This window comes from Schistocerca serialis, chromosome 5 (assembly GCF_023864345.2).
Source record: "Schistocerca serialis cubense isolate TAMUIC-IGC-003099 chromosome 5, iqSchSeri2.2, whole genome shotgun sequence".
Taxonomy (NCBI): Eukaryota; Metazoa; Arthropoda; class Insecta; order Orthoptera; family Acrididae; genus Schistocerca; species Schistocerca serialis.
This window is the reverse complement of record NC_064642.1, coordinates 228,528,955-228,601,043: the sequence shown is the minus strand read 5'-3', so window position 1 is coordinate 228,601,043 and position 72,089 is coordinate 228,528,955.

The following is a 72,089-nucleotide window of genomic DNA, read 5'->3' as shown; positions in this document are numbered from 1 at the left end:
CATCACCAACAGTCGAGCTATGATTGAAAAGTCCGTCATGCAGTTATTCCTATGGTCATATCGGATGCGTGGCACATATTCTAAGTGAACGATCTCTCCACTCCGACCTAACATAGGGGGTGTCCGCATACTTTTGACCAGATGGTGTATGTAAAACAAAAGCAGCCAATTGAGAGTGGAATGCATATGCAATGTGTTACAATGCAGCAGCCTACAAATAAAGTTGACAAACGAATAGCGGCAAAAAACATTATCGTGGAATACACGCATCAAACAAGGGAGAGGTATATGACGAAAACTGAAGTATTCACATGAGATTCAAATGGCTTTATGGCACGGAACAGGATGCCAAAAACCTTTAAACGATCGTAATAAGGGGAAAGAAGAAAGTGTCAGGCGTTTCCTGTAGGATTTCACGCAATTTCTGTCACTAGAGTAAAAGATACACTTCTTATTTTAACTGCGTAAAGGATAGTGGTATATAAGCGGATTATTGAATGAGGTGTAGAGGGTTCCTGTGGGAAGGGTGAGCAGAGAGTGGGCCTGTTGCTGTGCTCGTTACAGTGCTCGGTGCTCGCGTATGTATTCGATTACTTCTGATACTCCAGGACAGAGTACTCTGTTCCCTGAAGTTCTAGTTTTATCCATCTCTCGTGGAAGTACTGCAATAGCGGGCAGTGTCAACACTGATTCTCTATGACCCATTCTATCACTAAAAACACGCTGGCGACGGGAGGTAAATTTTCTTCCTCCAGTTATAGTGGTCCGTTGTTGGCGGTCTGCGATGTACTTCCCTTAGTATTTCAACTGATCGGTATTCTTTGACATTCTGTCGCGTATCTTTCATCGATAACCACCCCCATGATATGTGACCTAAGTAATACAATATTCTTATGAAGAGAGGTTGGATATTGACATAACTATCAGGTGTTATTTTTGTAGAATGAACGTTAGTCTTGGGTCGCAAGAGTTTATTTAGTTAAACTACCACTTTCTACAACCCCTGATCAATGTACCCTTCATTGTGACGAAGTTACATTTCAGGTAAATTGTTCTGTTAGCAGATGCAGCATCTATTTCTACACCACTTCTATTCTTAAGGCTGTCACATCCTTCGGAGGTCAGACCGTCTACAGCCAAGGGGAGGATGACTCCGGTTTCTTTTACCTGTCATAATGTATTCTGCCTTCTTCTCATTAAAACGTTAGAACAAATAATTTCGGTGTCAGATTGAATATTACGATCCCTGTGGAAAAACAAGAGATATGTTAAGGCTCATCCTGCTTCGTCACATTCTGGAATCTTTACTTTTTAGCGTTGAGCAAAGTACGTCCGTTCATTAATCAACGACAGCCATTCAGATGAAGACATCCGTGCACATAATTGTCCTTATAGTCCTGTTGCACCTGTTGCTGTAGGGAAGACGAAGGAGTTTTGTCGGTCCTTCGAGGCTGTAAAAGGAGGTAAGTGAAAATGGATTAATTCCTTGTTGCATTGGACTTCGTCGAAATGAGCGCTTGTGCGGTACGCAAAAATTAAGAGTGTAATTATCTCCATTTTCAGGAGCTTGCAGGTTTTGACGTTCCGATTTCACCGTCAAAACGTAAAAGTAATAATACTTTTCTCCATCGCCCGGGTTCCCGGGTTCGATTCCCGGCGGGGTTAGGGATTTTCTCTGCCTCGTGATGGCTGGGTGTTGTGTGATGTCCTTAGGTTAGTTAGGTTTAAGTAGTTCTAAGTTCTAGGGGACTGATGACCATAGATGTTAAGTCCCATAGTGCTCAGAGCCATTTGAACCATTTTTTTTCTCCAGGTCAGCTCCGCCTCTTGCATACCGATCTAAAGCGAGAAATCTATTTTTGTCTATGTCGTAAAAGTAACCATAATCATGAAATATAGCACTAGGAAATACCCGTTCGTACCTCTCTCGCTAATGTAAATCCCTTTTATATGCTGCGACAAACAATTCCATCGAGAATCATCCATAAATAGCGGGCGTATCTTATTTTCTAAAATTACTTAATTATTTTTCTCTCACTTAACAATAACGATTTTTCTATCCCCGTCAGTAAACTCAAGTCACACAGAAGGAGATTTTACACTGGCGACCGCTTACACATCGTAAATATACACTTTTTGTCAAATTTATTATATACGGAATGTACAAACCAGCAATACTACTGTACATAAATGTTTGTTTCATGCTATATACAACTGAGTGCATACCGCCGCGCAAACTACAGTAATAACAAAATATTTTCCAGTATTCTGAGATAGTAAAACCAAAACAGAAAAATCTGGAAAAAAAAACCGATTCTGAGATATTTTCCCGACGGCAGCAAAACAGCACGTGAGGTAAAGAACATCAATACTCATTCGCAGAGCTTCTTAAACTTAAATGTCGGTGTAGAAATTATTTTTTACGAGACCCTCTGTGCTACCTATCGGTAGAATTTGGTTTATTTTCGAATAATTTTAAAATTCATTATTTTTTTAGCAGTTTTTCATTAAGTAAATACTTCACAAGATGGCGGAAACATTCATTCAGTCGCGCACAAACGTGCTTAGTGTGACGCAATTTTTTTGTAAAAAAAATTTTAGAAGAACAACTAAGTTACAGCTATGTATCATATGTGAACTGCTCACGTAGTGAACATAATACGAATAAGGAAGAGAAATTGGCCTAATTTTGGATATTCACACAGGTTGATATGTTTAAAACTAAGTTTGAAACAGCAGCCATGAAAAGTTCAGAGGAAGAGAACACTTTAAGCACTGTACCTGGTACTAATCTTGAAAATGTTAAGCGTAATGGTAGCGATTTTGTCACGCCACCAAGTGACGCAACGTCACGGCCTGTGAGCAAGACTAGTTATGAAGTAGCAAACCCTACACCTGACCATTTTATACATCAATATCAAGGAATAGATGTTTTACTCAATCAAGAATTTGATGAAAACAATCAAAGCTTGATAAAAGATTTGACGAAAACAACCAAAAGCTTGAAACTTCCTGGCAGATTAGAACTGCATGCCGGACCAGGTCTCAAACTCTAGAGCTTGGTCTTTCACGGGAAAGTACTGTACCAACTGAGCTGCCCAAGCACGACTCACGACCCGTCCTCACTGCTTCAATTCTGCCAGTACCTGGTAGAGGAGTGCTAGTTCTGGAAGTTTCGCAGAAGAGCTTCTGTGAAGTTTGGAAGGCAGGAGATGAAGTACTTTTAGAATTGAAGCTGTGCAAAGGGATCGGGAGTCGTGCTTGTATAGCTGCGTTGGCAGAGAACTGGCACGGAAAAGGCAAAGGTCCCGACTTGGAGTCTCTGTCATACAGTTTTAATCTACCAGGAAGTTTCATATCAGCGCATATTCTGCTGCAAAGTGGATATCTCATTCTGGAACCAAAAACGATCAAAGACTTGATAACACTTCAGCAAGATTAGAGGCTTTGACTAGTGCTGTCGAGAATCTTACTTAGGTCGAGAACACTTTGAAAACAGGCGTTGCGAATTACGTCACTGAAGTGATACGCGGCGACCTACAAGGAAAAGCTAATCAAATTTCAAAGCTGAAAACTACAGCAAAAGGCATGCCAGGACAGATTAGAAAACTGACAAATGATTCTGATACAATGCGGCTAGAACACACAACACTGCAGCCCACAGTTCAACAGGTAGTCAATCAAGTAGATGGCAGCAACAAAAAATGGAAAAGATGTTGATGATTTCTTACTAGGTAATGAGACTGTAATTGATAATAGGTAGAGAAAGAGACACAGAAGGCTGTTGAGAAAACGATTACCGGTGTGCACACGGAGCAGAATACGTCAGTATTTAAAATGCAAACTGAGTTAGGTCAGATACAAAGAATACTTATACAGCATCTACACAAGTGGAAACATCAAGGGGCCGGCCGCGGTGGCCGTGCGGTTCTAGGCGCTCCAGTCCGGAGCCGCGCTGCTGCTACGGTCGCAGGTTCGAATCCTGCCTCGGGCATGGGTGTATGTGATGTCCTTAGGTTAGTTAGGTTTAAGTAGTTCTAAGTTCTAGGGGACTGATGACCACAGCAGTTGAGTCCCGTAGTGCTCAGAGCCATTCGGACCATTCGGAAACATCATGGGCAAACACAAATAGGGACACAATTGGAGAACTTAGAAGAAGAATTGAGTAATATTAAGATGCAAGCAAGGATGATAAGAGCTATACGGGTAAGACTAATAATTAATGTCATACTTCAGTTTCACAAACAAATGTACGTGCACAATGAACAGTATCTAGCACAGACATACTACAATAAAACACTGTTACACGAAATGCAGGCATGGACACCACGCTTTATTAGTTACACTAGAAGAAAGTATTCTAAAAACTGACAGTCCCAGGTTTTCATCCCATAAAAGGAATCTGTTCATCCAGTTGTTTTCGTAAAAGCTTTTAGAAGAGTGTGGTCTTCAGTTTGGTCTGAACAACAACAGATCCAATATGTGTTCGGTCACATATGACGTGAGGCCGCACTTTGGGTATCCGAGATGGTACAGAGCTGCCACACATTAACTCAATTTGAAAAGGCATTTCTTGCGAAATGTTTGTCTCGTTGTGTGCGGAAAGATTAAGAAAACAAATATTTAGTCTGGAATGAGACAACATCAGGCAGGAATCGTTCGGAAAATATTTCGAGGGGTAGATGAATAAGACTCCTTTCTGGAGTGAGCTCGTTGCCCTTAGTGACGTTCTACACATTCTGAAACGAAAACTTCCAATTCACATTACACAGAAACTAGTATAGGTTCCAGAAACTAATATCGAATCCTTTTTTCGGTCCTCGATTCTACGGACCGTATGAACGAAAATGTGCAGGCTGGTAGTAACAACAATAACCAGAATTAGTATCGTAATGGGTGGGGCGGAGGATTGGCTACGCCCATCTGGCCACAGTGTAACGGCAACAATCACAGGCGAGCGCCTGACGCGCTTCCCGCGTTTGTTGACACACGGCAGGCTGCACCGATGTCAGTGCCTGGCCCAGCCGGCGGCAGCTCTCCAAACCATAACAGAAGACGTAGAAATGATGACAGGTGCCGCCCTACTTATTCGAACTACCGTAAATAGTTACTCACAGTACAGTACGAATAGCAATTTTCAGAATCCACAGTGGCAGGAGCACCATGTAAACCAGCCAAAATTTAACCCGGGGAGAAACATTTACCAGCAATCGAATCTGGGCCTGAATCCGCATGGGGAGCCACAGAGAGGAAATCGAAACTCAGCAGTGATTGTAGTCAAGGTCACCAATAATACAGATAATATGCATTCAGTGGGTACCAGTAAACTAGAATTGGTCACATTACGCCCGGTGACGCTGACAACTGAAGGGAGTGGGGTGCTCCACACGTGAAACGTAACCTGTTACGATATAACAATCAGTCGATGTTAGAGAAGAGCTGAATGACAAATATCAGTGCTCAGTGAAGTCAGTGGCGACTGTACAAGCTAGCATCAAGGCAGTAGTATGGGATTCTGCTCGAGTGAGTAACGATGGTGAACGTAATTTCATAACTACTTGTTCAAAGAAATTAATGAGATTAAAAGGTTACCTACATGACTGGTTCAAAAATGTTGCATCATAGGAGTAACAGTAGGAAAATCAAAGCTTATTAAAACTCAGATTCTTGTTGAAGTTCGAATATATTTTCTTAATAGTTGAAGGATTAACTGATCATTGCCAACCGGACTCGAGTTTTTGCAAGAAAGCCGGCCAAAGGGGCCAGGCGATTCTAGGCGCTACAGTCTGGAACCGCGAGACCACTACGGTAACAGGTTCGAATCCCGCCTCGGACATGGATGTGTGTGATGTCCTTAGGTTAGTTATGTTTAAGTAGTTTTTAGTTCTAGGGGACTGATGACCACAGCAGTTAAGTCCCATAGTGCTCAGGGCCACTTTTTTTGCAAGAAAGGAACACAAAGATTAACCCACACAGAGAGGAAAATGCCATTTAAATGTTAATGAGTATGAACGTACTAATGATCTGATTAAAGTAAAGGGAATACGTGGGAAGTTCTGTCGTAGAGTATAGGTGACGTGCATAAAACCTAAGCAACCAACTTCGATGAGGCACCTGCACACTTTTGTCAGGAAATAAGTATTTGTGACATTGATGATAAGGTACCCCAAAGTGGGAATTAAGATAACTACTTTCAAAGTACAAACGGGTGTTCAATGAGAAACCAGGAATAATCAAAGCATATCAACATCACGAGGAGGTTAAACCCCATGAAACGTATTGTAAGAGCACATACTCAATATCATGGGCAAAGAGATTAAACGCATGTTAGCGTGCAACATTATAGAGACATCACTATCTCCGCTTTTAGCTGTACCCAAGGCAGACAGAACGACACGGCTTGTGTTCGGTGAACGGGAGATATACAAAATCATAATGCTGGTACGGACTATCTAGAAGAACAATTGCAGAAATTCCTTGTAGTACATGTCTAATATCGACCTCCGCGCGGATTATTGTCAAATACCTGTGACAAAAGGATGTAGGAAGTATACCTTCTATGTTTTCGCTGGTAGATCCTATCAGTACTGTGTTCTATCATTTGGCTTGAATGTCGGCGCTGGTGTCTTTCCAACAGCTCTCGACACTGCGCTTGGCTCAGATCTGCTTGACCGTATCATGGTGTACATAGATGATTTCTTAGTAGCTACGTCTACTTGGCCAGAATATGAAGAATTATTGGAAAGGTCTCGGATAATTTTCATCAACAGGTGTGACAACTAACTTGGCAAAATCAAAATTTTTAAAGAGTGAAATTAAGTTTCCGGGACATGTTATGACGCTGGAGTGAATAACACCTGACCCAAATAAGCTAATTGCAATTAACAACTTTCCAGTCCCACGTACGAGAAAACAGCAAAAGGCTTTCTTGGGATTACGTTAATTTTTTCGAAAGTTCGTCCCAGACCAGCTATTAAACAGGAAAGGCCTTGTTGGGGGTTACTGAAAAAGTCCAAACAATGGTTTGCCCACCACAATGCGAGAAGGATTTTGAGAACATAAAATAGACGTTGGAGCACGCAGTGACATTAAGCCAGTCTGACATGAAACCAGATTTTTGTGTGGCATTGCACTAGTCGTTTTCTGGACTGGTAACGTGCCTGTTCCTAGTGCCTGAAGATGGGGGCCTGGACCATATTATACACACATCAAAAAAAAGTTTTGCATCATCTCGGTTCCGAGAGTTCCGGAACCTGTACAGAAAACTGGAATAGAGATCAACATAAACATCATTTCCGCCCTTTATATTGATTATGAAAAGCACACATTGCATGTTGTACCAGCCGACAGCGAGACTTGCAGAGGTGCTGCTATACACACCGGTACCTCTATTACCCTGCACCACGTCCTCTTTCATTGATGTATGCCTGTATTCGTCGTGGCATACTATCCACAAGTTCATCAAGACTCTATTGGTCCAGATTGTCCCACTCCTCGACCGCGATTCGGCGTCGATTCGTCAGTGGTTCGTGGGTCGCGTAGTCCATAAACTGCCGTTTTCAATCCATCCCAGGCATTTTCGATAGGATTCATGTCTGGAGAAAATTCTGGTCACTCTAGTCGTTATCCTGAAGGAAGTCATTCACAATATGTGCGCTGGGGGCGCGAATTGTCGTCCACGAAGATGAATGCCTCGCCAGTATGCTGCCGATATGATTACACTATCGGTCGGAGGATGGCATTCGCGTGGCGCCTTCCGAGACTACCAGCGACTTACCTCGGCCCCACATAATGCCACCACAAAACAGCAGGGAACCACCACCTTGCTGCATTCGCTGGATAGTGTGTCTAAGGCGTTTAGCATGACCGGGTTACATGCAAACAAGTCTCCGACGATTGTCTGGTTGAAAGGATAAGCGACACTCATCGGTGAAGAGAACGTGATGCCAATCCTGAGCGGTCCATTCGGCATGTTGTTGGGCCCATCTGTACCGCATTACATGGTGTCGTGGTTGCAAAGATGGATCTCTCCATGGACGTCTGGAGTGAAGTTGCGCACCATGCAGCCTGTTGAGCACAGTTTGAGTCGTAACACGACATCCCGTGGCGGCACGAAAAGCATTATTCGACAAGGGTGGCGTTGCTGTCACGGTTTCTCCGGGCCATAATCCGTAGGCAGCGGTCATCCACTTCAGTAGTAGCGCTTGGATGGCCTAAGCGAGGCTTGTCATTGACAGTTCCTGTCTCTCTGTATGTCCACTATGTCCGAACAACATCGCTTTGGTTCACTCCGAGACGCCTCACCACTTTCCTTGTTGAGAGCCCTTCCAGACGCAAAGTAAAATTCCGGACGCTATCGAACCGCGGTGTTGACCGTCTAGGCATGGCTGAACTACAGACAACACGAGCCGTGTACCTTGTTCCCGGCGGAATGATTGGAAATGATCTGCTGTCGGTCCGCCTCCGCGTAATATGCGCTACTCATGCATGGTTGTTTACATCTTTGGGTGGGTTTAGTGACATCTCTGAACAGTCAAAGGGACTCTGTCTGTGATACAATATCGACAGTCAACGTCTATCTTCAGGAGTTCTGGAAACCGGGATGATGCGAAACATTTTTAATGTTTTTAGTTATTAGTTTTGCCATCAGAAGACATTCGGAATGGAGGAGACGTTATTCTGCAACTGAACCTATCCCCCAGGTTGGGGACTGTGCAGCGGGCCAGCTCCTCACTCACGTGAAATAAACTTAAATACTAAAAAAACCTAATAATATGTCCCGGGAAAACTGGAATATTGGACGACGAACTGGCGAAGAAAATGGGAGCATGACATTTTGACAATGGTATGTCCAAGGTATCTCCAGAGAATTTAATATATTACCAACAGAACTTGACAGACTAAATATGCATATTGCCGTACTATCTGAAACCAAGAGGGAAGGTAAAGCAGAAGAAGAACTTCGTAATTATGTACATATGGGGTCGGGTGTACAAGGCAGTAAGAGCCAAAGCAGGAGTCTCCATTATGATAAAGAAAGCATGGACAAAGGTAATCACAAATTGGGAATTTATTAATGAACGTTAATTATGATGAAAATGATTCTAATGCCAGGGAATTGTGACTGCCGGTGTATATGCAACCACTAATACTGTAGGCTACCAGGAGAAAGATACTTTTTGCGCTACCTTTAGGAAGACTACAGGAAAAATCCAAAGTGGGCGGAGCTGCTTATCATGGGCGATATGAATGCGTGAGCAGAAATGAGAGAATCAAGTACGGTAGTGAGAAAACACAGAGAGACGCAATGTAATGACAATGGAGAACGATTGATTGAAATTTGTGAGCAGTTTGATCTGGAGATTACCAACACATTTTTTTAGGCATAAGGATATTTATAAATATACTTGGCAACAGAATACTAGACAACTTCGTCCTGTAATAGATTATATTATCACTAGACAAACAAGCAGTTTCAAGACAGCAGATGTTAGATCTTTTAGAGGAGCCCAGTGTGGATCAGACCATTATCTAACAAAAATGGAGAGTTCTTCGCCGCTTAAGAATGCAAAGAATAATATTAACAACAATAAAACGAATCGTGCTTAGAAAGCTCAAAATCTACACTTCAATATTGACAGCCTCAAGACGAAAGTACACGAGCATTCTTTGCTGCCAGAACTGAAAGGACATTGGAAGGATCATTTGAAAGAACTACATAGGAAATATATGAATACATGGTGGGTATAAGGGGAAGCAACCACAGTTGTACAGCAGAATGGTGGTTGGAGGAAATAAAGGTGACAATTAAAGAAAAGAGGAACGCATTCAACCAGTGGCTGAATGATAAATCGGGGACAATAATAACAATATACAAGGAAAATAATAATGAAGTGATGATAAAAATAAGGACAGCAAAGAATGAAGCATAGAAAAGGACATGTGAAAATGTCAGTAGCCAATTGGTGTTTGAGAGAGCGAAAGAAGCGTGGTCAGAATAACAATAGTTTCGACAAAAGACGAAAGCCAATACCGATCTTCAACTGATATCACCGTATGAATGGGAAGAATATTTCTGGAAATTATTAAATGAGTATAGAGAAGAATATCTGGAGGAAGGATCAATGGAAGGAAAGGAAAAAGAAGGGGATAAGATCCCAATTTTAGAAAGCGAGATGAGTAAGGTATTAAGAACAGACAAGGATGGTAAATCAAGTCGACAAGGTAGTGTGAACCTGGAGTTCTTAAAATATGGTAGTGAGACAGCTGTCAAACTAGCAACACGATTGTTCAATAATACGTTACATGGAGTTTCTGTACCCAAGAAAATGAAGATGGGATATATTAATACCATATCTGAGTAGGGGATCCCAAAAGCTGATCGAACCATCAAGAAATTTGTGGTATATACATATTAATGAGAATTTTGGGAAAATAATTAAATATGAGGTGGAAATAAACTTTGAAACCCGGGAACAATAACGTGTCGTCCCAGCTGGTAGGTTATGCGTACAGCGTTTTTTCACATCACTGCAAATCTTAGAGAAACATAGGGAACAACCAGAAACCATACTTTCAGAGCTTTCATAGATTTAGAAAAAGCATATGATAACCATCCCGAGAAAATTAGGTTACAAGGCTGCCCTGCGACACCAATATTTTTTAAATCTGTATAGACGTAAGTCTTAAGACATGGTCTCGTAAATGCAATGGGGTTAGAAATTAAAGTTGGTCTTTATTTACTTACTATTCCTTGATAAAGTAGTTACAGAAAAGACGGGGAGGATGGAGATTATATGTGTAATCAGTTAGCAATAGGATGCAGAAACTGGAGATTGAAGATTAATTTTGAGAAAACAGAATACTTCACTGATGACCCAGATGACTTATACATAGTGCGAAAGATAATTAAGAAGGTTGATACGTTCTTTTATTTGGGGATCCACTTTAGAGATGGAGGAAAATTCAGAGGTGGGAATTAATGACAGAATTAGCCGTCAAAGGGCAGGAATGTAATAAAACGAACCAAAAGACTCATATATATATATATATATACTAAAGATCATAGTTATGTATGGAGTGGAGACATGGGCTACTAATCTGAAACACGTAAGAAAACAGAAGAATTCTCGCAGAGGAAGAAGATATACGAGATCGAAACACACGGAGGTACATCCTGAGGAGAAAAATTAAGATCTTACTTAACAGAAGTAATAATTACCGGTTATTTGTTATGTTGTAGGAAAACATTTTTGTAGAGGGAAATCTCATAACATATATAAAATATATTTGTAGAGCATGTTGACGTATGCTGTGACCCTCAGGTATTGTTTCTTATTATGTTGCAAACTATTACACAACCGGTTGGTACGATGGAGTATGTTCCTACAATCGTATGATTTTGAAATAATTCATGTGAGAGTCACAGATAATGTTATAGGCGATGAGTTGTCGCGTTGCTGCAAGGGCTATCAGAATTCGTGGAATTGGCAGGAACATCAGAATTCAGAATTTTGTTAATGAAAGATACGAAGTACCCACAATATATGGATCCCCAATGGAAGATCGATTCTGAAAGAACAGAATCACCCAAAGATTTCACATAATTGCACAGTATATCGGGACATACCGTTTTATACGAAGAATCTAAGTAACGATCTTTGGTTTGTATATATACTGGCATACACACTACACCGGGGGACATTACGGTTCTCGCAAATGCTGTCAGAAGATTAGTGTTTGCTGCTACTTCTCAAGCATTTTTCCGAGTACATTGCAGACATTAAAAACTTGCATCAGTTATCAAAATGTTAAGCCATCAAATCAGGATTGTAAAACAGAGCTACTTACAATAACGCCAAGAAACCTTTTGTATCTTGTTTGTATTCCCGTAACAGGACCCCTGCCATCTGCTGAGGGAGGAGTGAAATATATAGTTGGATTATACGATGTATTCTCTAAATATTTTAAATGATATGCTACAAAATCTACAGCTGCCGTGCCTGTAGTGAAGCGCATTCAAGTTATTACTTTCCCGTGGTCTATAAGCCTTTGGCTATGTTGTCAGATAACGTGTCATGCTTTATCTGCAATACATGGAAGGAGGTTTTCAGGAATCGGCAAATTAAGTAATTTTATTTGCGAAATTTAGTTCTCAGTCTAACCCAAGCGCAAGAATTTATCGCGAATTCAGTACATTCACGAAACAGTCTAAATGAGTGGAGTTTTTTCGGAGTGTATGAGCAGGTCGTCAACAACGTTCCACAGTACGAATATAATACACCATATACACAAACACAAGGAAAAGGACGAATGGGTTACAACGATGCGTAGGAAGGAAGTACCTCTACCAGAAAAGGTTAACAGAAAGTGCCACGATGTGAAAGATTTATTATGTAAAGCAGCTGCGCAGGGTTAATCAGTTCTCTGCGGGGGAAAGTGTACTGCTAAAAGCCTACAGTAAACTGTAAACCATCATTGTTACAAAAAAAAAATAATAAATTGCAATTGATGTAGACCGGTCCTTTTCGCATTGTGCGAGTGCCGCACAACGAAAGCTATTTACCCCCACACCCACAGAGCGGAAGGTAAGTTTCTTACGCACATCTCGACCTGAATAATTACTTCTAATAGGAAAACGTAACGAAAACTAACAGGAGAGGCAACGCTTGTGAAGGCAAAGGTAGGAAAAAAATTGTAAGAAGACAGCAATGCTAAAGTTGGGAGCACACGATTAAAGAACAAAATCACAGCAACACAAACATGCTGCTCTGACAGAAGCATACAAACGAATAAAGCGACATAAATATATGTAGCAGCACACAAGAGATCAGGTTTAGCACACACTATGGTTATTTAATGGGAATGATCCAAGCAGCAAGCTGCGGAAGGCGAGTTATCATAAAGGTAAGTAAATGACAGAATGTTATGAGCACGGGCCACAAACATAACTCACACAACCAGATCAGCGGATACGGTGTACCAAGCACAAGAAAAATAAACGGTACTCACTTAGGCCTGAAGCTAAATATATGAAGATGTCATTAAGAAGGAATAAGGAAAGGAAAGATAATCTCCTATATTCTATATTTGTCTATTGTATAAATTTTTTATTTCTGTTAGTGTTTGTATAAACTTCTGAAGCTATCAGTTGGTAGTTATTACCCAGGAGTTGCGCTCTGGGTCCCGTGGAAATGGGATTCATCCCCTCTCCTACAGTACCATTGCAGTCAAAAACAGTAAATCACATGTCCAATTTCAGACTTTTCCGAGCACCTGGCGTTCCTCCGAAATTTTGATGCGCTAGTAACCAAACAATGAAGGAAAGCGCATTTACAATGAGGAAAATGAGTACTGTAACATTACAGGGCGTGCTTTTCAGACGACCATCGTATACACACGATTCTCGTTTGGGCATGCTGGAAGCACAAGGCAGTCTCATGTAACCCGTTTTTGCTTATGTCCTGAATAACAGTGACAGGGAGCAATTTCTCAGGTAATTGTATTGTAAATAATAATTTGTAGATAAATGCGCAAGCGGCTGGTGACGTTCTCAAACAAGTAAGGATTATGCTCATGAGCAAGGATGGAAGATTATCATGAAGTTAAATTAAAAACTGACTATAAGCGGAGTGACTACATTCGTGTAGTGTATATACAATGAAGTGAAAACTTTGATTTAAGTAAGTTTTGTTCCCGTTGTGGCGGAAAAGTTGATCTGGACTTGAAACGGTGGACAATAAAAGTATGGAAAGGCAGCATAGTGCATCTAGTAGTAAGAAAAGGACTCCCGAATACTTCAAGAACCTTGCTACCCTTCTGTGGGTGTGATGGAGCATAGTCATCTTTCTCTGGGTGTGGTGGAGGCTAGTGCACGTAAAGCTGAATTGAAAGCACTCGTAAACCCACGCTCGTTACCACACGTGCGGTTATAAAGTGTGCTGCACCGGTCAACTGTGATACAATACTGATAGTTGCGAGTGCATTCAAGTACACGCCAGAACGTGCTGTTCCATGAGGGAGGAACAATGTGAATTTAAAAATAGGAAGCGAACTTTACAAAGACATTTATGCAAGTGCATATTGAGGCAATTTGTAGACAAAGAATAAATGTATCCTCACTAAAAGCTCATGTGTTAACGCAGAAGGAGAAATCTCGAGACACCGCACCTCAGATTACCGAGAATGAAATGATAATTTAATAAAGGAGAAAGTAGTTCTTTTGTGTATAGGTACATATGTACGTAGCATGTTATCGGATTTCTATTGAAATATTTGTTTCATGTGACCTATCATTTTAGAACGAAGTGCACATTCATCGACAGCATGGGGTGTCACGGGGAGTCGCTGGTACCAAAAAACAACGCTCTGAAGGCCTTTTCGCAGATGAATCAAAGGTCAGTCCTATTAACCAATCCTTTCCTATTCATCCTACAACTTTAACATCCAATAAGTCACCCGAAAAGAGAATTACCTGTGTAGGTATCTTGTATTTTTTTCCTTGTTTCTCTTTCAGGCCCGAGGAACTGTAACTGTTTTACTAAAAAAGAATGGTTTTACTTTATTATTGAAATGTGAAATTATAAAACATCTACAGAGAGAGAAATCGACTTATATGAAACTAAGGAGATAAGAGGTAAGTTATGCGATGTAATCAAATAAGTTAGAATGATTTTTCTGACCGAAGACAATTTTGTGAGTTTCTGTAGTTGGAAGAGTAGAGCGAAAGTACAATTGATATTACTATAAAAACTGATATGCGAAAGAACCACATACAAGGTCAAAGTGACATGGACAATACAGTTATAAATACTACGATTTTAAAATACCCCAGAACATTCTTGCCAAAGTCGAAGACAGTACGTAACAGACGTTTTATAAAGTGAATAATTGGGCTCAGTCGTCTGAGTGTGAACTACATAGACTTCACCCACGGGGAGGGTGAAACTTTACAATAAATAATTTTGATCACAGATGGAATATTATGATCTCTGTATAAAAACAGCAGATATGTTAAGATTGACCTTTTTGTGCCACATTCTGGAATCTGTACTTTATTACTTGTTGAATGGAGTTCATCAAGAGGAGAGTATGTCTGTTCATTGTTTAATAATGATCATTCAGAAGAATAAATCAGTGCACATAATTATTATTATACACCTGTTGCACCTTTTACTATAGAGAAGGAGAATTATTTTAGTTGTTCTTCGAGGCTGTAAAAGGAGGTAAGTGGAACGGATTAAAACTTTGCTGGATTGGACTTCGTCAAAATGACTGCTTGTGCGGTACGTAAAAGTTAAGAGTGTAATTGTCATCCTTTTAAAGAGCTTGCGGGCTTCATCGTTCTAATTTAACTGTCGAAACATAAAAGAAATAATATTTTTCTCAACGTCATCTCATCAAAGACGACCTCAACCTCCTACTTTCCGATGTAAGGCGAGACTACAATTTTTTTCATGAAATATTGCAGTAGAAAATAGCTCGTCCGTACCACTCTCGTTAATGGAAATCCCTTTTGTGTGCTGCGACTAACGATCCCATCCAAAAATTGCTGGCGTATCTCATTTTCGAAATTATTAACTCTATTTTTCTCTTCAGCAGCAGTCAACGGTTTTTCTATTCCCGCCAGACAACGCAAGTCGTACAGAATGAGATTTATCATCATTAAATCTTATCCTGGTAGTATATAAATTTTTATGACTGTTTCTCACCATTCAGATTACTTCTGTCATTAATTAATTGTTAAAGCAATGTCACCCACATAATGTGTTCAGAAACGTTTTCACCCTACAGTTGGATTCCTTCCTCAAACATGAGGACGAATAGTGGAGGTGAGAAGGCAATGTCCTGGTTCAAATGGTTCAAATCGCTCTGAGCACTATGGGACTTACCATCTACGGTCATCAGTCCCCTAAAACTTAGAACTACTTAAACCTAACTAACCTAAGGACAGCACACAACACCTAGTCATCACGAGGCAGAGAAAATCTCTGACCCCGCCGGGAATCGAAACCGGGAACCCGGGCGTGGGAAGCGAGAACGCTACCGCACGACCACGAGCTGCGGACGGCAATGTCCTGTCTCACGCCAGTGTATACAGTAATATTTTCAGAATCTTCTTGACATCCAATTCTATATGGGGTGGGTTGGGTTGTTTGGTGGAAGAGACCAAACAGCGGGGTAATCGGTCTCATGGGATTATGGAAGGACGGGGAAGGAAGTCGGCCGTGCTCTTCCAAAGGAACCATCCCGGCATTTGCCTGGAGCGATTTAGGGAAATCACGGAAAACCTAAATCAGGATGGCCTAACGCGGAATTCTATATGTACCATATATGTTTTATGTAATATTACTATTATTAAAACAATAAATGTAGTCTACTTTCTTATTCATAGCACATGCGCAACACTTTATTTAAAGCATCTTTAGCCCCACTGCGACTTTCGAATTTTTAAGTCGCTCGAACGATTACATCATGAGTTCTTTCGTTTAAAATTATTTTTTTGCTTTGTTTCTATGTTATTTACATGCCTTCTTCTATAAACGGGCCGCGAATCACCACTTCTTTTTTTGGTGACCACTGCAGATGCTGTAGAGAAGGTGGAGTGTGTCTAGTCCAAATGAGATTTTATACCGTCGACAAAGACGGGATCCACATCTACATGTACATACATACTCCGCAATCCATCATACGGCACGTGGCGGAGAGTACCTCGTACCACAACTAGCATCTTCTCTCCCAGTTCCACTCCTAAACAGAACGAGGGAAAAATCAGTGCCGATATGCCTCTGTACGAGCCCTAATCTATATTATCTTATCTTTGTGGTCTTTTCGCGAAATATAAGTTGGCCATAGTAAAATTGTACTGCAGTCAGCCTCAAATACTGGTTCTCTAAATTTCCTCACTAGCGATTCACGAAAAGAACCCCTCCTTTCCTCCAGAGACTCCCACCTGAGTTCCTGAAGCATTTCCGTAACACTCGCGTGATGATCAAACCTACCAATAACAAATCTAGCAGCCCACCTCTGAAGTGCTTGTATGTCCTCACTCAATCCGACCTGATAGGGATCCCAAACGCTCGAGCAGTACTCAAGAATAGGTCGTATTAGTGTTTTATAAGCGGCCTCCTTTACAGATGAACCACATCTTCCCAAAATTCTACCTATGAACCGAAGACGACTAACCGCCTTTCCCACAACTGCCATTACATGCTTGTCCCACTTCATATCACCCTGCAATGTTACGCCCAAATATTTAATCGACGTGACTGTGTCAAGCGCTACACTACTAATGGAGTATTCAAACATTACGGGACTCTTTTTCCTAATCATCTGCATTAATTTACATTTATCTATATTTAGAGTTAGCTGCCATTCTTTACACCAATTACAAATCCTGTCCAAGTCATCCTGAATCCTCCCACAGTCACTCAACGACAACAAATTCCCGTACACCACAGCATCATCAGCAAACAGCCGCACATTGCTATCCACCCTATCCAAAAGATCATTTATGTAGATAGAAAACAACAGTGGACCTACCACACATCGCTGGGGCACTCCAGATGATACCCTCACCTCCGATGAACACTCACCATCGAGGACAACGTAATGGGTTCTATTACTTAAAAAGTCTTCGAGCCATTCACATATTTGGGAACCAATCCCATATGCTCGTGCCTTCGATAGGAGTCTGCAGTGGGGAACCGAGGGTAACGCTTTCCGGAAGTCAAGGAATATGGCATCCGTCTGATACCCTTCATCCATGGTTCGCAAGATATCATGTGAAAAAAAGGCGAGTTGCGTTCCACAAGAGTGATGCTTCCTAAAGCAATGCTGTTGCATGGACAGCAACCGCTCTGTCTCAAGGAAATTCATTATATTTGAACTGAGAATATGTTCGGGAATCCTGCAACAAACCGATGTTAAGGATGTTGGTCTGTAATTTTGGGGATCCGTCCTTCTACCCTTCTTATATGCAGGCGTCATCTGCGCTTGTTTCCAGTCGCTCGGGATAAGTCCTATAGTACTTGCAAAATTGCTGCTATGGAAACAGGTCTCAAAACCATAGGCAACTATCTATGTGATTTGCCAAACAACGTTTTTATTTTCTTTTAAATTTTGGTAATAATCGTATCGGCATATGATAGATCTCCAAATGACGGGCACTGAAGAGTGCGTCGTTTACCGTTAGTTTAGTCCCCCGATAGAAATTGAATGAATGGTGGCTTTGTACATCGAAACGAACAGCTAATGTTTGACTATTAGTGAGGGTGCAGTAACAAATTTGAACCTTCAGAGGAGGTAATTTTAACCGTTTTCCGATAAAATGTATTTTGCACATGTTTGGACACGAAAGGTATAAAAACTGTCTTCCGTTAGGTTCAGCAATACACCTTTCGCCGGATGAAATTTAAGTTGACCGACTTTGAGAATCTTGGAGATGGGACACATGTGGCAAACGAACCTAATTAGGTCTATGATCACATGTGAACCGAGTATTTTGAACGATATATTTTTGTTTGTAGTGTGATTTTAGCTGGACTATAAATACGGAAAAATACATAACAAATCAGTACCAATACACAAAAAATGGTTCAAATGGCTCTGAGCACTATGGGACTTAAATTCTGAGGTCATTAGTCCACTAGAACTTAGAACTACTTAAACCTAACTAACCTAAGGACAAAACACACATCCACGACCGAGGCATGATTCGAACCTGCGACCGTAGTGGTTGCGCGGTTCCAGACTGTAGCGCCTAGAACCGCTCGGCCACTCCACCAATACTTATTTTTCTCTTCTGACTGTCAAAAACACGAAATATAACACACAATTTTTCAGCACAAAATTTCAATATGCCTGTGTCATTTACTAATATTTTGTACAACAACATCTATGACGCATAAGGACAGCCAGTTATCTCAGACATTCTTACAAGATGGTGATATGATTTGATTTTCGCGAAGGCCTGGCCACCTCACGGTCCGTAGTATTTTTCTCGAAGTTCCGAGAGCACATCGCTAGGTGGTAATACTGGCCAGATATTGGATATAGACATCCTGAAGCTCGAAACTGCGTTTCACTTTAGTGGGACATTTCTGTTCCATCAACCTAGAAAGTTAGATTGTGGATGACTGCAAGCCAATGACTATGGTAAAGAGCCTTGTGTGTGATATTCAATTGTAAGATCAGTGGAGAAGAACTGGCGCGTGTCTCTTTTGTATAAATGATTAGTGGTAAGTCGATGAAATAGCAAGATCGCCGAAGGAAACCGATTACCAGACAGATCTGTTTGAAGCATTCTGGGAGAGTTCGTTCAGGGCATTTGTAAATGAAATCGCGTACAAGACTTTCTTTTTTTTTCGTCATAAGTCTTCTGACAGCTTTGATGCGGCACACCACAAATTCCTCTCCTGGGCCAACCTTTTCATCTCGGAGCAGCACTTGCAACCTACATCGTCAGTTATTTTATGGATAAATTCCAGTATCTGCTTCCTCTACAGATTTTACACTCTACAGTTCCCTCTAGTATCATGCAAGTCATTCCCTCATGTCCTAACAGGTGCCCTACACTCCTGTCCCTCGCTTTGTCAGTGTTTTGCATATATTACTTTCATTGCCAATTCTGCCTAGAAACTATTGCGGTCAGTTCTGAATTGTTGCAAAATCGTTTATATTCCTTACGAAGTACGCATGGTAACAAAAATAATATGAAAACAAATACGCGCTGCTACGACCTCAGCAGGTCGGTACTTATATAAAAGTGTAACAGAGGTGCTCGGCAAGGTTAAATGGGTTTCTTACAAGGAAAAGTGACGCTGTTCTAGCGAAACCCACTTGAACAAATTTAACGAACTGATGTTTGGGAAGGCTGAGCGGCAGTTCTTCCGTCACCATCGTGCACCTAGCGGAGGAATCCTGAGAATAAGATAATAATGAGCAAGTGTTCAGGGCTCTTAACGTATGCTTTTCAGATCCAACGTTTGCTGGACTTTTCTTTCTTGTTTTGATCATCTCACCTCTCTCAAATTACGGAAAGCAGAGCTTCCAGTGGACAAGATGTTTTTAACGCTAGCAAAGACGAGTAAATATTCCTTATGGCATGCATTTTGCAGCCCATGTTTACTAGAGATTAACCCAAAGTAATACGGAATTGACCACTACATGTCACGAGAGCCAAACCCATCACTATATAAGGAGGCGCTGTGTATTATGATGTTAGCAGAGGAGCAGTAGTAGCATAATGTGTCGGTCATAAGAGCTCAGTGGCTTCGGACGTGGACCAGTCACGGCAAATCACCTGAATAACAAATCTGTCAGGGACATTTCACCTCTTGTAAAGCTACCTAAACCGATTGTCGGTGATGTCGTTCCAGAGTGGAAACGCGAAATAATAACTGAAGATAATCCGAGACTTGACAAACCTCATACACTGGTGAACAGGGACCACCGATCGTTGGGGAATGTGGTTGTAAAAAGGCACATGAAAACGGTGGAAGGAAAGCGTCGTGAGTTCCTAAACCAGTAGTCCAGGTAACAAAGACATTATGCATAGGTAGTTAAAAAGAATGGGACACAATGGCCGAGGAGCCCCTCGTAAGCCACACATTTATGTAGTCACTGCCAAGCAACAGCTAAGACCGTGTAAAGAGCGAAGTTGCTGCTGAGTCAGTTGATGATGGTTGATGTAAAATGTCGTGTGACTAGGGCCTCCCGTCGGGTAGACCATTCGCCGGGTGCAGGTCTTTGAATGCTGGCCCCTGTTTACCCACACGTCCATCAGGGTGCCTGGAGATGGCGTAGTAAACTCCCGTAGCCAAATAAACAAACAGTTTGGAAATTCGACGACTGAAAAGTGTTTGATTTGACAGTATGTTTCTATAAATTTGTCTCTGACAGCATGGACTTAGACTAGAAGAGTGCTCCATTCTCGCCCTGTGGATTTCGTGACTGGAAGGAGAGGAAAAAGGGACGTCTCACGAAAACAGCGCTCATCATTGCAGAAATTCTGTGACGTGGCTTCTGTGGTTGACAGTGAATTTCAGCATATGATTAAAGCAGAGGAAAATTGTTGGTTGGCGCGTGGTAGCATCTGTTAAACACTTGGCAATAACAAGGCATGCTTTTCGTGGTGATAATGAAATTTTTGGAGACCGAAATAAAGGTAATTATTCAGATTCCCTAGAACATCCAAGAGCATGGCTCTAAAAGTCGTGGCCGTCAGTTATATTTCCTCAAGTCTATTTGTGAGGAATTCATCGGCCGTATGGGAAACAAGGTACTGAATAAAATAGTTGATGAAATTCAGTCAGCAAAATATTACGGTCTAGTTGTAGATTCACCAGTAGACACATCACATGAATATCAACTAGCTGTTGCAGTAAGGTACTGTTTTGAGGGAACAATCCAAGAAAGAGTTTGTATGTTGTTCACATACACAGTCATAGAAGAGACAGTCTTAGGAAAGTTATTCTAGATCTCGTTGGAAAATGCAGTATTAGGGTAGAATACCGTCCTTCTCAATTCTATGCCAGTGCTAGTAACATAAAGGGAAATATTCAGTGTTAAGTGGAAAGGTAAAGGAACTGAATTCATTAACTTTGTATGTGTACTATGTTGCGCTATTGTTAAACCTCGTGGTCCAAAACAATGCAGAGGAATCGTTAAATCAGCTGGTTTTATTTTTCAAGTTTTGCTAGGACTATATGATTCTTTTGTAGTTTCTACTTATCGTTGACACATTTTTGTGAAGAATGATGGGTGACTTAAAACACTGTCCGATGCTACACTCCTGGAAATTGAAATAAGAACACCGTGAATTCATTGTCCCAGGAAGGGGAAACTTTATTGACACATTCCTGGGGTCAGATACATCACATGATCACACTGACAGAACCACAGGCACATAGACACAGGCAACAGAGCATGCACAATGTCGGCACTAGTACAGTGTATATCCACCTTTCGCAGCAATGCAGGCTGCTATTCTCCCATGGAGACGATCGTAGAGATGCTGGATGTAGTCCTGTGGAACGGCTTGCCATGCCATTTCCACCTGGTGCCTCAGTTGGACCAGCGTTCGTGCTGGACGTGCAGACCGCGTGAGACGACGCTTCATCCAGTCCCAAACATGCTCAATGGGGGACAGATCTGGAGATCTTGCTGGCCAGGGTAGTTGACTTACACCTTCTAGAGCACGTTGGGTGGCACGGGATACATGCGGACGTGCATTGTCCTGTTGGAACAGCAAGTTCCCTTGCCGGTCTAGGAATGGTAGAACGATGGGTTCGATGACGGTTTGGATGTACCGTGCACTACTCAGTGTCCCCTCGACGATCACCAGTGGCGTACGGCCAGTGTAGGAGATCGCTCCCCACACCATGATGCCGGGTGTTGGCCCTGTGTGCTTCGGTCGTATGCAGTCCTGATTGTGGCGCTCACCTGCACGGCGCCAAACACGCATACGACCATCATTGGCACCAAGGCAGAAGCGACTCTCATCGCTGAAGACGACACGTCTCCATTCGTCCCTCCATTCACGCCTGTCGCGACACCACTGGAGGCGGGCTGCACGATGTTGGGGCGTGAGCGGAAGACGGCCTAACGGTGTGCGGGACCGTAGCCCAGCTTCATGGAGACGGTTGCGAATGGTCCTCGCCGATACCCCAGGAGCAACAGTGTCCCTAATTTGCTGGGAAGTGGCGGTGCGGTCCCCTACGGCACTGCGTAGGATCCTACGGTCTTGGCGTGCATCCGTGCGTCGCTGCGGTCCGGTCCCAGGTCGACGGGCACGTGCACCTTCCGCCGACCACTGGCGACAACGTCGATGTACTGTGGAGACCTCACGCCCCACGTGTTGAGCAATTCGGCGGTACGTCCACCCGGCCTCCCGCATGCCCACTATACGCCCTCGCTCAAAGTCCGTCAACTGCACATACGGTTCACGTCCACGCTGTCGCGGCATGCTACCAGTGTTAAAGACTGCGATGGAGCTCCGTATGCCACGGCAAACTGGCTGACACTGACGGCGGCGGTGCACAAAAGCTGCGCAGCTAGCGCCATTCGACGGCCAACACCGCGGTTCCTGGTGTGTCCGCTGTGCCGTGCGTGTGATCATTGCTTGTACAGCCCTCTCGCAGTGTCCGGAGCAAGTATGGTGGGTCTGACACACCGGTGTCAATGTGTTCTTTTTTCCATTTCCAGGAGTGTAGATGGTCGTGCCATGAAGAAGCAATACCAGCTGCCCGACAGAAATTTGGTGCAGTGTCACTTGAGGAAATTGTCGAGAGCGAAGAAGAAAAAGCTGTGACAACGAATGAGGCAGTATCGTTTCGATCAAAACCAAAATAACTGGAGGCTGCAGTTGCAATGTTGGTTGTTTTTGTTTGTGGCGTGTGACGAGGGCCTCCCATCGGGTAGACCGCTCGCCTGGTTCAAGTCTTTCGATTTGACGCCACTTCGGCGACTAGCGCGTCGATGGGGATGAAATGATGATGATTAAGACAACACAACACCCAGTCCCTGAGCGGAGAAAATCTCCCACCCAGCTGGGAATTGAACCCGGGCCCTTAGATTCCCAGTCTGTCGCGATGACCACTCAGCTACCCGGGCAGACGCTAGTTGTGATGACATATTGTCTCGAATGGGCAAAACTAACAAATATTTGGAAAATCCTGGACAGGACTTAACTAGAGGTTGCCAATCGTTGCGATCATTGATTCCGTTTTTGAGTCGTGTTAGCATAAGTTTTGTTCAATATGGAAACCAATCGAGGAGCTTAAGTGAAAATGTGTACAAAGAATATACCGACAATGGAAACACAAAATAAGAAGATTTCGTGATGGAGAAAAATCATAAGAATTCAATAGCCGTGATAAATTTCATGTGGCTTTTATCGCAGTTGTTGATAAATTACAAGCAGAACTAAAAAGGTGAGAAGGAAAGAATTGCGAAGTAGTCGATATTTTAATACGTTTAGCAAACAATATTGTAAAGCAGGATGCTAAAGAACTCTTAATATAAGCGTTAAAACTTCGTGAAAAATACCGAGGTGTTCTCGATGAAGAAAGTTTTCGTTTTAGATGCTTCATTATAGTGTCTATGTGAAGTGTTCCCTCAGAGAAATAAACATTTCACCAATCGAATTGTATAAATTAATGGTTGAAAATGATCTTGGCGATGTTTCTCCAAATGTGATGATTGCTTACCGAATTTTCCTTCCACTATCAGTTGCAAATTGTGAATCTGAGAGAGGATTGTCCAGACTCACCGTTATCGAAAAGAATTACTTGTTACAATGCAAGAAGAACGCATTTCGGCACTCGCCGTGTTGTGAGTTGAACATGAGGTGACCAATCTCTTGACTTCCTGGCGAAACGTGATAGAGGACTTCGGTAGGACGAAAGCGAGGTAAAGAAACTTTTGAGGAAATAATTTTTTAGTTATGAATTTATATATTAGTGTAATTTTGTGCGCTAGACCTAGAGAAACCGACCTTCCTAGAGGAGACAACATTAATCAAAATTATTTAAAAGTGGCACCCTACAAAGCTTGAAGAGATGGATCTATAGCCATAGAGAAGACGACCATCTAAGGTGACACAACCCTTAAAGAAAAACTGGTGTGTTAGGATATCTAAAGGTGGCAGCTCCAACACGCAGTTAGCCTGTCTACAGCTCGGTATCGTGTAACGGGGAATGACAACCTTGCTCACAAAAATCATGTAGAAAAACGGTGAAAAGTAGGTGTTACAGTACGAGAAATACAATGGCGCTTTCATTGACAGAGCTCGGTGTACGTACAATCAACGAAGTATTTGTCTTTCTATGTTTTACTTGGCGGTTAAGCGTTTTTGAATCACGTCGCTCGCACAATTCTGCCATTTAGTCTCCTGAAAAGTGTCGTATAGAGCAAAACCGTTCCTGGCTTCGTAAATGCACGTAGAAGAATAGCTGTTGTGGTTTCTAAACGTTCATGTTAATCAACCGCGAAAGCGCAGCGGAATCAAGATTATTGATACCTCTTATGTAATTAATAAAGTCTAAGTACTCGACTACGTTTTGTGATAACGTAGATGGACTGTCCTCGGTTTGAAATATGCATTCCGCGTACCACAGATGAGTTTCGCCTCAGTCACGGCTATAGGATGTTCATAGGTGGTAGCAGAAATAACCCCAGCACACTCCCCAAGCTACAGATGTTGCTATACCAAAGTGCGTTCAAATAGTAAGGCACTAGGATTCGGTGTCTCCTCTGTTTAGTGGCACCCATCATCTGTGTAGGAGACAGCTGTGCTGACGTATCTGTTACGTCACGTCGTTACAACACCGGCGCTCCAGTACCGGCCAGCCCGGATAGTGGGTGAGGCCTTCCAGTCTCTAACCAGAGGAACACTACTGCCGGTCTAATGCGGCGGCAGAGTACAGGGATTCACTTAGTTTCACTCAGCTCGGAATCGCTTCAAGAACAATGGAATGAACGTAATTACATCTGCAGCCGGCTGGAGCGCTAATAGCAGCAGCCTGGCCCGGGCGCTCATTAATTGAGTTTTGTGCCGCCTCGCCCTGCCTCTACCACTAAAGCTGGCTGGCGCCATCCACTTGCAGTGATAGCTGGTGGTAGGGATGGGAAGTGGGGGTGGGGGGGGGGGGACGAGGTCGGGTGGGCCACACCCCAGTACTGCCCTACCCAAGACACCACCAGTAGCCACCCAGCTCTTACAGTGGTTGTGTAAGAGAACCGACAACATTGCCGCTCTGGTGGTCCATGAAACGCTAAAAGAGAGAGGGGGGAGCATGGTGTCAGGAATGGGAGTGGAAGTTTCGAGCTTCTTTGGATATGTATGAAATTACCTCTAAGTTCGTCGATTTCTCTCAGCTAAGAACAAGGAGTTGAACTCTATTTGCTATAAAGTCGCGCATCAATTCAAGAAGCTCGTCCCATACTCGCATTAGATCGTAGGAACTTCGATTAAGTTAATCATGATCGCGCCTCTTTCCTGTCATACAGGGTGAAGAAAAATTCGCGCTCTCGAACTTCCTCACGTACTAGCAATATAAACATGTCCCTCACAAAATCTCACCCATAGCATATTTCGGGCAGTAAGTGAACGTTAATGACTGGCAATCCGGCAACACTGTAATAGCCTGTACAGTAACTACTTGTGTCAGCAGATACAGCAGTGCTGTGCAGTTGCTACAGTCGATAGCGTTTGGAGTTAGCATGCAGGCGGTGGTCGGTTTGATTCTGGGTGGAGGATTATTTGTTTTTATTTGCTACAAGTAGTGTGCATGGTACGGCACCTAGCGTCTTAATCGTCATACGGCTATTACAGTGGTTCTTCTATAAAACATTTGCAGTTACGTACTATAAACACAGAAATGGAAATACAATTGTTTTCATTGGTCAGCTTTTAATAAAACATTTTGCACATCGTGGACGCGAATTGTTTCGCACCACTGCATCTACTAGATTCCAACGTTGTTTTTTTTTTTTACCCTCCCCCAATGGTCCCATCGATTCATACCAACTACTATTCTTGCCAAGTTCAGGCTCATTAATTCTTTAAGACCTTTCACCAGTTGGGCTAGCAACGTCCTATGCAAATAATTTCTTCGGGACCATTGGGTGAGGGTATACAGAAAACAGGTTTGGAATCTAGCAGATGCACTGGCGCGAAACAATTCATGTCCAAGACTTGCAAAAAGCTTCCTCAAAAGCTGATAAACGAAAATGAATGTAGTTCCATTTCTGTGTTTGTAGTACGTAACTGCAAATATTTTGTAGAGGACCCACTGTAACCTCTGTATGATAATTAACACCCCAGATATCGTACCACGCAGAGTACTTTTAGCAAATAGAAACAAATAAGCCACCACCCAGAATCGATCCCTCGGCCTCCTGCAGGCTAACCCAAAACGCTAGCCGCTGCACCAATTGCCCTGGACTGCTGTAACTGTTGACAGAAGTAGTTATCGTACATATGACTACAGTGTTGCCGGACTGCCAATACTTAACGTCCATTTACTGCCGGAAATACGCGCAGGACGAAATTTTGTGACACAAATTTTTGTATTGCCAGTAAGTAAGGAATCGCACTGCGAAGTCCGAGTGCGCCAACTTTTCTTGACCCTGTATAGTACGTTCACGGTACATGATCTGGCGCCTATGAAATTTATATCTACCATTTTCTCTCTTTCTTCTTCTTCTCCCTTTATGGTCACAGAAGAAATGTTTCGAGTCACTTCCATGATATTCCAACGATTCACGTACTATTCAGTTTACACACAGTGTCATAGAAATGTTGAGACCGACTTGCAACGTAGTTTGCTACTCAGTCATCGATACTGATAGCCATGAACGCCTGTGGAGAATACTGTGTAGACAGGCCTTGTCTCCTGTGAATGCAATACTGTGTTGCCTTGGTGGATGACGCTTTTGGACACGGGTTCCATCTGCATTTCATTTTTCTCTTGTATACAGTAAAACGTTGGAGATTTTAGAGTGTTCCAGGAGGAAAGGAAACTGCAGATGGAAACCCATGTCCGAAACCGTCATCCACCAAGAAAGTAGAGCACTGCATTCATAGAAGGCAAAATCTGCTAGCGCAGAAGGCAGTCCTGTCTTCTGCACTGTCTATCGCCGCAACCAGTGACGATAAAAAACTACACTGAGAGACGTTCGTCAACTTACAAAGTCACATCTGCTGCTGAGGGGCTGGCCTAGTAGCAGACTCCTAGGTCTGAAACTTCAACGCTATGTAGCGTCGTTGGAGACGGGTCCCTGTCCTCAATTTGTTCCTCAAAACACATTCCACACTGCATAAGTGTTTGTCATAAAATTCTGGGACAGCCTCTCTAACAAAACTTAAATTGTTATTGTACCTCCTGGCACTGTGTTGAGGCCAAAAATTCAACGGAAACCGAAGTAATATAGTTTCATCCTGTCTGAAAGAACCTACATTGTTGATGACTCGCAGATGTATGAAATAGTTTCGAAATTAATTCACTGACTGCGAATTTCCTGGCTATTAGCTATGTTTGTGGCACATTAACATCAGTGGTTATCTATACACACTCTCCAAATTCACTCGAATTTCAATATATCGCACTGTCTACAGTCTGACTGTGTGAGCTAACCTGTTTTTTTTTTCTTTCTTTTAAATGATCCTAATGGAATACATAGAAAAACTGTAGTTAAGTAGTAGGGCCAAGTGGATCCTGGGACACTTTTGATACAAAATTGATTGGTTGATTACTTAATTTGATCAACTGAACCACACTCCGCTTAACCTATTGTTCTAGTAAGTAATTTATGTGCTCTCAAAGAACTCTCCACTCATAACCTCCAAACCCCCAATGCTTCGTGAGAATTCTTGAAATTTAATTGTGTGATTTGGTTTCTTCTTCCATATACATGGGGATGGAACAAGTCTCTCTTAGTGATGTGCTCACCAGTCAATAGTTCTTACCAATTGCACTTGAGGCACTTTGGTTAAGTCAATGTTGTCCACAGGCCTGCGTACAACGCTTCAGGACACTGTAGGAAGCAGATGTGTCTTTACAAGGCTCCCAGCAAAGGAAAATAAGGGAGTAATTTGTCTATCACCATGCATCTGTTCAAGCTGTTAGTGTGTGTGTGTATTTTATACGGTTTATTTGTGGTATATGTATTAGGAGGGTTTTTTGTGATCTTTGTGGGATGCTCAAGTCTTTATTGTCGATGTTTTCTGCGATATGTTGTTCCAACTTCCAATCTGTAGCAGTGTAATCAGAGCAGGACATCATGTCTTATGTTTGTGGCAGCTGAAAGCTAGTGCTTCCTGCCACCTCTGACCTGATGACTAAACCACAAAGACCGTTGTCATCATATGATGCTTTGTTCAGGGATTGTGGCGACTTCTGATGTGCATGCCAAATGATATAGCCCTGTATGCAGTCGTCTTTATCGACCTGCAAATGCTGAAATATGAGAGGCCACTGGTGCTGCTGGCTGTTGTGGTTCCCTGAATGTCTACCATGTCACTGGTGCTAAGACATCTTCACCAGATGTGGATTGCAGTGGTGGAGGAGTTTGCTTGTGTAGTCACGCATCACTGTGTACAAGATCTCAGATATATGATGAGTACTTTTCCTGAAAATTGCAATATTCTACACTTTCAATCAATTTGATGAGAGAGTTCCCATCAAATATGCAAGTGATCAATCAAAATTGCCTCAATATTTCTGCATAACTGATGGGTGATGGACTCAATGCAGTAAGGATTTTGACCTAGCTGCACCAGTATCCACCAATAAGATGTTAGGTGATGTCAAAAGAGTGAAGGAACCAAAACTGAGCTATTTCCAACCGGGGGGGGGGGGGGGGGGGGGAGCCATGCTTCGCACAAAATGATCAAATAAAAGATGTGCATTAATATATTACTGTTATTGACATTTATGTGAATTATATGACATAAGATCCTTCCTCTCCAACACAGAGTGAAATATTTTTCTGCTACTTTGGGCAGATGGGAGAGGGAGGTGGAAGAAGGGTTAGTGTATGCTGGGGGATTTCTGCAGAGGGGAACAGGTGCCTTAGAAATGAACATGTGTCCCTTTTTCCAGAGGGGTGGAGTAGGGGGGAGGGGAGGGGGAGGAAGAAGGATAGGGATGTGACATGTCTCAGAAGGACTGATTATCCCCAGGGTTTAATACATCAACTACTTTGGAGTGGGGAGGATGTTTTAATTGGTCAGGTTAAGTGACTATCCCATCAATTTGATATCAGAAGTGCACCTGGACCCGCTTTCTTCTACTACTAATGTAATGTCACATGTAAAAGAAATGAAATTAACTTATTGTCTCACTCAAAAGCCACCGAACCTAGTTCCTAGCCTTGCCATATACTCTCATCGAAACATCCAAAACAGTTTGCCACCTGTGGAAATGTGATCGAAGTGTTTGATGGCAGTTAATGCAGTAACCCACTGAAATACAGCGAAATTTATGATAGAGTAATATTACTTCATAGTACTATAAGTGTTTTAACTTACAAGAAACCGCTAACTTATCTAACATATATCTGACCAATTCAGATGTCTTCACGGTTTCATTATCGACACTTTAAAATTGTAGGTCTTCAGTTTCAAGACCTGTACAACGTTACAACTTGTTGCATAGTTATGTATGGAACACTATTGCCCGGACAGTGTGTAAGTATGTAGTAATTACGAATGTGTGTTTGTCTACTTGGTTACATAACACGGTATGTAATTCAGTCACAGTTCAACACATTCTTCCTGCTGTTTGTATTAATGCCGTTCACATGTTGTTGCAACTACAAGCATATGATTTCTGTACATAGTACTCGGACAACAGTCTGCCCATTTAAATGCTGGTCACAGTTCACAGATTATTCATCGTCAATCATTGCTCTTGAGCTATCCACATAAATCCATTTTGCACGATATTTTCAGCGTTTTAGCCGAATTGTCAGACACAAGTAAACGACAACTAAATATAATGGAATAAAACTAAAAAAGAGTGCAAGGTAAATGACGTGTATACACTAACGTGACAAAAGTCATGGGATAGCGATATGCACTTATAGAGACGGCGGTAATGGCGACTACACAAGGTTCAGAAGGGCAGTGCATTGGCGTAGCTGTCTTTTGTACTCAGGTGATTCAAGTGAAAATGTTTCAAATGTGGTTATGGCGCCACAGCAGGAATTGACAGACTCTTAACGTGGAATGGTAGTTGGATCTAAACACACAGTACATTACATTTCAGAAATCGTTAACATGTTCATTATATCGAGAGCCACAGTGTCAAGAGAATACCAAAAGTCAGGCATTACCTCTCACCATGGACAATGCCGTCATGAATAGCCTTCACTTAACGACCGAGAGCAGCGGCGTTTGTGTAGAGTTGTCAGAAACAAGCAACACTGCGTGAAGTAATCGCAGAAATCAATGTGTGACGTATGACGAACATAGTCGTTAGGACAGTGCAGCGAAATTTGGGATTAATGGGGTATGAGGGCAGGTGATGGCTTTTTCCAGCACCAGGGCACTGCCTTCAGCTCTCAGCTCTCCTGGACTCTTAGTCATTTCGGTTGGAGCCTAGACGACTGGGAAAGTGCCGAATCCATTTAGTAAGAGCTGACGGTAGGGTTTGGATGTGGCGTAGACCCTTTGTAGCTGTGGACCAAAGTTGTCAACAAGGCACTGTTCAAGCTAATAGTGGCTCCAAAATGGTGTGGCCTGTGTTTACATAGAACTGATTAGGTCCTCTGGTCAAACTGAACCGATCATTGAGTGCAAATGCTCATGTTTGGTTACTTGTACGCCATACGCAGCCATTCATGAACTTCATGTTAAAGAAAGAAAAGATGGAATATTTATGGATGACAATACATCATGTCAATGGGCCTCAACTAGTTGCGATAGATTTGAAGATAATTTTAGAAATTAGGGTGAATCATATGATCCCTCAATTAACATTTATGGGACATAATTGAGAGATCAGTTCGTGCAGAAAATCTTTAACCAGTAACGTTTTCAGAGTTATGAATTATTTTAGAGGTAACATGGCTCAATGTTTCTGCAGACGGCTTTGAACGAGGCTTGTTGAGTTCATGGCACATGGGCTGCACTATTCTGGGTAAAAGCACGTCCGACAAGATATTAGCAGGTATCACATGAGTTCTTTAATCTCAGCAAACGTACTCTATAACTGTAACGTTACAGCATCGATTAGTGACAACTCAACTAGAAAATTTAAATTGCCTCGAATGAACTCAGGCAATATATATTGCTGGTAGTTATATGATGAGGTGAGCAAAAGGGGCAATTTAATACGTGGGGAGTGCTGTGGTCTTGAAATCGCCGAATAATGATGGTTTACTGTGGCGTGATCCGTTTCGAAAAACCTGAAGATGCTACAGTCTCATTACTCGAAGTTCCTCTCCATTGTTCAACTGTAATAAACCAAGAACATTTACATTTGTTTTTCAGGGTGTCTGGATGCTTTTTATCACATAGTGTATATTCTCATTTGATAATATACATTGTATTTTAAGTGGCATTCCCTCAATAACATGTTATACTTAATTTTATAGGACACTCTTAACGAACTTGCTGACAGAAATAGAAAACAATTGATAGTGTTTTACTGCAGGGAACTGTGGACTCAGACCCACTGAAAATCATCTCCTTAGCATATGGTAAATTGTAATTTGTCCACTTGGAAACAAAAGAGTTTTAATGCTGGTAATAGATAACTGCTCACGTATGTGAGACTGGTATAAGTCGAACCAACAAAAGCTACAGAGCATATAAGTAGAATTTCATAGCGAATTGTCTCAGTATTGTGTGAATGATGGGAGAAGGTATCACGAATGTTGAAAAATCTTAACTAGGAGAAATGCACCGTACATCTCACGAGAAATTCCTTGGAGAACTGCCAGAACTGTCTATCATAGAGGAATTAGGGTTATTGCTCAGGCCGAATGAATACATTAAGGATTAAAAATATTAAATTAGAGACACATAGCAGCTAGCAAAAAGCCAGACAAGTAATGAATCTTCCTATGCTGCAAAATGGAAAGTAACAGGGAGAAGGAACAATAAATGGAACGGTAGAAGGCCACTATGTCACAAAACCACAGCAGTTCGATGAATATAGATGTAGAGGTGTACAGCACATGTACATGTTTAATGCAATGGAAAGTGGCATCACACTTTAAAAAAACCTGAGAAGCAGTTCTCTTATTCTTTTTACGATATATGATCAATAGCATCTGGTCATCCAAACGCAATATGGAAAGGACGACTAGATTCCAAGAGACGAGAACTTGTCGATAGAGAAGGAAGTGGGAAGTATTGCAAACGAAGTTACATTGTCAGAAGAGAAGCAAAAACAGCAGAATGGTTTAGTCAGGAGAGCTCAATGCCTTCTGTTGTGGACTAGTCATTGGATGTCACAATGAGCCACAAATTCATCTGGGAGATTTCAACCCCTCTAAAGTTTCTCTGGTCGATTGTTGGTAATGTGCCTGCGACGCAGTGTGCAGGGAGTTAATAAGAAGTACTGTAGTTGCAGACTTCTGTAGTCAGTGCTAAGATTTGCTTGAGGTGCTTGGAGAGTGGACGATGGGAAAAGAGTGATTTGGTGTGATGAGCAGCGATATGTCCGGTCGCAGTCCGATGGAAGGGTAAGTATAAAGAAGGTAGTGTTATGGTATGGGGGTGCTTTTCATGGTTAGTGTGAGTTCATTTTATTACGTACAAGAAAACTCTAAGTGTGGGATGATATGAAAGCGTTTTACAGAACTATGTGCTTTGTACAGTAGAGGAACAGTTCTGAGATGATGACTGCATCAGCATTACAATGCACCCTGTCATACAGCAATATATGTCATGCAATAATTTGTGTAGAGTATAAGACTCCAGAAATGCACTGGCCTGCCAATAGTCCCAAGCTGAACCCAATGGATGAGAACATCGACTGTGGTCCAGATCCCAACGTCCACACAAGTACCATCTATGATTTTGACTCCTGAGGTAGAATGACCTGTCGTCCCTCCACAGACATTCCGACATCTCATTGAGAGTTAAACACGTCATTAGGACGAAGTGTGGACAGTAATATGTATCTAGATGCTTTTGACTTGATGGTGTGTATATAAGATAAAGTACGCCAAGCAAAAATGGCGTTTGATCATCATATCAAAGCTGTGGTCATACGTCAGTGCACGATAAGTGCAGAGTGTACAGTTCCGACGCTACGTTTCATAAATGAAACGATCGTTATGTGCTCAGACGTGCAGGGCACATGTTTATACCAGCCAGTCGCACATTTCAGGAGAGGGTGGGGAGGGGGTGCTGGAGGGGAAGGTTGATTGTGCTGCCCTCGACTTGAAAGTCTACTACAAGTAGCTGGAGCGTTTGTTCCCAGTATTGCCTACCAGCGTTCTGTTTCTGGGCTTTCCTAGGTCCTGAACCGGGTGATAAATTCCGTCAAAACAGGAAACTATGAGTGTTGCATTTTACTCATATCTAGCTACTGTATAGTGTTTCTCTTTTGTCGCCTAGCTGGTGAGAGACATACTCCATCTCCTAATTTTTTCCTCTTCAAATTTTTAAATTATTAATATAATCATTCCCCCTCCCCCATCACTCTACCGAATGTTTTGACATAATACGTGGTGATTTCCTCTTCTGTGCCAGTCTTTTATTCTCATACACATACAACGGACAATTGAATTAAAACAAGACAGATGGAAAAAGTAAGTTAACTGTTTGTTATTCCAAAAGTAATAGCTGCACTTGTTAGTACATCTATCCCACTCTGAGACAAGGCTGTCACAGTCTTCATGGAAAAATGTTTGTGGTTACCTACTCTAATGGTCACCACTGTCTTGTAGCCCAAAGTTGATTTATTAATTTTGAAGTAAGTTAATAATTGGGCAGCTGGTGACAATTTTACAAAACTTGGCATGGTGAGTTAGGGACACCCTGCAGGGAGAAGTAGCAATGGAAGAACTTGTATAAATAGTTTTCGTAATACTCGTCTTTTATTCTTCTTCTTTGTTGAGTTTTGGGTTCATAGTCCTTTCTGAAATGCAGCTCTGTATATTGATCTAGAGGATGCTCAGCATCATTTTCTTTAAATAATATGAACACTAGCGGAGTTTCTGTTCTTGGATACATATACACTGAGTCATTACACTTCACAATACAAATTATAACCAACCACTATGCTAACACAACTGACATACCTTCTACTCCATCCTCACACTTCAGACTCATAAAAAATGTTGTAATGGCTGTATTTCAGATTCCAAAGTCTTTTTAAACAAATACACCAAAAGTGTATATAATCCATTATTATCTCTTAAATTTATCAATAATCTTCTTACTTGTATCATCTCAGACAGGATATAATTTTAAATATTTGGAGAAAACATCAACCATGACACAAATATAACAATAACCAATTAGAAATTTGATAAATTACCTTAAAAATCCACAGCAACTAAATCCATAGGTTTGTCACATATCATATTTTGCATCTCACCTTGACAAGTTTTGTTACTTACCTTGACTTTCTAGCACCTGTCACAAGTAGACAATTTTTGGTGATATTTTTAGCCATATTATAGAAATAAATATTTTCTTGTAGCTTTTGTACACACTTCTGAATATCACAATGTCCATAACTCTCATATATATGGTTAATCAACTTCCCAGGCTGTTTCTCTGGCCAACATAGCTTCCAGTGGTTACAATCCACATCTATTCTCCTGAAAACTGTTCCTTTTTATACTTTACAATAAGCATCCAATTTTTCATAGCCTCTTTTGCTTAAAAAACTCCTTACTAACATCCAATTTGAATCACAGTTATGATTCTTTCTAATTGTGTTACCTATGGTCTTAATAATTTTCTTATAATGTATACCCTTCATGTATTTGATTTTAAATTCTTTTTCCTAATTTTGGGTGTAACACTTACACCTAATGACCTCTTTAACAGAGCATTTCAAAAACATTGTTTGATCACTTAATATATTTAATTTCCTAATCAAATTTTTGCAAATACATTGCCCGTCCGGTAAGTATATTGTGATAAATTCTATAGTCCTGCAGGTAACTTAATGCTTTGTGGTCTGAATATACAATTACTTTATGTCCCAACAAATTAGATCCAAATTTAGTACATTCTCAGTAAGCAGCTAATAATTCTTCTTCTGTGACAGTGTTTGATTGCTATGTCTTAAGAGTCATAACTCCTTGTCAAAATTTTTTGCATACCTGCTTCAACAATTCAAAATGCTCTTCCCAGTTTTGTCCTGTTACCAAAATGTCATCTACATAAACATTAAGTTTTCGAACTAGATCTTGGTAAAACACATAATCTAATGCTCTTATAATTTTAGCTACAGATGAGTTCAGACCATAAGGTGCTACACAATATTGGTAGAATCTACTGGTGTAAAGAAAGTTTATTTACATGATCATGGAGCTGATGGTACTTGATAAAATCCAGAGGTTAAGTACATACTAGACATGTTTTCAATATTTTTATATTTGTGTGAAATTTATCACTGTTTTTGACGTGATCTGCTTCTCTGTGCAAATACTTGTTCAAATGCATAGAACCCAGTGCCAATGTCACTTCTCAGTCTCTTTTTGACTATTGGGATTTTATATGGGCTAACGCTTCTCCCAGTCATATCACACGCTTCCATCTTATGCAACTCCTTCTTCGCTTCAACTTTACTAGCTATATGTACACAATATGGCTCTATGAAAAATGGTTCGTGTTGTTTTAGGTGTAAGGTACACTGATATCCTCTCATTCTACCTGAAATATTACTAAACACGTCAATATACTCCCACAAGAATGATTCCAAAGCCCATTCCTGATAATCAGTTAACCCATTTCCTCCTGAAATCTAAGTGTCTACAAGTTTTTTAAATTGTGCTTCATCTATATCTAATTTTTTATCTTTGACTACAAAGCCACTATCTTTTAAAAGTTGTACACTATTTAGTTTATCCTCCTCATAAAATACAGTTGACTTTATTAAATTAGTACAAGTAGAATCCCAATGGGGTGCATTGATAATCAACTTCCATTCTCCCCAATAAAAATCTGCAATCACATTAACTATCCATTACATACTGAGGATAAGATCCTCACTGAGATCTTGATTTGTTAAACATCCATGTGTAAAAGATGTTCCCTCAGTTGTGGAAGTTATTGAAGCCTGACTTTTAACATCTTTACTACGTCCACAGTTGCACCTTTAATTCATACTCAGATTACAGCAGTCCCCAATATGTCTTAGTTTTTACTTAACGATTCAGACACTCCTGGAACCAGGCTGCCTGTGTCAGTAAGATACCTGCCTTCCCATGATGCTATTCCGGCTTTAAACAACAGACAACAAACATCAGTACATTTATCAGCCTCAACATCCTTATAAAACAGGTCATCTTCTATCTCTTCAAAACTAAAGCCTTCAAAATCACTGTTGTTGTTAGCAGTTCCATTGCCTTGGCACACTTTCATTAAATTATCACTGACATCATAATCACTGTCACTGGGAATTTCCTCAGTCTATGTACACTTACTTGTTTCATGTAGATCCGCATTATCTATAAATTGCTTTACAATAACACATTTGATTTTATGCCACCAGTCTGAATATAAAGTAGATCACAGATTCTTATCATGATTCTAAAGCTTTTATCATTCTCAACAGCATCATCACTTAACAGCATATTACATAAAAAAGATTCATTTTCTTTCACGACATTAAGCAGTTTCCTGTCACTGTCATAACTCGTAACTGAATTAGTATGATCATCTATACATGCATCTTTACTAGTAATTAAATCAAGAGTTTTGTTTGCTTAATCCTTTAACAGTGTCCTTGTGTACCTCTACAGCATCATAGCCACTACTCCTCATTTCCTTACTAATACCTAATCCCTCCAGTTCTTCTTTAAAACAAACAAAATACTTTTCTTCTTACTATTCACACCATCACTGACCTTCAGTTTATTATATTCAATAATACCACAAACATCGTCAATATCATCACACAGATTACCAAATCATCATTCCTGTTTAAATACCCAGTTTCACTTGAGTTGCTGTTTATGAATACATTATTCAGGTTTTTCTTTCCTGGTTCTTCTACTAATTTCTAAAAACAAAATTCATCACTGAAATCTATTACTTCAGCATTTAAGAAATGACTAATCTCTACCCAGTTTCTGAATTCTGATAAATTAATTCTTGTTTACCCTCTCTCCAATTTCTGTGTGCTCGCTTACCTTATTTGCATATTTTGCCTTACCTGGTGAACATACTTCCTTCTCAACAGACGTAATATTAACAGGATAGCACACATATTTAAGATAGCTACTGATAGCTTCATTACAGTGTTTTTCTTGTGTGTCAGTATTTGTGTAATTTGTAGTCTGTTATTTGTTTCATGAGCCACCAACTTTCAGATCGACTGTGGGGTCCAAATTAATTTTTCGTTTCCTGAATTATCACCCAATCCTGTTTCCTTGTGTTTCTGCTATCATCTATATTCCAACTGTTCCAGCTATTGCCATGTTGCTCTCCAGAATAAAAAAAATGTAACTATTTAGTCTATTATGTTCCTGCTTATGATAATTGTTACCAATGTGGCTATGATGTTCCCCCCTGTTCTGATTATTAGTGTGGCAGTTTGGATTATTACCTCTTTCAAAATGAGTGAACCTGTTGTGGCTGTATTTCCGTGTTTATTTTTCCAAAACTCTATCTAATTTATATAGATGTTTCCTGAATTAGCCACCTGTGTCATCTGGCCCATACACTAAGTCCCACTGTACGTCAACTGTAATCTTCTTTTTAAAGCATCGCTCTAAAAGAGTTCATGGAAATGTTTGCTCAAATGAACTAATTTTTTAAGTTGATGCAAAACTGTTTCATGCTAATAAGCTCTTCCCTGTAATTTGATCTATTGAGAAATAGACATTTTATTCTTGCTTGTTCAGTTTCTAATCAAAATCTATCTGAAAATACTTTCTGAAACTCTGTATAGGTTGTGTCATCACTAGTTTACTGATTAGCAAAAATTAATGCATCACCTTTGAGAAACTTCTCAATAAACCCTATTTTCATATCAGTCATATTCGACACAAAATAATATCTACAACGTCGCAGAAAATCTACAGGATGTAAACCACCTTCACCTCAAAAGTTTCTGACTGGAATGTAGCAAAACACAGTACTAAAATTGTTAGCAAGTTTCTATTAAGTATACCAGTGGGCAAATTTTTAACTTCTTTGTACAGGAGAGAAAAATTATTTTCTAGTGTGCTGGTTTCGTTGTTACTTAACATTACATTTTCTACAAATTTATTATCTACTGTCTTCACCTGTTTGACAAACGCTTTAAAAAAATGGTTCGAATGGCTCTGAGCACTATGGGACTCAACTGCTGTGGTCATAAGTCCCCTAGAACTTAGAACTACTGAAACCTAACTAACCTAAGGACATCACACTCATCCATGCCCGAGGCAGGATTCGAACCTGCGTCCATAGTGGTCGTACGGTTCCAGACTGTAGCGCCTTTAACCGCTCGCCCACTCCGGCCGGCACAAACGCTTTCCAGAAGTACCAATATGATATCAACATTAGTTTCTTAAGTCGAAATTCGCTTATGTACATTTTTGTCGATGGTGGAACTAACCCTTTGATGCTGGTACGAAATTAAGGAAAAAGTTAAAAATTTAAATAGATGTATAAACGAAGACAGAGTAACCAGTTGCGGCCCAGTGACAGGGCTGACTGTTTTCCATAAAAAGTCCATCGTTGAATGGCTGCTGATTATTTCCAGGTATCCGAACATAACAATTTCAAGTCAATGATCGGTGCTCCTGAATCATAAGACCTAGTCCAATCCATGTAAAAACAGCCTAAACCATTACGAGCAACCACCAGCTTCAAAACGCCTTCTTGATAACCTGTGTCAATGGCTTCTGCGTCACACCCCTACCTTACCACCTGCTCTTACCAAGTGAAATCAGGACTCATGTGATCAGGCCAAGCGTCTTTCCAGTACTCTAGGGTCCCAGAGACATGGTCACGAGTCCAGGAGAGGCGCTGCAGGCGATGTCATTCTGTCAGCAATGGCATTCGCGTCAGTCGTCTGCTACCAAAGCCCACTAACACAATGTTTCATTGCACTGTCCTGACGGACATAACCACGTCGGGAAACTTTTCACATGTATAATCTGGCACAAATTACAACTCTGCCAGTGCACTGCCCCTCTATACTTTGTGTATTAAATACTTCTGTCCCATGAGTCTTGCCACCTCAGTGTTTTTCATAATCTGTTGGAATAACGTTCTGGTCCAGGTATGGTACTCTTAGATTTTCAGCAGGCTGGTTTACACACTGATCTCAACGCCTTGACTATTCCGCAAGTGACCAGGTTAAAGTTCCTACCGCTGCCAATGGATCTATCCCCATAAATCAATGAAACGTATTACAACATTTATATTCAGATTATGATTGAAGTCGTAAGTCCACATTACACCGTGACCTTTACATCGTGTAATGGGGTTTCCTCGACACTTCTATAATTTGAGACAGCCCAAATACTGGAGTTGTGGGTGTGAAATGCGCTTCGTCAGTCCACAACACTTTAGACAACCAATGGTCATCCTCTCGTCTCTTTTGAAGTGTCCACAACGCAAATGCTCTTCGCGTCTCAAAATCGGTGGGTAGCAGTTCATGATAAAGCTGGATTGTGAATGGATAGAATTGTAGGCTACACCTTAGCGTTCTGCAAACAGCAGTGCTTGGAATGCTTTTGCGACGTGTGACTTCACGAGTGCTGGCTTCACCATGCTGAGATGAATCCTCTCCTTGTTTCTTTCTGAAGTATCGAAGAAGCAGCAGTACCTGTGTCTGGTAAAGTTAATAAGTTGCGGCTGCTGCCGCATCTGACTTCCTCCCTCACTACAGCTGATTTTATACACGATCCTAATGTAGTGCCATTGACGTGGTACTTCGCAGCGCTTTCTGCTTGTCCGTTTTTGCACCTGTTTTTGTTTCAATAAACCATCATGTCATTTCAGACATGTATGTCAATTTTTACTTCTCTACCTACATTAAGCCTCGAATTAGTGCATTTTCAAATATTAACGGACTTCTGGGTCACTCCGTTTTAAGGCGTGACACCAATTGTTTTTGGTGAATACAACAAGATGCTTTCGAAAGTGTCGTTGTGTATAGTATAACAATATCGACAGTTGTGTTAAGTTAGTTGGTATAATACACTACTTTCAATCATCCTGCTGTGTATTATAGTCTCACACATACGGCCATGTTTCTGCGCAACAGGTGTCCGATAAAACGCACTAATTTATCTGAGCTATTTCACAAAAGTTTCTCTATTAGTTAGCAGACAGTTATTCCCAGCGACGGGGTGTGCTAAAGTTGCGCTCGTATTTCGTATAGCGTCAGAGGAACAGCTCAACAGTTGTTTTTTACTTAGCCTAGCTGAATACAACGTCTGGATGGACACCAGAATAAATAAACAGAAGAGGGAATTTGGTGTGGAATATTTGTAGTAAACTAAGTACAGATTTAATCAGTATCACTCTGTTTCTTCATCGCAAGAGGTGGTGGAGCGATACACAACCGTAAACTGCTAATATAACAGGTTCAGTAGAAATTGATTTTTCTGTTTTTAAATCATAACCTAAATCGTCCTCGTGGCATTCAATGTATTTCCTAAACCATTTCAAGAAACATTTGACAATGGTTTTCCTTGAAAATAGGACAATTAATGTTTTTTCAACATATAAATGAATTGAAACTGGAGCTGTACGAATAATTCTTTTCAGAACGAAGCCTCCGATGTCTCTGAAGATGAAAGTGCCAGCACCTACTTCGACTTGTCACAGAGATGCATGAAATTTCATGTGAAGTCCCTACAGGATTCGAGATTGCTGAGCAAGATTTGTAGAGCAGCACTTTAGGAATATTTAGGTGGAAAAATAAAAATAAAATTGAACATGTAAAGGACTCTAGCGGAAGACGTAAATGACCAGATTCAAGGCGGACAGATGGCATCAGAAAACATATTACATGCGTCCAAGCTTTATTCATTACAGACATACCAGAAGTTTTCATATCGCGTGACAGTACTCCTGTTTCTGTGGGTATATTATCCACTGTCATTTTGGTTTTGTAGTTCTAGTTGCGAATTTGTGCATGAGCTGATATGACTGATTTATTAAACTGTGGGTGTAATACATACTTCAAATTTAATGGATCGCTTCAAGCATGGTTTATTTTCACTGCGCAACACAATTAAAGTATACCTTTTTCGAAACTCCATAATTGTGTCCCACTGCGACGCATAAGTTTCAAATTAAGACAACCTTCCGATTTAATGGTGCAAATACGTTGCGCCCTGCCACATCACCCTCGGTCTCCAGGACGCTTCTAACGGCAGGGTGCCGACACATTCGAGAAAACGTCCAGAACTCAGAAGAGTGACATGTATGGTGGATTAATGATATCACACTGGCACCAGATTTCATAACATTCTGTGCAATTCTATAGTTGACAGGTCACACCATGACAGAATCATCACATCACCTCTTAGCCACAGTCAACCCTTCTTTTGACACCTCTGCGATGGACACAGGTCCTCAACTCCCAGAGCTAACATCGCGCTGTTTCCTTATGGATAGCTGAGGAAAGATTTCAGACAAACCGCCGCTCAAAATCGACACGAAAAGACTTAAGGTTGTGGCGTAGATCGTGACAGTGAAACCTCTTCTTCCTGCGGACGTCGATTCCCGCACACTTTGCATTGGAAAACGACAGTTCGCTGTGCACTGTGACTACAATTTTTACTCTGGTGTACAAGGTGGAAACACTAGGGACCGTCCAAAACTATTCGACGACACTTGAACGTGCTCCGAAGCAGCAAAATATGTTTATGTTTTTTCAGCCTATCTATTGCGCGCACGACTGTGACATGATCACGGAGGGGTGCAACACTGACACATGCACGAGTAAAATGGCAAGGGGTCCCTCTAGGACCAACCAACACGGCAACACCCTCGGTGACATCCATCCGTCCTTGCTGGGCTCCTTCAAAATGTCCTTGCACAGACAGAACCGTTGACATTAGTCCGTCTGCTGGCTGGATATGATGAAGCTCTTGCGCCTGTCAGTAGACCATGCGGAATTGTTGTTGGAGGCATGCCTGTCTGCGAGAGCCCAGGGCTTCGTCACTGATGTTCTCTGTTCAGGTAAATTTTTAAGTGCTCAACGAAAGTGAGAGGGTCACACCGAGGATGTTACCGAAATGAGTGGTCTAGGAGAGACCATTGTCGTTTTATCATACATGTGACAATGTCACACCTCGCGGAAATTACGCCACTGGAGGGTGTGAAACAGGAGGACTGAAAAATAAAAGCAACTTTCGCTGCTCCAGATCACCTTTAAATTTCTTCTAATGGTTTTGAAAGGTCATAGTGGTTCCAGCATCTAAATCGGAACAAAAATAGCGGCCGTACTGCAATCCAAAGTGGTGCAATCACGTTCAGTGGGGTTGCCGATCCACGATGTCCTGAGTGATAGGTTGCAGAGTTCTTGAGGTATCAGCAGTGTCAAAGGTCGTCAAGAACGCCATAGTGTTGCTCATCGCACCTGCGAACTGCCGTATTCGACCGGAAAATGTGTGGAAATGAACGCCCCACGAGAAGGGGTAGTTTCATTGACACCCTATATGCCACCTCCTCAGGTCTTTTCCTATCGAGCCTGACCGTTGAAGTATATGAGAGACTTTTCTCGACAACCCATAAGAAAACCGTGTGATTTCAGCTCTGAATGTTGTGGTTCTGACCTCCATCGCAGAGGCGTCAAATGAAGGTGTTAATGAGGATAAGATGGGATCTAATGGTCCTTTACACGTGTGCGACGTCCACTGGGGCGTTTAACAACATTTTTTGAGAAATTTGGTGCCAATGTGACATCATTAACCCAGGTTACACCTCACTTATGTGCTCTGAAGTTTTTTTTGCCGCATGTCTCTACATCCCGCTGTTTGAAGCGTCGCCGAAAACGAGAGTGGTGTCAGAGGGCGCCATGCATTTGAGCCACTTAAGAGGAGAGTTGTAGGCACCCTTTAGCCACATTTGAAACTTACGTATCAAAAAGGGAGACAATAACGGTGTTCTGAAAAAGTATTCCTTTAATTTGTTGTGTAGTGTATTTAAAAAGGCACAGTGTCTCTAGTCTTGTTACGTAATGGAAACACTGCTGTTGCTTATAAAGAATACTGTAGACGATTTTCCGAAGACTGAAAGAGCTGACAAGTGCGAGAATTATCGCACTATCAGCTTGCAACTCATGCATCCAAGTTGCTGACAAAAATAAAATTCAGAAGCATCAAAAAGAACATTTAGATTGTGATGAATGACGATCAGATTGGTTTTAGAACAGCTAAACGCAATTCTCACGTTCCGGTTGATAATGGAAGCAAGACTAAAGAAAAATCAAGACATGTTCATACTATTTAACGACCTAGGAAATGCGTTCGACAATTTAAAATGGTGTAAGGTGTTTGAAATTCTGAGAAAAATAGGGTAAGCTGTAGGGAGAGACGGGTAATGTACAATATGTACAAGAACCAAGAGGGAACAATAAGAGCAGACGGCCAGGAACGAAATGCTCGGATTAAGAAGGGCGTATGGCTTGGATGCGGTCTTTTGCCCCTACTGTTAAATCTGTACATCGGAAAAGCAATGATGTAAATAAAAGAAAGTTTCAGCAGTGGAATTACGATTTAAGGTGAAAGGCTATCAATGACATGATTCGCTGAAGACATTGGTATCCTGAGATTAAGTGAAGATGAATTACATGATCTGCTGGATGGAATGAACAGTGTAATGAGTACAGAATATGGATTGAGAGTAAATCGAAGAAATACGAAAGAAATGAGAAGTAGCAGAAACGAGATGTGCGAGAAACTTAACATCAGGTTGATGGTCACGATCTTGACAAATTTAAGGACTTCTGCTACCTAGGCAGCAGTATAACCAATGACGGACGGAACAAGGAGGACATCAGAAGTAGACCAGCAGCGGCAAAAAGGGCATTCCTGGCCAGTAGAATCTACTAGTATTAAACATGGTCCTTAATCTGAGGAAGAATTTTCTGAGAATATACCTTTGGGGCACAGCATTGTGTGGTATTGAAACATGGACTGTAGGAAAAGTGGAATAGAAGAGAATCGAAGTATTTGAGATGTGGTGCTACAGACGAATGTTGAAAATTAGTTGGGCTACTGATAAGGTAAGGAAAGAGGAGGTATTGCGCAGAATCGGAGAGAAAAGAGTAAGTGGGAAACACTGACAAGGAGAAGGGACACGATGACAGGACATCTGTTAAGACATAAGGGACTGGCTTCCGTGGTACTAGCGGGAGCTTTAGAGAGCAAAACCTGTAGAGGAAGACAGAGATTGGAATATATCCAGAAGATAATTGAGGATGCAGGTAGCAGCTGCTACTCTGAGGTGAAGAGGTTGGCACAGGAGAGAAATTCATGGAGGGTCGCATCAAACCAGACAGAAGATTGATGACTCAAAGAAGAAGAGAGTAGCAGGTTCAAGATTATCTACTTTTTTCACTAAACTCTGTAAGACAGGGACAGTGTCAGTAGTCATGCAAATGAACAGAGTATAAGTGAAGTAGAAGTGATTATTCGGTTTGTAGAACTTAGACCTTCAGCAAGAAAAAGCCAAATTTCTGCATGTTTCTCAACTGCACATGCAAGATTTCAGGGTATGTTACGTATGTACGGCCTTTATTCTCATCCCCTACAGCGGATTTAATACCTCCGAGAATGAGATTAAATAAGATCATTGTAGTTTTATCGTTGAGAGACGTTGCAAATCGCCTAGCAGTCCCATTAGTACTGCTCGCTGGGGAAGAAGCTTTCACTCGTGACAGTTTCAATAACACATGGAACTTGCGTTGGTGGTCCGACATGTTACGGCCTTTTGTTTTCAAGAATGCTTCTAAGTTAGTGTGAGTTGTGGTGTGACGGACAATCAGTTAACTGGGCTTATTGTGTTGCGGCATCGTCTTACATAGAACACTTACCTAGAGGTTTCTTCAGCCTTATAATAAGCGGTTCCTTAGGCTAAAAATATGTCTATGTTCTGCTCGTATGACGGGGCTCCAGCGCATTCTAGTAGTCAAGTGACACGTCATCTAAACCTAACATTCCCCGGATGATGAACTGGCAGGAATGTTAGAGACTCTTGGCCATAAAGGACTCCAGACCTTATCTCTCTAGAATTTTTGTCGGTGCGGATGGATGAATGGCAACGCCATATACAGGGTGTTACAAAAAGGTACGGCCAAACTTTCAGGAAACATTCCTCACACACAAGGAAAGAAAATATGTTATGTGGACATATCTTCCTCCCCCTGTGACTACTGCATCCTATCTTATTTTACCCAATTTGCTGCTGAGAAGCATTGGTCTTCCTTGGTAATATTTGCGCTCGCAGTTTCCAACGTTACCAGGTAAGATCCGAGGATGCCACAGAATGAGTGCTACGAACTGTGGGATCCTGCTCACTGATCTTGTACAGGATGCCTACAGGATGCTGCGTTCTCGGAATGCTATACAACAATTTAAAAAAATAATATTGATATTTTTATTTCAATAAATCAGATTTGACGGTACTTAACTTGAATTTACAGCAAGTGTTGCAAGCGATGAGAGACATGCAAACAGTAATGATCTTCGCTATAGACCAAGTCCAAACAAGTAATGGGTATGGATCACTACTAACTGATCTAGTAGCACTCCCTGCAAGGCCGTACTAATACTCCACTAATGATCGCTCGAGGATGGCGCTTACATTCACTTCTTGCAGACGTTGTCCTGTCGTGGCGCAGTCCTTGTCAGCGGGCTTTTGGCTGACGCACCTCACTGCGTTGTCTGGTCTTGCGTTCTTCCTCTTCGTTCCAGCGCTTGGGGTTAAGCCAGAGCATCAACCTAGCCCTTCTTTAAGTAAGTGCCTAAAATTTATATCTTCCCCAATTCGATTCAGTACCATTTCATTAGTTATCCATTTTACTCTTATAATCTTGAGCGTTCTCCTGTAGCATCACATTTAAAAAGTCTCTATTCTCTTCTTGTCTGGACTATTCACTTTTCACTTCTGGACAAGACTAAATTCCAGACTAATACCATAAGAATAGTGTAATATTTAAATATGTAGCTTATTTCATGTTAACAAATTTATTCTTTTCGTAAAGGCTTTTCTTTAATTTGCCAGTGTGTGTTTTATATGCTCTCTACTTAGACCACCGTGACGTATTTTGTGTGCCTGTTAACAAAACTCATCAGGTATTCCAGTATATCAACTCATTTCCTAATGTAATTACATCAACATCGAATTACTTAATACGATCACATTCGACTCCTGGGTTACTTTCCTTGATGTTCATCTCATAATATCCCTTAATGACGTCATCATTCTGTCAAATATTCTCGTAGGTCTTGAGATGTCTGGCTTTACATAATGATTTCCGCAAGCTTCAAAGTTTTAATTTCTCTCCCTGAACATTAATACCCTTCCCAAATTTTCATTGGTTTTCTTTATAGCTTGCTTAACATAAAGACTGAATAAAATCGGAGATAGGTTACAATTCTGTCTCCATTTATCTCTACGTACTGCGCTTATTTGATAAGCTACCAAAATAGACGCCAGCAGATAAAAGGGCTTACAGCATTTTTGGCCATGTATTGTAAATATCTCGAAGTATTTCACACCGCCTCCCATCACAACGACATACAGTAGTTCTAATGTCTTGATACTGTTCATAACTAAACGTATAACAGCACGGTCGCAACCTCGCAATCATTCACGTATCGCAGCTATACTCAACCATTGACCACTTGGTCTATGATGACAACATTGTCTCTAAATAGTGCTGAGTATTACTGTCAAACTTAGCAAACGTATCTCGTCTGGCAAATACGACTCGAAATGTCGCATCGTGTGATGTAAAGTTGATCAATTGGACCGACCCTCCACGTATTCTTAACCATTTCCTTATTTGAGGAACGTAACTTTGGCGTAGAATCGATATCTATCCTAAGTAGAAAATTCCAGGTCAATGTGAATGTGCTGATTAGTGTGTAATGTATTGGTCATCTGTCCTTTAGCCCGCATCTCGTGGTCGTGCGGTAGCGTTCTCGCTTCCCACGCCCGGGTTCCCGGGTTCGATTCCCGGCGGGGTCAGGGATTTTCTCTGCCTCGTGATGGCTGGGTGTTGTGTGCTGTGCTTAGGTTAGTTAGGTTTAACTAGTTCTAAGTTCTAGGGGACTGATGACCATAGCTGTTAAGTCCCATAGTGCTCAGAGCCATTTGAACCATCTGTCCTTTATATTGTTTCCATGTGGCCCCAGTCAGGTCATATGCTTCTAAAGTAATTTCTGCCATCTGGAGATGATTTCAAGTACAGTGAAAAGATGTTTACTATAATAACAGACGTGACATTATAGAGTTTGCAGACGTGTGGATGAATAAAACAGGTTCTCACAGCGAAATTAAACAATTTTGGAATAAATATTATTGCCACATTTTTCGTACCCAAAACATTCGAAAAAAATATGTAATGAGCAAACTGATACATCCATATCATCAGCTACTTCTCTGAAAATGATTCGGCGATAGTTAAAAATTATTTCTTTAATTTTTACACGATATCATAGGTTGATGATGCAGCGGGACGTCATGAGCGCCCGTCGTCTTTAAGGTCTCCACGGTCTTCTTCGAAACGCTTGTAACACATGTAAGGCCTTGTTTTATTTAAAGCACTCAATAAAAGCAACATTTCAGATTTCTAAAACTTTGCTGCCCTGTATTCATTTCCTACAGAGTAAATTTACCGTCATTACTCCACAAAACGTGGATTTCGCTGAGGTGAGGTGGTCAATGTGCCTCTACGATGCAAACAGCCGTATCGTAGGAACAACCACATTGAAGTGGTATCTGTAGAGAGACCAGAACAACATTTGTGTTGTGAAGAGTGCCAAAGCCTCTTCGATGGTTGCCATGGCAACGATCTGGTTGATCGAACGAACATAGCTGCAATTCATTACTTTTATATAAGAAAATTTAACGCAAGTACTGTAATCCGTTTTTACGCAAAATAATAATTGTCGATGCTACGAATATACGTGAAACCTTTTGACAGCTGACAGCAGACAATATCCAACATCGCTACAATAGTTTTCAAGACTTGTTTACCAATAGAACAGCGAAAATAACGTGCCAATCGGAGTCATACGCTGAATTACTAAACTCCCGTTTTTTTTAATATACCCATTCTTACTAAATGCAAGGAATAAGCCACCACAAGTATTGTCACCCACACAGCGCACTCAAAAGTTGCAGTTTGTGACTTATCCATGTAACCAACATGAAAATACATGGAAATTATAAGGAATGCATTATGAATGTTTTAATCATTGCCTCAGTCACAATTTTTAATAAATCTACGGGCTCTACTCAACATCAAGACGCACATGTTCTGACTGGGGAGGGAAACTGATGTTAACAAGACTACTTACTTAAACAAGTAGCGCCAATACCGGTTTCGAACCGATAGAGTCATCCTCAGACCCCTGTTCACATTCACATTAAATTTGTTGTTACTGTTATTTCTTGGTATGACAGTTCAAGTGTTCGTAAGAAAGTATTTATTGTCTAATATTTCTCACTATTCTTTGCAGCAATGCGGTGAGCATTATCGCTCATCGGTACATTTTCCTTAAAAAATTTTTGTATGCTGCATTATTTTGCGCTATTCGGAGATAACATTCGAAGATCTGCAACCAAAATAAGATGTAAATTGCCATGAATCTGTATCTGCAGCGATATATGAATCTCACTCGAACTTTCGAGGTGCTTCTTAGTGTCATTTACACTGTGTGTTAATGCTGTTAAGATGTTAGTACCATTTCTTCCGTTAGTTGCTGTTCGGTTTTCTTGGCATATTTTACTCTCCACACTTCTAGAATCTAAAATTTTTAATAGTAGCAAAATGAAATCGTGAGTGCTTGGCGCGATCTGGATACTCTTCAGCAGAAAACCTTAGTGCTGCTCTAACAGTTTTGAGACATTCGTCATAAACGACATTCATTTTCTCTGCTGGTTTAAGACCAAGTTATTTGTTTGCTGCAACATGCTGAAGGGCTTCAAATGCACAGGTAAACACAAGCACCACATCTCATCTTACGTTTTTGTGTGCATTTGTTATAACAGGGCAGAAGTCTGTGGAATCTCTTCTGCTGACGGCATAACAGTGGATTTACGGCGCTGTTATCTTGATACTTTTGATCAATTCTCATACATGTCATGTCTCTGAAGTTCTATTAAAAGCTTCTTTCAGATGCCCAGAAAAAAAATTGTATAGTTACATTAGAAGAAACAAAGTCGTTGTAATCTGACGACTAAAAACAATGGAATTTACTTACAAACATCGGGAAATTTGCCGTATTGCCCTCACCTCGATATGTTTACTCATTCTGGATATATGTGGAGTTGGCTGTCTTAGCTGCCTCACCCTGTACATGCCGGTTAATGACGAAAACACTAAAATTAGGGAATTTGGGGCTAATACCGAATGGCACAAATCGTCTTTTTTTCCACATATCACCTTAAAAAGGATAAGTGTGTGGAAATGGGGGCGTGGATGGGTGTGGAAGAAGTGAATGACACTGGTACACCACTAACTCTTTTCCACACATTGTACGGCGGCTTGCGGGGTAAAAATGTAGAAAATGTGGGCCATATGCAGACCGATCCCTGTGTATAATTTTGTGCTTGTAGTATAGTATAACGAAAATCTGTGCCTCTATGGAACATCTTTTCACGATGCCGCCATTGTACCAGATGAGTTATTAACAACACAGAAAGCATGCAGGGCTAAAAGAAGTGTGTCGGTCGGCACTCGTGAGCGTAACCTGAGAACAATCCCCTTTGTGAGAAGTTAACATTCGCTCACAAACATAACTATACTGGATTGTTCTACTCAATGTCTCTTTTTCTTCGAGCTATATGGCAGCTTTTTAGAACCGAAAGACTTTCACTCGTGCAGGCAGTGGTCCGTTGTCTAAATAAAGAACAAAGGGTGCCATAAACCCAGTGGCGTAATTTCTTATTTGGATAATTTTACGCCGTGTGCCGAACGCTACCATGTAAGAACTCAGAACCCTAATATAAGCAGGCGCGGCACCCAGAACAGTCATTCCGCACGGGGTGCAGGTGCGGAAACTTTTAGCGCAGAAACAACTCTACTACATAACCCAGCGCAGGTAAACAGGTAAGTCCTTCAGTTCTTCAGCAACATATCCGCCTGAATCGTTCATCTTCTCATATAATTTCATTTTCTTTATATTCTTCAGCTGTTCTTTCGATGATAAACTCCTGAAATCTGATTTATACAGTTGTTACGTTCTGTGTCACCTCATTTCAGAATAAACACTCAAACGAAGGCGCTGCTGAATTTTGGTGACGCCATCTGCACTGGCTGCTACGATCATGAAGTCACCACCCGCATACTTCGCGCTCTCCTTTGTCTTAGCGGTAAGTCATTGCTCAGAGCATCTGTCGCCTTGTTTTCTCAGTAACTGGAGATTATGTTCACTATTTTTAACTGTAGAGATCCGTCACTGTTTCGGGGTTATGGTGACGCCAACATTTGATAATGGATGAAATCTTACACATGCATCTACATCTACAATTGCACTCTGCAGTGCTTACGGGCGTGGTTTCCCCCTACGAATACATTTACCGATCTTGCGTCAGAAAAATACTGTTGGTGGTACCCCTCTGAATCGGCCAGAATGTGTCTAATTAAAAAGTCGTGGCAAATTACACGAGATATAATATGCAGGAAGTAGATTGGTTCTCTACCTGTTTCGGAATTTATTTCAGAATTATATAAAAATTTATTTAAGAATTATTTAAGAGTTTTTTAAGGATCTCTGAAATGTCACACATCTTCCACGTAAGTGCCTCTCTTCTGTGATACATTCTTGCATAAGAAGCCCGTGACGATCCGTGCCATTCTTAATTGAATCGTTTCTATCTGTTGAATTTCACTTACTTCGCACTGGAGCCGACACGGAGAGTTAAGGGATCCAGTACTAGAACCATTATTTTGAAAGAGCTTCGAAAGACTTAACATCAAATTAGGCACAAGAATTAAATAAGATTCCACTGGAATTTCTGAAATAACTGGGGAAGTGGCAACCAAGGAACTATTCATATCGATGTGTAGAATTTGTGAGACCAGTGACATACCATCATATTTTAGGGAAAATCTCGGCCACACTATTCCGAAGATAGAGTGAGCCGTTGTGGCCGAGCGGTTCTAGGTGCTTCAGTCAGCAACCACGCTGCTGCTACGGTCGCAGGTTCGAATCCTGCCCCGGGCATAGATATCTGTGATGTCCTTAGGTTAGTTAGGTTTAAGTAGTTCTAAGTCTAGGGGACTGATGACCTCAGATGTTGAGTGCCATAGTGCTCAGAGCCATTTGAGCCAAAAGAGCAGATAAGTGAGAGCACTACCGCGTAATCAGCGTAACAACTCATGAACTTAAGTTGCTGACAAAAATAAACTAGATTTGAAGGGAAAAGAAAAATGTGAATTTTTTAGATGCAAACAGTTTCGCTTTAGGAAAGATGTACCAGAGAGGCAGTCCTGACGTTGTGCAGAAGAAAAATCAAGACATCATCATATGATTTTCCGGCCTCGAAAAAGAGTTCGACAACGTAAAATAGTTCAAGATGTAAAGTCTGAGAAAAATAGAAGTAAGCTACAGAGAAACACACATTTTGTATACATTATTTACAGGAACCAAGAGGAAAAAATGAAGACCAGAAGACAAAGAACGAATTGCTCGGCTTAAGAAGTATGTAAGACAGGTATGCAGTCTTTCGCTCCTAGTGTTCAGTCCATACATCGTGTAACATGAAAACTTGTGATCCCGAATTAGACGAAATTTAGGAACTCTGTTTTTTTTTGCTTCCGTGGTAGCAAAATAACCCTTGATGGGCGAAGCATAGTGGACATAAAGAGCAGACTAGCACTAGCAAAAAGGGAATCCCTGGTCAAGAGAAGAAGTGTACTAGTATCAAACATAGGCTGCAGTTTGAGGAAGAAATTTATAAGAATGTACGTTTGTAGCACAGTAAATATCTGATTTTGGGAAAACTGGAAGAGAAAGAATATCAGAGTCTCTGAGATGTCATGCTACAGAACAATGCTTATAATTATGGATGCTAGTAACGTAGGTAATGGGAAATTTCATCGGAGAATCGGCGAGGAAAGGAACGTATGGAAAACACTGACAAAAAGGAGGGACACGATAACAGAACATGTGTTAAGACGTCGGGGAGTAACTTCTATTGTACATACTGTTAGAAAAGTTGTAGAGTGTAAAAACTGTACAGGAAGACAGAGATTGGAACATACCCAACAAATACTTGAGGATGTATGGTACAGATGCTAATCTGAGATGAAGAAGATAACTTAAAACTAAACTCCGATCGAACAGGTCTCGGAAGACTCTAAGGTACTGACCAACCCCCGTGTGATCCACAGCCTGTAAGCGTCACTGGTTGCGGGCATGGAGGGGCGTCTGACCAACACTCCGCTCTTCAGGTAGTTGTCAGTTTCCATGACCGTAGCCGCTACTTCTTAATCAAGTAGCTCCTCAATTTGTCTCATAAGGGCCGAGTGCAACTTGCTTGCTAACAACGCTTGGCAGACCGGACAGTCAGACATCCAGGTGTTAGCCAAGCCCGACAACACATTACTTCGGTAATCTGACGGGAACCAGTGTTACCTCTGAGGCAAGTCCGTTGGCTGAAGACGTTGGAGAGTAATTCGTGGCAGACTGCATCAAACCGGTCAAAAGGCTAGTGACTTAAGGAAAAAAGACATTATGCTATCAAACCTGAATCTGGTGTCCGCCTCCCCCAAGAACATACTGGCGTGTAGTAACACCTTGAATGGGTCGGGAAAATGAAATTGGATACTTGAAGTTTGTGACTGTTTGCATTAATTGACCGCCAGTCGCGTTATTTACACGTATTGTATCACACATTATATTTATAAGCTTTATATTACAGTACTTTGAGTTCGGAGTTAACAGCTATTCCCTGTAACAGACACTGATTTTCTGCAAGTCTTCATGAATTTCGTAACAAGTTTTTTGAGACGTCACCTCCGCACAACATACATAGTGGTTTGCAAAGAGTGTCCTAGAACTAAATCCACATCCACACTCCGCAAGCTACCTTACGGTGTGCACCGGAGGGCGCTACTGGTGAAACTGTACGTCGCTCTCCCCCTTCCTGTCCCATTTCCGAATGTCGTGGTCTGAACAGTCGGACGAAAAGACAGACAGACAAACAGACTGCGAAGAATTCCTATAATGATTCCGCTGGCACTGAATGTTGTACGAAACCCAAAAAAATAACAAATTGCTCATTGTTCGAGGCGGAATCTTCAAGACAGATTTTCGTAAAGTGACGTTTTATTTTCTGTTCGACAATTCTAACCTATCACTTTTCACTGGCGTCGGTTACTAATCCCGGTAACCGGGTTGGACAATCTTTTCACTGGATGACGGAGAGAAAACCGTATCGTTGTCAGGCAGAGATCTGTCGTTCGGGAAAGATTCAGTCTAAATTGATAAGCGAGAATGATGAAATTCCATTTACCGTTGTCGTGCTGTTGATGTTAAAAGGGTAAATAGACACGTTTGTGTAACTAAATAATTTTCTGTACAACTTTCTCTTCAAATTACGTTCGCTAAATCTGCACAGAATGGGGTTCACCATCACAATGACATCAAATAATCAGGGTACCCGTGAAAGATGGCAATACTAAGGAAGTTACTGATAAGCTAGCGGTTCTCTACGACAAACATTCAACAGTCCATACAGTCATAGTAAGAAAACTTCCTCCTTCTTTGGTGGCGCATCTCAAAAACGTTTCAAATCAAATTTAAAGGCACAACACCACGAAAAATAAAGAATGCAGGAAACAGCGTAGGGCAATAACTCCGCAGTGCCAAAATCAGGTACGCTTTTTGTGTTGCGTGCAGCGAGACGACAACGGCGATTCTGTGGAAGGATCTCCGTTCTAGCCCCGTCAGTAACCTTTCCACAACTATGAGCTCTGGAGAAAATCACCGGGTTATAGAACTAACTCTCACACTTTCCACCTAACGCGCATTACAAGGATATCGACGGTGAAAGAAATAATGAGAACCTCTTCTGAAGCGACCAAAAATACTTGGCTTGCCTAATGCGATGGATAAAAACATATCGCATTCAAAACGACTTCCAGTTGTCAGGAAATAGTGAATATAGATTCTGTAAAGGTTTCAAGGGACTCTTATAGCACTGTTCCTGCGAAACGATGGCTAGTTGGTATAGTGATGATGGAGGTGATAGCGATTACATACACTTCTGTCTAAATTAGACCACATATTGAGATCTGGCGATTGAGGTCGTCACGGTGGATGCGGCTATACATCCTCGTGCTCACTAAAGAAGTCCTGTAAGATGCGTGCTTTGTGAACTGGGACGCTGTCTCCTATGAACACAGCATCACCAGTGGGGAACAAACACTGGTATGGGAAGGACGTGATCACCCAAAATGGTCACAAAATCCTTAGCAGTAATGCGACCTTGCAGAATAACCATATGACCATGGAATAACATGAAATGACCGCTCAAATCATCACAGAAGCCTCACCATGTTTCACTCTTGGCAGCAAGCAGTGTGCATCGTAAACTGGTCACATCGTACGCCAGACGCAAACTCGGTCTGATGTTGGAAACCGTATGAAACAAGACCCATCCGACCAAATGAATTTTTCCCCGTTGCTGCGTATGCCATATTTTATGGCTCGGTACCGCATTTCCCTATTACGGCGTGGTTTAGGAATCGAGCTCAGTCAGTACTTTCCAGCTTGGGGAGCACTTTTTTGTTTCGGTGCAAGCATGATCCACGAGCACGAAATTCAGTTATGCAATGACTTTCACAGTCGTCGTCCTTTTATTTCTTGTCACAGTCCTCTTTAATGACCGTCTGTCACAATCACTCAACATACATTTTCGTCCACGTCGTAACTTAGGGGATGGCGCTTTTCCGCTTTCCCTGAATGCGATTTATATCTTCGATACGCCGCCTCTTGAAATACCAACCTACCTTGGCTACAGAGGCGCCCACGATACGAGCACGAATAACTGTCCACAATCGAATTCGCTTAGCTCCGACGTAATGCACTCACAACTACACGTGATATTGCCCAGACCACGAATAACATCTGTAACTCATTGAGGACATTGCACCTGAGCCGTTCCAAGTAAAATACTACAGTGCACCTTTCAGGAGTGGCTAGCATCTGAGTATATTTTCAAGCTTGCATTTCTCGCTGCGTTTCCATATTTATGTGGAGTCCATGTATTTACCTATACAACTTGACCTTGGACATCATGCTGCTGTTACATAGGGCTTGTGGCAGTAATCGAAAACACGCTGGCAGCTGCGAACCACCTGCTTCATGCTTGATGTCTTCTTCGACGGCGATGTCATAATTCAGAAGTATAATTGTCCGTGTCTCGGAGACAGACCCGTGGTACAGTGCTTTGAAGAGCATTGTAGTTAACTCACGTTGATGCCTCGGCGGCCAGATTCGCCTTATGCCTGTGGAACCCCTCTAGGTCACTGTCGGGCGTCATCACCACGTGCGCAAATCAGCGGCCCATTATTTACGCGAATTACAACACCTGTACATAGGCATATAATGTCACACACCTCCACACACCTACCAACAAACTTATTTCAAAGGGCCACACCAGCAGGTGACTGTTCTGTTGTTTATTTAAGTACAATCCACGTTTCGGCCTATTACGCCATTTTCTAGTATTTGATTTTATGTATTTAACACATCTTGCAGGACACTTAACTGTTGTCCTGTAATATATGCTAAACACACGCTCTGCGAATAAACTGAAGTCTTTAGTTACACTAACCGATCAAAATCAAAGTATCCGGACAACCCAATGTAATGCGAAATTCATCGATAGATGGCATGAGAGTTGTACTCGACAGAATAAAAGCACGTGGTGATTACTGTGTTTGCAGGAGGGCGTAGTAGTAGCAGCAGACTGGTTCAGTCAGAAGGACTCAGTAGCTTCGAATGTGGCTCGCAATTCTATGTCCCCTGTGTAACAAATATGTCAGGGACATTCAGCCCTTATACGGCTGCGCATTCGACCTTTGGTGATGTGGCAGTAAAGCTGAAACAGGAAGGAACAAACTACTTATAAACAACACCGGGCAGACCTCTGTACTGAAGGACTGGCAGCGTCGAACATGCCGAAGAGTCGTTGTAAGAAATCGCATGAAATCAGCAGAAGAAATCACTCGTGAGTTGAAAAGTGGTTTGAGTAGCCAAGCTAGCACATTGAAAAGTACACTACTGGCCATTTAAATTGCTGCACCACGAAGATGACGTGCTACAGACGATAGATTTAACCGATAGGAAGAAGATGCTGTGATATGCAAATGAGTAGCTTTTCAGAGCATTCACACTAGGTTGGCGCCGGTGGCGACACCTACAACATTCTGACGTGAGGAAAGTTTCCAACCGAATTCTCAAACACAAGCAGCAGTTGACGGGCGTTGCCTGGTGAAACGTTATTGTGATGCCTCGTGTAAGGAGGAGAAATGCGTACCATCACGTTTCCGACTTTGATAAAGGTCGGATTGTATCCTATCGCGATTGCGGTTTATCGTATCGCGACATTGCTGCTCGCATTGGTCGAGATCCAATGACTGTTAGCAGAATATTGAATCGGTGGCTTCAGGAGGGTAATACGGAATGCCGTGCTGGATCCCAACGGCCTCGTATCACTAGCAGTCGATATGACAGGCATCTTATTCGCATGGCTGTAACGGATCGTGCACCCACGTCTCGATCCCTGAGTCAACAGATGGGGACGTTTGCAAGACAACAACCATCAGCACGAACAGTTCGACAACGTTTGCAGCAGCATGGACTATCAGCTCGGAGGCCATGGCTGCGGTTACCCTTGACGCTGCATCGGAGACATGTGCGCCTGTGACGGTGTACTCCACGACGAACCTGGGTGCACGAATGGCAAAACATAATTTTTTCGGATGAATCCAGTTTCTGTTTACAGCATCATGATGTCGCATCCGTGTTTGGCGACATCGCTGTTAACGCACATTGGAAGCGTGTATTCGTCATCGCGTCACTGGCGTATCACCCGGCGTGATGGTATGGGGTGCCATTGGTTACACGTCTCGGTCACCTCTTGTTAGCACTGACGGCACTCTGAATAGTGGACGTTACGTTCCAGACGTGTTATGACCCGTGGCTCTACCCTTCATTCGATCCCTGCGAAACCCTACATTTCAGCAGGATAATGCACGACAGCATATTGCATGTCCTGTACGGGACTTTCTAGATACAGAAAATGTTCGACTGCAGGCCTGGCCAGCACATCCTCCAGATCTCTCACCAGTTGAAAACGTCTGGTCAATGGTCGCCGAGCAGCTGGCTCGTCACAATACGCCAGTCACTACTCTTGATGAACTGTGGTATCGTGTTGAAGCTGCATGGGCACCTGTACCTGTACACGCCATCCAAGCTCTGTTTAACTCAATGCCCAGGCGTATCTACGCCGTTATTTCGGTTAGAGGTGGTTGTTCTGGGTACTGATTCATCAGGATCAGTTCACCCAAATTGCGCGAAAATGTAATCACATATCAGTTCTAGTATAGTATATTTGCCCAATGAATACCCGTGTATCATCTGCATTTCTTCCTGGTGTAGAAGTTTTAATGGCCAGTAGTGAATGTGGTACAATGGTCGATCAGTTCCACTTTTTCTGCACTCTGCCGTGGTCAGGGGTAAGAAAAGATAGAGGAATAGTAAAGAGCGACGCCACTGGATTTCGAATAACCTGAAACAAGAGATTTGCAGTGTTTAACACGCTACACCCTATGGTTGTGCGAGGGTAGATTACAGATTTGGCGAATTCCTTTAGGTTGTTAACTGCCATTTGTGCAGCACCATTACTGAAGTACAGAGTGTTGCGTCGCTACTGTGGAAGTCAGCACGGACGCAAACAAGGAAGGAGAGAGGTTGCAGTGGTCGGTGGCAGGAGTCCAAAATGATCTGTACATTAAACTTCAAGATTAATTGCACATTTCATTTCTCAAAAGAAAATAAACGTAACATCTTTTTATGCAGTGGCTTCTGTGATGTACCTTTCGCATTTATTGCTTTTATGTTTTCGTTTTCTTCAAAGGCAAAGAGAAAAGGTGAAGCGGTAGCCCAGAGTAGAGCACGCACCTACCGTAATGTATTTTTGATTTTCCAGGATTAAAAAACATAAGATGTTTTTTTCTGTTCCTCGGTAAAAGAGAATGGACTCCCTCTCTGTTAATGAACGAAGGTAGAGGCACCCTACATGCACGTACATTAGTCACTATTACCACTCGGCTCAAGAGGGGCTACCGTTCCTCCATAGACATTCAAACACCTGCCTTAAAGTGTCCCCATCACCGTTCGAGCCGTCGTCAGGGATGGAGCACCCCATATTAGAATTCACTGACAACTGGCCAGATAGTTATGATTAGATTGCGTCTTTTCTTCCTAGTCTTAAAAGACATACATTGAATTTTTGACTCGTGAGCGGTAGATAACCATCTCAGTTGCAAAGTAGTGCGGTCATGCCTGTCCCTAAGAATGAAATTCCACTATAAATTTGTGACTTGTGCTCAACCAGTTTCTTACCCTCCATGTCCAAAGCCCAGTAATATATTATTCGCTATCATCTGACTGAATACTTCCGGAAATTCAACTTACACGACAAATATCAGGCTACGCTTCGTAAACACTACACTAATTAAGGTAACTGATGACCTGAATTAAGCTACGGGCAACCGTGATGCTCAAATACTGACACTGTTGCACTTCAGAAAAGCATTTTACACTGCCAGCTTTGCTAAATATGTTAGAAAACATGCACCAGCTAAATTATTCAGATAGTGTGCCGTAGTGTTTTGAAAGTCATTTGCAAATCAGACATGGGATGAGGAGCCGTTCTGGAACGATATCCTCTCAGCACAGCCACAAGTCTTAATCCTGAGACCACTATTCTTTTCCTTGTACATCAGTGACGTGCAGCTGATTTTGTGCTCCTACAAGCAACTATAAATTCTGCGCCAACAACCTTCATCCCTATCTTAATTCCACACCGGAATACATCAAAACGGTCATCGACGGCATGAATGACGATCTGTCTTCTGTGCTCAAATGAGTGCTAAACCTGGGATTTAACCGACATGGGAAAAAGTCCCCAGCAGTTCCAGTATCCCATCTTAAATGAATTAAATCCGAAATTTCGGAACAATTGTGTCCTATTCTTTCGATGGTGTCCTAAGAGCAGTACACCAGGAAATGTGAAGAGCCGGCCGCGGTGGTCTAGCGGTTATAGGCGCTCAGTCCGGAACCGCGCGACTGCTACGGTCGCAGGTTCGAATCCTGCCTCGGGCATGGATGTGTGTGATGTCCTTAGGTTAGTTAGGTTTAAGTAGTTCTAAGTTCTAGGGGACTGATGACCTCCGATGTTAAGTCCCATAGTGCTCAGAGCCAAATGTGAAGAACTTAATGTACCCTGTATGAACAGCTCAACTAAGCATAGTTACTGTCATCCGCTACAGGAAGACATTTGAGAAAGTTCAAAACATACAGACGTTTCAGATGATAGTTTCACAGACTATAAAACATACTCCCGTAGAATCACATTGTGCTGAAACTCAGCTACTACAACGTATTCCAGCACTGCATGATTAGTGAAGAGTCTAGTTGGTTAGAACTAACCATGGTTGTTTGTTGAACTACATCTGAAACTTCCATCTATTTGACCACGTCATTGCTTCATACTCCGAGTCAGGATGTTTGCGGCCAGTTTTCGGCAACACAAGTTTTGTGCCCATTTATATTATAAAACATCTCTAATCTGTTTCTACGTTTCGAGAAAAATCTACTCCTGTTTAGAGTGAAATTTAATGCACCCGTCGTTTTATGGAAAAATTATAGCACTTGGTTCTGCTAACCTTAAAATACAGAGAATAGACGACAGACTTCAGTTGCCAGAGACTACAATCATGTGTCTGTGAGTTGCGTTTGCGTGTGTGCGTGTGTGTGTCGACTATTCTTGACGAAGGCCTTGCTGGCCGAAAGCTTATTTGTGACAGGCTTTCTGTTCTGCCTGTCTACGACTCTGCATCTCCGCTCCATGGTGAGTGGCACCTTTCATTTTCATAATATAATTGCATTATCTTTGATTCCAATGTCAAAAATAATATTTATTCTGTGTTTTTACCTCACTCTGGATGAGTAACATCTCTTACAATGTTATCTACAAATGTCGCAACTTCTTTTACGACGATAATGTGACATTGTAAGCCGAAAACAGGTTTAATTAATAAATTAATATATCTTGCAGAATATTGAGTTTAACCAGCCCCTGTCTCTTTAAGCAAGCATCGTAGCTGATTGGTCAGTTGCCATATTGTTGTTGTATTTGTAACGTGACACAGGCTGGAGTGAGCCAAGTTGACTGTCTTCAATTCTCTCTCTATTCTGTCAGCTTACCAAGAGTAATGGGGCTATTTTCATTAATAAATCGGTATTGTGAATCAGTGGCTGCCAAAATTTGAAACGCTGCCTCAACTTTGTTACGTAGTGAAGAAGAGTTAAATCAGACTAAACTTCTGCTAATTGTTTCTTGTCTCTAAATGTCCCACCTGTCCGAATACATCCACACAGCAATGTCGGGCAGGAGCCCTTCAATAAGGTAAGAAGTGTAACGCTGCCACCGTCATGTTGACAGGAAAAATTCACTGGTGGTAAGACATTACTTATAGACGAAAAAGGGAAGAAAGTGACATTTACAGAGACGCAACAGCTCATAGTTAACCAGGATACGGCCTGGCCCATGAACCGTTCCTTCCCTTTACCGTAATTGTACTATAAATCTCTTTTTTCCCCATTTAGATTCGGTACTTGCTAATTAATTATTCGATCTACTGGTTTAGGAAACCACTAAAAGTAGTCCTTGAAGGCACTTACCACCTTCTCTCACAGTGGGATAAAACAGTTAACGGTAACGGCGATTAATTTTGAAATAATGAACTGTTTACTTGTTTGTCTTCCATTTGTTTAGGTTTTGACAGAGCCTTATCCTAGCTCAGTATTCGTCTCTCGCTGTGAAACTGAAACGAGTGCCTGTCTAGCATCGCTCCAGTAGTAAGACTGTACAGTATTTTCCTTCAGCTGCTATACGATTCCATCGAATTTTCAGAGTGTGTGCCTGCGCTATATAAGGATTTATCTCTCGATACCGTGTTCCTAGGATCAGTGTTGTAGACTGCGTATTTACACAAGGTGGTCCATTGATGGTGACCGGGCAATTTGTCTGCTACTGATGTGCGGATTAGCCGCGACAGCAGCTATAACACCTACTTGGGCAGCATCATTTGCTGCAGGTCGTGATTGACGTTTCACATGTGGCTGAACACTTCCTGTTTCCTTAAATAACGTAACTATCAGGCGAAAGGTCCGGACACTTGGATGATGTCGTCCAGGATACCGAGCAGCATACATACACACGCCTGTTGGGGATTTTGAGCACAATAGCCATACATAAACGCGATATCGACCTCTTCCGCAATTGGAAAACCGTCCATTCTAACACGGATAATGTATCACGAAGCAAATGCCGTTCGCACTGGTGGAATGTTACGTGATACTACGTACTTACACGTTTGTGTCTATTATAGCGCCATTTATCACAAAGCGAAAAATGTGGTCCAACTAAAACATTCGTATTTCTTTACGTACTACTCGAATTCGTAATAAAAATTCGGGTTCCTCTTAAGAAAAATGCAGTTGATATCCGTTTCACCTACGGCAACGCCACCTAGCGGGCCAACCATAGCGCCATGTGGTGTCCCCCTTCAAGCTAGACAAGTTTAGTTCTATGTAGTTTTTTCGTTTGACGCTTATTTCGTGAGATATTTGGCCCGATCATGATCAATGGACCACCCTGTATATGACTAAGTAGTTCTTTTCTTTTATGATAATCTGCTATATTTTTTTAATTCGTACTTTTTACTTCTACAGGTCCTGTTCTTCTCGCAGGGCTATACTGGTTCCAGGTAAGGTTTAAACTGTTCGTATTCAATGAAAGTCACCTCCCGTATCCTGATGTTCTCCAATCCCAACAAGCCTCCATCCGATGCCTCTTCCTATCGTCCTATCTGTCTCACATCGGTGTTCAGCAAGCTCTTGGAATCCATCCTTTGCCGGCGAATCCATCACCACCGCCTCCTCCTAAACACCCAATGTGGCTTTCGACCTTCCTTCTCTGCTGATGACCAACACCTCCGCCTCACTCATCTCCTCTCCCTCCAGCTTAACTCCCGTCGCTCCGCCATTTTTGTCTCCCTTGACCTCGGAAAGGCCTACGACCGTGTCTGGCATCCCGGTCTCCTGTTTAAACTCCAAACCTACGCCCTTCCTATCAACTACATCCGTCTGGTGGCCTCCTTCCTCTCCCACCGCCCTTCCTATGTTATCATCCATAATGCCAGTTCCTACACCTTCTACCCCTCTGCAGGTGTGCTCCAGGGCTCTGTCCTCTCCCCTCTCCTCTACCTCCTGTACACGGCAGATATGCCCCAACCCCCGCCCCCCCCCCTCCAGTACACCTCTTGCAATATGCTGATGACACCACATTCCTCATCCTCGCTCCTACCCTCCAACGGTCCCAACGCCTTCTCCAGAATCACCTTGACCTTTTTGCTGCATGGTGTAACCAGTGGCTCCTGAAACTCAACCCTTCCAAGATCCAGGCAATCATCGTAGGTCGTACCACTCGCTCCTTCCGCCTCCTGGATTTCTCCCCTACTGTCTGTGCCCGTCCTGTCCGCCTCACCCCCACCCTCACCTACCTTGGCCTCACCATTGACCGTCACCTCACCTGGATCCCTCATCTCTGTTCCATCCAATCCAAAGCCCACAACTGCCTCCGACTCCTCAAACTCCTCTCCAGCTGGACATGGGGGTTGCACCCCTCTACCATCCTCCACACCTACAAATCCTTAATACATCCCATCCTCTGTTATGCCAGTCCTGCCTGGATATCTGCCCCCCCCCCCAAATTCTATAAGTCCCTCCAGATCCTTGAGCGTCATGCGCTCCACCTCGCCTTCCGTATACGCCTCCCGTCCCCCACGCGGATCCTCTATGATCTCATTCCTTTCCCCCATCTGCTCCTATTCCTCGAACATATACGCATCCTCTACACCTCCCAGCGTCTTGAACCCCCTCACCCCCTGGTTCCTCTCCTCTCCGATCCCCGCCCCCTGCCACGTCTTCACCGTTGTGTCCCTCTACCCTCCATCTCTACACCCTACATCTCCTTTCCCAAGGTGGCTTCCATCAACTCCCCCTCACGGATGATGCCCTCTCTCCCTCCAGTTACCCCTCCTATCAACTCTGATCCTCACTCCCCCTCCTTTCCTCTGTCCTTTTCCCCGGCTCCCCCCCCCTCTTCCATCCTCTTTCTTCCCCACCTCCCCTCTCTTTGCCCCCTTCTCTTCCCTGCATCCTTTTCCATTTCCCTCCTTGGCCTCCTCTCATTCCCTCTCGCATCTGCCCTTCTCCCCCTTTATTAGTCCTCTCCCTCCTTGGTTCCCCCCCTTTTCGTTTTTTCCACTCCTCCCTCCTTGTTTTTCCCCTCCTGCAGTCCCCCCCCCCCCCCCCCATCTGCCTTTGGCTCGGGAGTGTCGTCTTTGTGCTGCCACTTTCGTGCAGCGTTCTACAGTGAGTGTTCTACAGTACGTGTTTTACAGTGAGTGTTCCGTGTTGTTTTTTGGGACTTGTTGCGAACGGCCATCATACTGTCGCTGGGTGTGCCTTTTATCTCTTGCGAACAGAAACCAGACTGTCGCCATGTTTTTTAATTGTGTGTCTACTATGTTAATTGTCTGATTCCTGTGTATTTTATCTACATTGCCAACCCCTTTTGCTTTCTGTTTTAACTTTCCGCAATTTTACGCCATTTTACACTTTAAATCATCATTTTATCGCCTGTTTTTCCTTGTTTCTTTCTTCTTCCTTTATTTAAAAAAAGTCTGTAGGCTGTAGAGCAGCGTAGTAAGCTGCTGCCAGCCCGCCCCCTTCGGGGGGAATTGAAAATCAATAAAGAAAAAAAAAAATGAAAGTCTTACACTTTAACCAGTAGGGCCAATAATACACATAACATAATTTGCGTCGAATAAGAAGTATCAGCATTAATCAAATGCTAGTACCAATTTCAGAACAAAGGTACCTCTGAAACACTGCTAACTGATTACATCTACATCTACATCTACATCTACATCCATACTCCGCAAGCCACCTGACGGTGTGTGGCGGAGGGTACCCTCAGTACCTCTACCGGTTCTCCCTTTTATTCCAGTCTCGTATTGTTCGTGGAAAGAAGGATTGTCTGTTTGCTTCTGTGTGGGCCCTAATCTCTCTGATTTTATCCTCATGGTCTCTTCGCGAGATATACATAGGAGGGAGCAATATACTGCTGGACTCTTCAGCGAAGGTATATTCTCGAAACTTTAACAAAAGCCTGTACCGAGCTACTGAGCGTCTCTCCTGCAGAGTCTTCCACTGGAGTTTATGTATCATCTCCGTAACGCTTTCGCGATTACTAAATGATCCTGTAACGAAGCGCGCTGCTCTCCGTTGGATCTTCTCTACCTCTTCTATCAACCCTATCTGGTACGAATCCCACACTGCTGAGCAGTATTCAAGCAGTGGGCGAACGAGTGTACTGCAACCTACTTCCTTTGTTTTCGGATTGCATTTCCTTAGGATTCTTCCAATGAATCTCAGTCTGGCATCTGCTTTCACGACGATCAACTTTATATGATAATTCCATTTTAAATCACTCCTAATGCGTACTCCCAGATAATTTATGGAATTAACTGTTTCCAATTGCTGACCTGCTATTTTGTAGCTAAATGATAAGGGATCTATCTTTCTGTGTATTCGCAGCACATTACACTTGTCTACATTGAGATTCAATTGCCATTCCCTGCACCATACGTCAATTCGCTGCAGATCCTCCTGCATTTCAGTACAATTTTCCATTGTTACAACCTCTCGATACACCACAGCATCATCTGCAAAAAGCCTCAGTAAACTTCTGATGTCATCCACCAGGTCATTTATGTATGTTGTGAACAGCAACGGTCCCATGACACTCCCCTGTGGCACACCTGAAATCACTCTTACTTCTCTCCATTGAGAATGACATGCTGCGTTCTGTTACCTAGGAACTCCTCAATCCAATCACACAATTGGTCTGATAGTCCATATGTTCTTACTTTGTTCATTAAACGACTGTGGGGAACTGTATCGAACGCCTTGCGGAAGTCAAGAAATACGGCATCTACCTGGGAACCCGTGTCTATGGCCCTCTGAGTCTCGTGGACGAATAGCACGAGCTGGGTTTCACACGACCGTCTTTTTCGAAACCCATGCTGATTCCTACAGAGTAGATTTCTAGTCTCCAGAAAAGTCATTATACTCGAACATAATACGTGTTCAATAATTCTACAACTGATCGACGTTAGAGATATCTGCACATCTGTTCGACGTTCCTTCTTGAAAACGGGGATGACCTCCGCCCTTTTCCAATTCTTTGGAACGCTACGCTCTTCTAGAGACCTACGGTACACCGCTGCAAGAAGGAGGGCAAGTTCCTTCGCGTACTCTGTGTAAAATAGAACTGGTATACCATCTGGTCCAGCGGCCTCCCCTCTTTTGAGCGATTTTAATTGTTTCTCTATCCCTCTGTCGTCTATTTCGATATCTACCATTCTGTCATCTGTGCGACAATCTAGAGACGGAACTACAATGCAGTCTTCCTCTGTGGAACAGCTTGGAAAAAAGACATTTAGTATTTCGGCCTTTAGTCTGTCATCCTCTGTTTCAGTACCATTTTGGTCACAGAGTGTCTGGATATTTTGTTTTGATCCACCTATCGCTTTGACATAAGACCAGAATTTATTAGGATTTTCTGCCAAGTCAGTATATAGAATTTTACTGTCGAATTCATTGAACGCCTCTGGCATAGCCCTCCTCACACTACATTTCGCTTCGCGTAATCTTTGTTTGTCTGCAAGGCTTTGGCTATGTTTATGTTTGCTGTGAAGTTCCCTTTGCTTCCGCAGCAGTTTTCTAACTCGTTTGTTGTACCACGGTGGCTCTTTTCCATCTCTTACGGTCTTGCTTGGCGCATACTCATCTAACGCACATTGTACGATGGTTTTGAACTTTGTCCACAGATCCTCAACACTATCTGTACTTGAGACAAAACTTTTGTGTTGAGCCGTTAGGTACTCTGTAATCTGCTTTTTGTCACTTTTGCTAAACAGAAAAATCTTCCTACATTTTTTAATATTTCTATTTACGGCTGAAATCATCGATGCAGTAACCGCTTTATGATCGCTGATTCCCTGTTCTGCGTTAACTGTTTCAAATAGCTCGGGTCTGTTTGTCACCAGAAGGTCTAATATGTTATCGCCACGAGTCGGTTCTCTGTTTAACTGCTCAAGGTAGTTTTCAGATAAAGCACTTAAAAAAATTGTACTGTATTCTTTGTCCCTGCCACCCGTTATGAACGTTTGAGTCTCCCAGTCTATATCCGGCAAATTAAAATCTCCACCCAGAACTATAACATGGTGGGGAAATCTACTCGAAATATTTTCCAAATTATCCTTCAGGTGCTCAGCCACCACAGCTGCTGAGCCAGGGGGCCTATAAAGACATCCAATTACCATGTCTGATCCTGCTTTAACCGTGACCTTCACCCAAATCATTTCACATTTCGGATCTACGTCAATTTGCTTCGATACTATTGCACTTCTTATCGCTATAAACACGCCTCCCCCTTCACTGTCCAGCCAGTCTCTGCGGTACACATTCCAATCTGAGTTTAGGATTTCATTACTGTTTACGTCTGGTTTCAGCCAACTTTCTGTCGCTAGTACTATATGGGCGTTATGACCGTTTATTAATGAGAGCAGTTCTGGGACCTTTCTATAGACGCTCCTGCAGTTTACTATTAGCACATTAATATTTTTATTCCCTGTTGCATTTTACCTACTCCTACCTTGCCGCGTCTCAGGAGGCGTCTTGTCGGGCCTAGGGAGGGAGTTCTCTAACCTAAAAAACCCCCATGTGCACTCCACACGTACTCCGCTACCCTTGTAGCCGCTTCCGGCGTGTTGTGCACGCCTGACCTATTCAGTGGGACCCTACATTTCTCCACCCGATAGCGGAGGTCGAGAAATTTGCACCCCATATCTCCGCAGAATCGTCTGAGCCTCTGGTTTAATCCTTCCACTCGGCTCCAAACCAGAGGACCGCGATCGATTCTGGGAACGATACTACAAATAGTTAGCTCTGATTCCACCCCGCGAGCGAGGGTCTCCGCCTTCACCAATTCCGCCAACCGCCTGTACGAACTGAGGATGACCTCTGAACCCAGACGGTAGGAGTCATTGGTGCCGACATGAGCAACAATTTGCAGTCGGGTGCAGCCAGTGCTCTCTATCGCCGCCGGTTGGGCCTCCTCCATATCTCGGATGAGACCCCCCGGCAAGCAGACAGAGTGAACACTGGCCTTCTTCCCCGACCTTTCCGCTATTTCCCTAAGGGGCTCCATCACCGCCTAACGTTGGAGCTCCCAATAACTAATAAACCCCTCCCCCCGTATGCCTGCTCGGACCTCGCTGAAGGAGCAGCCACATGTCCACTCACAGGTAGAGCGGGCGATGCCACACGGCCAGCCTCCACATTGACCCTCCGCCTCGTGCGCCGCGAACGCCGCTGAACCCGCCACTCCCATTGGGGAGAGGGTGGCCCAACCGCGCCCGGTACCCGCGAAGATATCTCGACAGCAGGGACACTGGGTGAAGCATGTAACACCTGGGGTGTACCTTGCGACGCACCGGACTCCCCACTGTCGCTACACTCCGAGGCAGCAGCCTGAAGACGGCTGAACGCGGCCATCAACACGTTCAGCTGTTCGCGAACAGTGGCCAGCTCCTCCTGCGTCCGTACACAGCAGTCACACATCTTATCCATCCTAAGGAATCAATTTACTGAAGAGAGTTAATCAACTTTTAACTAGACTGCTAATTCACTAAAGGCATCCGACTATTGACTAAACTGTGATTGCTAGCCACTTCTTGTAGAAAACAAAGAAAATAACACTACCTGTCTCTGGACTGTATTGAAAACAAACACTAGCACTACTGTCACTATGGTTGACTAAAGGGACTCTCTCTGACTGTATTCAAAACAAACACGAAATCTATGTAACACTATTAGTAGCACTCGACAAATAAAGCTTCCTAAAAGCAAAAACACACGGAAGAGGAAGTGACAACTAAGAAAAATTCAGTTAATATTTAAATAAAGGTAGCTCGCTGCACAGCAGACGTGAAGCAGACGGCGGTTTTCAGTTACAGAAGCACATTAGGCCATAGTAGCAGTAGGTAAATCACAATTCATGGCGACATGAAAAATGTGTTAGTCATTTTGGAAAATATATTTATTTAGAAAAGCCAACGTGTACGATGGGCAGAGTTACGAACAACCGCACTGGTCACGGTTATTATCGAATGCGATTCTTTACAAATTATCCTGTTAATAAGTATATTAAAACAAAAGAAATGGTATTCGTAATAACATAATTTGGAAATGGAGTCTCTAATTTGTTGTCAATAAGGTACCTTCGTAAACAACAGGTACGAAGCTGGGCATCCATGACGCCCTTTTTCCTGTGCTAGTTAATAGTCTATTTGATGTTAAAATTTTCCACAAATAGTAAGTCTTAGGAAAAAATCGCTATACAATCTCAGAAGCCGATTAAATGAGTTTCTAACGGTACTTAATTAACCACTGTACGATTATTATGTGTTGAGAAAAAGGAATGTTGACTTGACATATAGTATATATGACATACTAAAGCTATGAATGGAGGTTTCTCTCTCATCAATCTCTCCTATAAAATACGTCATAGGTCAATATTACCTACCGTTTTACTGCATTTCTCCTGAACCCAAACAGATCTAGCCCCAGACAGACATCTACGACTCGTTTCCTTCTGATGAAAATAATTCCTGTGATTGTGTTGCATGAGTTGCAAAACTTGTAGCGACAAAAGCACTGCAACGTGCCGAACGTCGCTGCCAGAACAGGTCAGCACCGAACACAACCACGACGTGGATAACGGCCAACTCTTCACTACTAAAACTGTATATACTGCTGTGCATCGCTGTTAATGGGAAAGCAAACCTAAGAGAAATCCGAGCAGCAGCGAATGCAAGCTTGAGGGCATAGAAGGAAAAAATTCCTATTGGCAGTGGCAAGAACCGTGACTGACGAGATCCTTCACGTTTTCTCGGTGTCACTGATTAATGATGAGCTTACATTTCTTTACACAATATTTTGACGACCCAGTCCTCTTCTTCAGGTGCTGTGAGTTGCGATATTATGTGCACTCGCTCCGAAAGAGAAGCCACGAATCTCTAATCTATGTGACGCCCACCCCATTTTCTGGCGAGATTGGTAAAATTCTAGAGAACAATGACATTTGCTGGGTTTCGCTCCCGTCAAAGAAGATAAAAAGTGTAGATCTGTGTGATGTAAGCTATGTTTGATGGTCGAATATATGCTTTTCTGAAACAGTGTGACGGTTCCTTGAAGTTATTTTCAGTGCAGGTGCACTAGTACAGTCTACACTCCTACGAGAATCATTCTTTTACGTGCAAGATAATTAATGGACGAGGGACCCTGCATTGCAGCGTACGATAATTTGAGAATTTGGGTCGGATGGTAAGCATGCTCGGATAGCAGAGGAAGTTAAGGAAACCGTTCTACGGACGTGGAGCATCAGAATTCAAGTCCCGCTATCGCACAAATTCGACTTTCGGCATTGCATTACCACAATACCCTAAGCGGCTGGAAGTCACGAATTCTCATACTTCCTTTCACATTCTTTCTCCATCTTCTGTTTCATATAAAAATATAAGGAGTGTTTTATAATGTTAAAGACGATCGAATTACCCGAAAGCCTGGTGTGTACCGTGTTCCATGCGAATGCGGCGCGTCTTACACGGGGCACACAATTAGAGAAGTCGAGGCGAGATACAGTGAACATTAGCGACACACCCGTCTAAAACAACCAAGACCATTTGGTATCGCCAAGCACTCTTTGAAATACGATTATAATATGAAATACGGGGAGATCAGTATTGCAGTGCAAACTCCAAGTTCGTGGAAGAGAGCGTTTAAGTAATATATCTAAATGAAGATTATGCAAAATATAATAGACGCGAAGGGAGGCTGCAATTTGAACTATGATTGAAGTCTGGCGCTTTATTAAGATCTCGACGGCTGTCACATCCATCACAGCTGGAAAAGACTGATAGAATATGCCTGTGCCTATACGGGATCTGAAAAACGAAAGAACATCAAAGTGCGTACAGGGCGTCGGGAGTCGAACACACAATCAACTACAAACAGCGGAGCGGTATCAACATTGGTTAACAGTGTGGCTGGAGTACATGGAGCGAGTGCACGTAGCACCGCAACTTGCAACACCTGAACACGACGGCTGCATAACTCGTCGAAACATATTCTGAAAATTGAACAACAACTGGGCTGTATACCCGCGAGTACACAAATGCCGTTTAGTAAATTAAACAAGTTAGTTTCCATAGAACACACACAACGTGTAATGTCGTCATTTGCACATTTGAGCCGATATTTGCAATGCATTACAAATTTGGGCAAGAAATCAACCAGCCATGAAACTCCACGGATTTACACAACACCTTACCAGATGATGGGAGAATAAAGAAGACCACTTGACTCCACATTGTTTTAATTATGTAAATGCTTACATCCAACTGTCTTTTCTAGCAAGGGAGGGTAGATATTTTGTTAAAATGTTACATGGCCATTATATCGAACTGCCACCAGGATGAGTTTTTTCTCCATAAACACGAAGAAATTCATCGGTGCACGAAGTATTTTGCTGGTTTCAAGAAGCACAGACTGACAACTTAAGGTATGTCTTACTGTAGTCTTGAGTCCACTGGCCTGCCACGCACTGGTTATGTGATATTGTCTAAATGCTCTTCGTGTCCCCAAGCCTCATGCATTCAAATGCTGGGTTCGAACATCTGCAACGCTACAACGAGGTGTGACTGATGGACAATGAATCTTTCCGAGACTTGTCAATTATTAAGGGCTGTAAACTGAAAGCTCCTTCT